The sequence below is a fragment of the Martes martes genome, assembly GCF_963455335.1.
Source record: "Martes martes genome assembly, chromosome: 4".
In the NCBI taxonomy this organism is placed as follows: domain Eukaryota; kingdom Metazoa; phylum Chordata; class Mammalia; order Carnivora; family Mustelidae; genus Martes; species Martes martes.
Genome location: NC_137891.1, coordinates 22,601,738 through 22,673,826, shown reverse-complemented (window position 1 = coordinate 22,673,826; position 72,089 = coordinate 22,601,738). Strand labels below are relative to the sequence as shown.

At 42.1% G+C, this 72,089-nt stretch overlaps 1 long non-coding RNA gene across 2 annotated transcripts; it reads right to left on the bottom strand.

Moving 5' to 3' along the window:
• Positions 1–20,430: 20,430 nt before the first annotated feature.
• Positions 20,431–44,626, bottom strand: LOC308342386. 2 transcript variants are annotated; one of them, XR_013966780.1, is made up of 5 exons: positions 44,570–44,612; positions 44,284–44,492; positions 26,074–26,543; positions 25,355–25,531; positions 20,431–21,171 (listed from the first exon to the last, which is right to left on the bottom strand). It is a non-coding gene; the product is annotated as an uncharacterized lncRNA (long non-coding RNA). The 2 variants fall into 2 exon arrangements; XR_013966779.1 differs by lacking the exon at positions 26,074–26,543 and having other exon boundaries at positions 44,570–44,626.
• Between the last annotated feature and the right edge of the window lie 27,463 nt (positions 44,627–72,089).

The window sequence follows — 72,089 nt, the reverse complement described above, 5'->3', positions numbered from 1 at the left end:
GGCAGACATAACGCACGTAACTGTGAATGCCAGAGACTTGAAATCTCATCAACTGAATGTTGATACAGCAACATTATAATAAGGCCGAGCAAATGCCAATTTAAGCCTGGTACATATTGCCTTGTGTTGCCATTTTGTTAGAAGTCCAAAAACTATTATGCTGGAACACTGTAAACTCATTTTTAAAAAAGTAGCGGAGGGACCATAATGTGTTTTGAATTCACAATCTAGGATCACCATTCTCCTCCAGCCCAAAGAGAAGATTAAAAAATTTCCAATTTAAAACCATACCAGATTTGTCTTGCAATTAATGCTGAAGGCACAATCCGGCTGTCTTGAATTAAAGCTGCATGCTTTGCTGCTATCAGCTAATGGATACTATAAAGGGTCTGTTATAAAATAAGTGCAAGGAATACACTTAATTGTAATTCAGATGAGGGGTAAGAAACGCAAGTGGAGCTGGGGAAGCTCTGGATTAGAGCATTCGCAGTGAGTCAGGAAAGAGAAGGCAGCATCACGTCATCCTTAAGAATCTGGGTTCTAAGGGATGACTTCTGGGAGTGGATCTGTCCTTCCTTCTGTATTCTCCTGGGTGTGCCACCTTGGGGGAGTCTCTTCATCTCCCTAACACCCAGTATCTGCCCCCGTGGAGTCTGAAAAAGAATAATACCTCTGTCAACAGACGGTGGTCAAAATCACACATGAGCATCTATTTAAAGGGTGTAGCATGATGTTTGCATAAGGTTTAAAGAAATATCAGTTATCTTTACTGCCCTCCAGTACCCTGAGGCTCGGGTGAAGGAACTGGAATTATTTATTCTGGAACTGAGAAGGCTGAGTGTATAATTTAGATTTTTACGATGAAAATTGCCAGAGTGTATTGAATCGTCAGGGGACTAGATGCTGTGCTAAGGGTGTAGGTTTGAAAAAGAGGGGAAAAAAGGGGGTAGCTGGGTGGCTCAGTCATTAGGGGTCTGCCTTCAGCTCAGGTCATGAGCCCAGGGTCCTGGGATCGAGCCCCGCATCAGGGTCCCTACTCAGCGGGAAGCCTGCTTCTCCCTCTCCCCCTTCCCCTGCTTGTGTTCCCTCTTCGGCTGTCTCTCTTCTCTGTAAAATAAATAAATAAAATCTTTTGAAAAAAAAAATAAAAGGAGGAAAAAAAGACAAAATGCAGCCCCCAACATTCAGAAGCTGGCCTTGTTAGTCTCCTATTAGGCATAAAGCATCTCACAAGATACCGACCTCAGACAAGGTTGCTCTGAGACCAGAATAAAATGACACAAAGCAAAGTCACTTTATAGCCCTGTCCCAGCACAGACACAAGCGAATGCCACACAGCTCCTTGCTCCCCAAATGAATGACTGCTATGGGTTTACCAGTTACCACTTTATACTCAGCTGGTTCTACCCCCATAGGTAAGTTTCATTGAGATACACAACCATAGAGTTGCCTCTGCTTTCTGACAGTAGCTAATCTAGAGCAAACCCTTCTCCATATCACCCAACCAGAGCCCAAATTCTCTAACAGGTTCTTTCTAAAGCCCTCTTACAAGACATTCCCACAGTTGCCATAGGGTATGTCCTCCTCCACTGCAAAAATAATAAATCCAACTTGTTTAACTACAAGTGTTTTCTCAGGGATCTTTGACTGAAGTGCATTAATCCTTAAACAACACTGTAAGGCTTGTATCTCTATTCAACAGCAGAGGAAACTGAGGTTCAAAGCAATTAAGTGACTTGCCCAGGGTCCTCCACACAGAAAATGTCAGAGAATAGACTTAAGGTCAGGTCTGTCCCACTGCAAAGTCCAGGCTCATAAATGCCTCAATTTCATCCTAGTCTTAAAGGCTGATCGCACTTTGGGTACAGTCCAGTGGATGACAGAGCAAGAAAAAATTGTCAAGAAGCAACAGGACGGATTCCATGGGGCCTTCTTAATAGGAAGAGGTAGGAGACATGTTGGAAAGGGGAGCTAATTTTCCCACCAATGGAAGAGTATTCTTCTTAATTAAACGATAGTGAGACAATATAAAGGTAAAGGCAGATACATTTTGACTTTAGAAAATGTCGAGCAACTTAGCAGGACAGGTTGGGGGCAAGAGAGGACACCGTCACACCCTACAACTCTGTTCTGTTATTGATTCAGAAATAGCAGTCTATAACTGAATGGTACTTATGTTCAGAACAAAGATATAGAAGCCATTAGGAATAATATTATCCTCCAAATGATTGGAAATATTTCACATAAATGAAAAATAATTATTTTTACATTTCAAATTTATCTTGGTAATTGGATAATATAAGATTTAGTTTAATTATTTTCAGGCAGAAAGGGAAAAACTGGCAAGTGAACATTTAATGGGGAAAATATATAGCTTGCACAATTTAAAAATAAAATCTGACAGTTTGCATGCTTAGCACCTTTCATGCAAGAATTTCAGAGTGTTTTGTAAAATGAATTACACCTCCTTCCCTTCCCCCACCATCCCTAAAGAAGCTTTATTTTACAACTGCAAGAAAAGGCTTGTGAAAGCATGACAAATCTCACATGCCCAGAGACGTGTGGTATGCTCTGAGTTCAAAGGAGGCCTTGGGTTGATCTTTTGAATAGGAGCCCACTCACATATGTTAGCCAGTCTCCAGGGAAGTTAACCCCTCCTTTTGGACCTGCTCTCCTCCCCTCACCCTATACCCACCTCAGTCACTTTAACCCCCTCGTCCTCCTCCTGGAGGACCCCATATCTTCTTTCCTTCGATTCAGGAAGTTGGTCTTTCTGTTCTATCTGGTTTCCTTTGAATATTCCCTGAGAAATGATGAGGAAGGAGAAGTTTCACAGGGGAGGCAGGCCTTGACAATCAGGCCTTTGGAGAGGGCCTCTGCAAGAAAATAAGACTTTTCTGTGGCCATGTAGGCTTCGTTTTAGCCGTCAAGGAAGACTTCCTTTAGAAGGTGAGGTTTGAGCAATCTGAAGGGAGTTAAGAAGCAAGTGAAGGAAAGGAATATTCCTAGGCAGATGGAATACAAGAATGAAGGTCTTGAACCAGGAGGATATCTAGAGTGCTGAGGCATGGCTGAAGAGGAGAGAGTAGGGGCAGAAGAGCAGCAGTCAGAGAGGTCAGTGTGGAATGGGAGAGAACAGGTTGGGTAGGGTCTTGTGGGTCACTATAAGGACCCTGGCTTTTCTTCTCCATCAGATGCAGACACTGGAATTTTATTAGAACAAGAGTAACATCATCTTAAAATTTAAAGGAATCTGAGTGGTATTTTCAAGCATAGACTAAAGGGAGGCCAATGTGGAAGTAGAGAGTTCAGTGAGACATTTATTGCAACCATCTCTGCAAAAGATGATCATGGCCTGGACTACCATCTTCTTTGGAGGGGAAGGTGGAAAAAGTCTCAGGAGTCTCAATATATTTTGAAGGAAGAGCCAGTGATATTTGCTGACAGAATGGATGAGGGGCATGAGAGAGTTGAAGGTGACTCCAAGCATTTCAGCCTGAGCAACTCGGAGGATAGAATTGTCATTGACCAAGATGGGAGAGACTGAAAGTACAGCACTTTAGGGAGGAAGGATCAGAGGTGCACTCATAGGGATATTCTGCTTGAGATGTCTATAAGACATCCAAGGAGAGATGCCCAGGAGGCATTTGGATATGCAAATCTGGAGTTTGTAGACAGGTTGACATTGCAAATAAAAAATTAAGCGCTGCCAGCATATTGGTAATAGTGGAGTCACGAAACTAGATGAGAGCACTAAGGAAAGGGGTGCAGGCGACAGAGGTAAGAGAACCAAGAGCTAAGCCCATGAGGTTTTGGGGAAATGCAGAGGAATATACAGAGGAAACAGAAGGAGGTGAAAGTAATGACAGGAAAAGACCCAGAATATGAGTATCCTGGAAGTCAAGTGAAAAAAAAACAAAAAACAAACAAACAAACAAACAAAAAACAATTTCAAGGAGAAGCAAGGGATCGTTGTGTCCAATGTTTCTGACGAGTCAAGTGTAGTCACTAAAAGTTGGTCAATGGATTTAGTGATGTGAGGTCACAGGCATCCTTGAGGAAAACAGTTTCTTTGACGTGATGGAGGTTTTTTTCAGAGAAGTAACAGTATATTTACATGCTGGAGAGAATAACCCAGGAGAATGAAGAAATTACTGCTATAAGAAAGACCGTTGCTGAAGCATGTCTTTGAGCAGTAGGAGAGGAAACAGAATTCAGCACTCACATGGAGTGGCTGTCCTTTGATAGGGGCATGGGCATTTTCTTTCTACAGTAACAGAAGGGAAGGGAGAATGTATCACTACAGATGCTGAGAGGCAGGTAAATGTGGTGGCGGTCTGTGGGAAGTTAGCTTCTGTTTCTCTGTTTTCGGTAAAAATAGGAATCAAAGCCATTTCTAGTGACATGGACATACTAGAGATTTGAAAAGAAAAGTTATAATTTGCTTGTCCAGAGGAGCAGAATGAATAAATGAAGAAATGTAGTATGATTTCTGGGAAGCATTAGAGGTTCAAGGTCATTATGTCAGTGTGTGTGTTTTTCAGCCACGTCAATGCATGGGTACAGGCATAGAACAGGCAGAGAGCTCTATTTAACCGAGGTTGGGGTTTGGCCACGTCGGTACAAATAAGGAGGGCAAGAGAATTGAGAGTACATGCAAGATAATGGTTATAACGACTGACTGTGGTATTTGAGTTGGGAAGGGAGGCATATGATTAGAAGGGAGGGTGAGGAATAAGGTGATAGGATGAATGGCTTGTAGAATGAGCCGGGAACAGAAGGGAGGGACAAGGAAAAGGTAGTAGGATCAATAGGTTGCAGATCCCAAAGAGTTCAAGGAGCAATGGTATCAGGCTATTAGGGAAAGTAAGCTGGAGAGGTAAGAAGTGGGGGTCAGATGGAAGGATTCTTGAAACTGAAATTATGGGTGGGCTGTATGACATCTAGACTCTAGAACATATAGTGGTTGTGGATTGAGTCAGAGGAATTGTGCTGGCATGAGATCACTGGAGGAAAGGAGATCAGGGAACTAAAGGGCCAGGATATTGGAAGTACCATCTGGATATTAAAACAAGGGAGGATCAAGAAAGGAGAGAATGACATTGAGCCAGGGTGAAAGTCTTCAACAAGTAGATAGGAGAGACCCAGGGCATCTACAAAAGACTACAACAAAGACAGTGGGAGTTGAGATTGTCTGATGACGAGAGAGTCAAAGCAGCAGGGTTTTAGGGAAGAGGGAGGAAGAATGAATGGTCTAGAAATGGAAATGGTGAACTAGGAAGACACCAGCTGCACCTCTCAGTCTCCGTGCACAAGAGGTGAGGGAAGAGAGGAGCTACCACCAGAGGGGGCTGCAGGGAGAACAGGGTGTTTGAGGAAGTCCAGGTTTAGGTCAGTCCGGTGTACACACTCCTGTACATACACTGCTCACACACACAAAACACACATCCAAGGAAACATACAGATGGGTGCATGCTTGCATGGATAGATATTATGCTATGCAAAATATAGCCCAATAAAGTTTTTTGTTTTTTTTAAGGAAGCATATAGAGATCCTTAACAGCAAGGAAATCAGACCCATTTTAGGGGAAGTAAAAAAAAAAAGTCTTTTTAAGAAAGTATCTGATGGAGATGTCTCAATATAAAAAAAAAATCTTATATTCTTAGCATGTAATGATATTACCTTTCCCTTTTTTTTTAAGGTTTTATTTATTTATTTGTCAGAGAGAGAGAGAGCATAAGCAGCAGGAGCAGCAGGCAGAGGGAGAAGCAGGCTCCCCACTGAGCAAGGAGCCTGATGTGGGACCTGATCCCAGGACCCTGGGATCATGACCTGAGCCAAAGGTAGACACTTAAGCGACTGAGCCACCCAGGCACTCCAGGACAGGACTTTTAAAGACCACCCCAGCCCTGAAGATGTAGTGCAGAAATATTGTCCAAAGTATCAAAAGAAGAGAAGAAGCTAAAAAAAAAAAAAAAAAAAAAAAAAAGTATCTGATGGGCATGTCTCAATATGAAAAAAATCACTTATATTCTTAGCATATGATGAAATTACCTTTCCCTCCTTTGTTTGTTTGTTTTTTTAAGATTCCATTTATTTATTTGTCAGAGAGAGAGAGAGCACAAGCAGGGGGAGCAGCAGGCAGAAGGGAGAAGCAGGCTCCCCACTGAGCACAGAGCCCGATGTGAGACTTGATCCCAGGACCCTGGGATCACAACCTGACCTGAAGGCAGCCCTTAACTGACTGAGCCACCCAGGTATCCTATACCTTTCCCTTCTTTGAATTCATAGAGTTCTTTTTGAATTTCATTCATGGCCCTTCCCCCATACTTCATCTAAGTATCTGCCCTAAATTATCTACAAGATTGGAAGGACCCTGAGGGCCTGGAGTATGTCTTCCCCATTTCTAACACACTGGAGACCCAAATAATTTTTCTTTAAATGTGCTGAATTAATTTAAATATTTATTACTTCAAAGCATCGAAGTGACACCTACTCTATTCATATAAAAAGTAAATCAGAGTATTTTATTAATTGTCATTAGCTAATAATCATCTTAAAGTCAGAGATTAGGAAGGAAATGGTCAAATAAATGTGAAGAATGTGTCCGACATGCAACTTTCAGAATTATATGGTGAAAAAAACTAGTATATAATTGCCAGGGAAGTTATTTAAAGCAGAAATATGAGATTAAAAACGCCAAAGGTGTAAATAACTATAATCTGCTGATTTATTACACGTGTCTCTTAGAGCCAAGTTTTATTTTAAGATTAGATCTCGGATATTTTCACCGTGTTGCCACAAATGAAGCTAAAATTTTCTAAATTCAGATGCTATGCATTTTTCATCTTTCAGATGTCACTTCATCTCTTCTCAAACCAAGTTCATTTCTGTAACTTAAGTATTGTGAAATACATATATATATATAATCTTTTAGGGACTTGGGGGGGGGCTTTTTTTTTTAAGTCTAAAAGGCACTATAACAATGCTCACCCATGTCTGCATTCCATCAACAGACCACATTAGGGAACAGGCTGGCTCTAGAAATAAATAAAGGTTACTTTTTTATTATTAGAACTGCAAACATGGCTTTAACTAACAGTGATGATTCAGGGCCACTTGCTGAGGAAAATCATCCTTTCAATCATATGCGGAGGTGTGAAAGTGTATTATGGATCCCATATTGCACACCGGACCCAATTACCTGCAACTCTTTCCTCTCTTACAAGCCACATTCTACTTGGGTTTCTATACATATCTAATTCTGACTGCTAACTTAATCCTCTAGCTATATAAGGGAGCAGCCCACAATAAAAACACGAGGTCCAATCAGTTATTTAAGAAATGATTCACTACCAAAGGTAGTGGCTTCTGAATGCATCTATGTTCTCAAACTTTCCAGCAAGGCTTTGCTACTTCTATTCCTAAGAAACAGTTCTCCAATTACACCACCATGAAATGTGACCTTTCTCTCCAGCTGGCACTGAGGGTTAGCCAAAATCATTAAAAAAGTACAGGTGTGCTGACAATTCAAGCCAACTCAACAGTGGCATGGTATGAGGCTGGGTGGATGAGAAGGGGAAATTTACAGGAAGGCTTGCACAAAATTGAATCCTTAATATAATCTTAATAATGTGAGCTCCTTAAGCCAAATATTTGGCCTCCACACCTCCCCCATGAAATATGATTGACTGAGAGCTTATATGAAACTGCAGTTTAGGGATATTGTAAGTTTTTAATGTATGAAGTACAAGTATTTGCTCTATGTATGGCTTGTCCAATTTGACTCTGCTTTATCTCCTTCAGCGTTTTGTCCCCAAATGGATTGGTGGGGGAGGTGTCGCTGGCCAGTGACCTATTACCACTGGAGCAGCTTCAAATTGTCCCAGTGATCAAAAAAGGCAGAACAAGGATGAGTGATAAGAAACAGAGCTGGTTTTCTTTTCCTCCTATGGAAGGACTTCATTAGAGGTGCTAAAAGAACAACAGGCTTTCTTGGGAAGCTGTTTATCTCTAGAAGTGCTACAGAGATAATGGGTGGTAAGACATCTTGGGTGGCTTAGACTAGATAACCTGAAAGACTTATTCAGTTTCCAAGGTTTTATTCCAGATCCACCGCCAAGGCACAATACCGGGGTTGGTATGTTTCCAGTGGTCTGATAGTGCCATCCTTCCTCTCACCTCTGAACCTTTGTATATCCCATTCCCTCTGCTTAGGCACACTTCCACCCTCTTAACCCTTCAGATTTGAGCTTCTAAGTCACCCCCTTCTTCCTCTACTTCTTCCTAGGAAGCCTTTGCTGTCCCAACAAATTTGGGCCAGGTATTTTTCTTCGGGCCAGGTAGCCTTTCTTTAGGGCACTCCATACCTCCCCTATCATAGCACTTACTCTACCCGATTGGAACTCTTTAAAGGTAGGGAACACGTTTGTGTTGTGTTGTGTATGTCTGTGTCATAATGGCATGTCCCTCACCACACAAGACCTACACCAGAGCCAGCTCTCAATGAATGTATGTGCAATGACTAAATTACTGTATTATTGATATCTTGCTCTGTCTTCTCCAGAAATCCATTGCACCTAGAAATAGTTGAACCAGAGATACTTCCCTTGCTTAGTCATACTATTTTATGGGTCTCAAGTCCTTTTCCTACCCAAGAAGTGCTCCTAATAGAACATGGTTACCATTCATGTGCTGTAGAAATACTTGAGTGCTATCAGATCACAAAGGAATCTTCAAGCTAAAGCAGTTAATTAATACTTGCTAAGGCTGCACATGCTTTAAAAGCCACTTCAAGAAGTGAATAAGTCCATTCACAGCAAAACTGTTTGTCAGGCCACCATCTATATGACCCAAATTCTCATTTTGGTTGGGGCGAACTCAGTTCTAATTAAGAACCCTGATGATGCCAGTCCCAGGGAGAACCTTGCCAGGGCCAGTCCCCACAAGCAAAACTGTGGATGTTCCAATCTTGTTAGAAAATTCTCTGAATAACTGGGATGTACAAGACACCTTGCTCAACTACTTCCTGCAGCTGCCTACCAGGGCTAATGGGCATAAATCAGAAACTGTGATGAGGATGTGCCCATCGATCTAAGATGCATAATTAAAAGAAGATAGTTCAATCCACTTTTCCACATGATGTGAAACCCATCCATTAACCTAACTGATTTAAGAGGGAAAGAACACACTCAGTATTGAATAGTTTAAGTGACAAAGAACAGTCAACTCTACAATTTCATCATTTCCCAACTACTGTCATTTTTTGAACTATGACTTTTGTATGATTGCTGTGTGCAAACTGCTTTAGTCATTTGAAACCCAATAAGTAGAGGTTGTTGATGAGAAGAATCAGACTAACCTATGCCAGTTATCCCCTGCATCATGACCGAAGATGAGACATGTCCACAGTAAACAATTCTATAGCCAGCCTCCAGCCATCACCCGACTTCCTGATAAATCTTCCTACTCAACTACAATTTTCCCTATGTTTACCCTCTACCTCTTCAACATCCCTCATTAAAAAAGATCCTATTCTCATTCTTATTTGACTGTTGCTTACCTCAATCAATGTTTCTCAAACTTTAATGCGTTTAAGAATCATCTGGAGATTTTATAAAATGCAGATCCTAGGGGCACCTGGGTGACTCAGTCGGTTAAGCATCCACCTTGGGTTCAGGTCATGATCCCAGGGTCCTGGGATTGAGCCCCATGTTGGGTGTCTCTGCCGGACACTCCACCTGCTTGTTTTCAATCTGTATCAAATGAATGAATAAAATCTTTTTTTAAAAAATAAAATAAAGTAAAATACAGATCCTAATTTGGTAGGTCTGTGGTGGGCTTTCAGAGATTGCTGATGCTGCTGGTCTGTGAACAATGGTCTAGAATAGCAAGAATGGATGCCAAAGACTCAGCATAGGATCCATCACTCTGAACAGCTTTAGCCAGTCTGCAAATTCCTAAAATTTTTAGCAAATGTTTATGTGTATGGAATTTTCTAGGGAGAGGGTCTATAACTCCCATCAGATTCTCAAAGGACCCTGTGCAAAAGTTAGAACAATTGGCCAAAGCTACCAGTTTCAACTCCTAGCTATGTCATGTCTCCTTCTTCCCCAACTGTGTCTCTCCAGCTGTTCTTGAAGTATTCACCCAGCAATCCCATCAACAACTGGTTTTCTATGACCAACCAGATTTATGTTATTCAAGGTACCTGGTAGGCTGGTCGTAACTGATTTTAAGAATTGTGACCACCAACAAAAACAGACCTGAGATTAATGACCCAGAGACATGGGAGATTAAACAGCATGATGTTGAGCAAAGTAAATTGTTTGGGGAAGCAGAAAGCCCTCAGATTGAATCCTACCTCAATATCCACCTGCATCTACAACCTTATATAAATTGGTGAGCTCCTCTAAGCTTTGATGTTCTCCCCTCTAATAAGATCTACTTGTAAGCTTTTTGTGAAGATAAAATAATAAGGACAAACTTCCCGCCACAGAGGGCTTACACAATTAATTAGTTACCTCTTCTCCTCCTCTTTATCATAGATGAAGAGGAAAGATAAATTAGGAACTAAATTATTAATAAACAATTTAAAACTAAGATCTAATAGGTTAATATCACAATAAAAGAAGTGCCCTTCTAGACTTGGATTCTGAATAATAAGAAAAAATATCAGACTGGGTGTGGTGCATGAACAATGAATTTTGGAACAGACACACACAAAAATTAAATTTTAAAAAATGTCTATTTTTATAAAACATTTAGGTAGTTTTTCTCTAGGACCTAAAATAAAACTAGAACTGAAAATTTGGGAGGAATTTTTAAGGGAAATAAGGAATTCTTACACCACATTTCAACCTTGTTTGGTTTAAGGAAATTGTGTTAGAAAATGCCTGCTAACTAAGAACTCACAGCAAATATGTAGCCAATTTTAATACAACACTGTAAAACTGTTCTGGAAAGTTAAAACTAGTTATTAACAGAGTCTGGGTGGGAAAAATATTCTCTAGGGGTGAAATGATTTCCCATGTGAAGACTCATCAGGGGACTCTTGATCATAAGCCGTTCAATACTACATAGTAAGAATGTCATTGGTTCCTTATCGAAGAGTAACTTGGTCCTCACAGGCACATTTTCATCGAAACTCAATGCAGCTAATTATTGCAGAAATAATGTTAAACACCCCGCATTTCATGCTCAGTGTGATATTATACCTCTACTTGTTTGTCCCAGAAACTTCAGCATTTAAGATATTTCATGGCCCCAACACAAGCTTTTAAGGAAATACTTCTTATTCGATCACATTCTGTTTTTAAAAACTACTGAAGAATTTGAAAGAAAAGCTATCTCTTTGGACCAATTTGTCAAATAATGAGAGTTCAAAGCTCTAGTTATCTCTTATTCTAAAATACTCTGTTATCCCTTGAGGATAAATTGTTCCATTTCTGATAAGGTCCTTGTCCAATCCAAATTACAAGCAGAGGAAGTCTTGGGGGAGAAATGTGTTTACTTATTTTTCCACGTAACATCTTCAAAGAAACTTTAAGGAAGAAAGAACTCCTAAGGATATCTTCCAAAAGTAAAGAATTCAGTAAGACATTTTCCTCATCCTCCTAAAACAATCTTTATCTCCAAGGAAATTGAACCAATACTCAAGATCCTACCTCTCAATGTTTTCCAAAAGAGTTGTCCTTATTCATCTAATATAAATATCATCTGTGGACTCATTCTTTATACCCCCAAGATTCACATTAAAGCTAGTTTAAAAATAATTTGCCATTTACATATGTTTTCACTAGATTGAAAGTCAAAAGCTCTTCAACCCTTGCCATTCCGGCAACAAAAGACAGAACCACATTATCTTAAGGGTTTTATGCAGCAAGATAGAGTGCTGGGCTTCTGAAAGAGATACGTTTCTCGTTTCTCGTGGTGAAGGGTTAAAAGAGGACACCAAACCACCCTCTGGAAGTCATTAAGTTACAAAGCCCCAAGAAGATAAAAGTTTCCATTTTCTAAAATGTAAATCAAAAACATATTCATTAGTATTGCAAAACAAACATGCAAATCTTCACCACTTGAAAAGCTCGGCTAAATATGTACAAGGGCTAAACCCAAAAATACATCTGGTCCTCGGTTACAGAACTTGCTTTTTTGGTTTTATCTAAAGAGTTTGTCTGTCTTCCATGGTTGGCTTCTTGGATTATTGCAATTCATAATAAGCCTTTTAGCTAAGGATGAAATAAACAAAGATAAAGTCTATGTCCTTGTTTTAAATGGTCCAGATGGGATGATTTTTCCATATGTTTAGCACACCCACTGTTTATTAATCATTGCTAGCAGAGCTTAGAGGATTACTGGGTTTAGTGCCTGGGCCAGGGCTGAAATTTACAGTTTGTGTAATCTCTGCACACCTTTTTAACAGTCCATCCTTTCTGGATTGTTCTTTGTGCCTAATTCAGGTTGGGTGTGTATGTCCAAATCTATGTGTGTGTATGTGTGTGTGTCATCGTGTGTGTGTGTGTGTGTGACATATTATAGGGTAGAGAGTCTCAGCCAACTGATCAAGATGAGGTTTTTGTGCCCAAATTTGGATACAATATCAGTCTCAAGGAATGTGTTACATCATAACAATGACAATGTGGGTAAAACTGGCAATACTTGACTCACTACCCTTTATAGTGATTTACTTAGTGTCTGGCAATCTGTTTTTCATATGATGTTTGTTTCTCATAAACAGTTTCAACATGGGAAAGTATGGTGTCAAGATAACAGTCATATCATTCGTCATTGCAGAACTTCTATGAGCTTGCCAAAAAAAATCAGATTCTTTTATCTTGGGCTTCGTACAAGTGCTTGCATTCTGGTGATTGTTTCTTCTCAATGTGCTATATTGTGTCTTGAAACCTGACCATCACTGCCTTGGTTATGTTGTCATTTTAATTTATCAGAAGTGGGAAATGAAGTCTGTGGAAGGGTCAGCCTCAGGGACGGTGAAGGAAAAAATTACAAGAGGCGGGAGGTGACCCTCAGACATGGTGCTGCCGCCGAAAGGGGAGAACCCCAGTGAGTTAATATAGCAATGAAGACACCCGGATTATTTCCTGTAGTTTTTTTTTTCTTTTTTTTTTTTGATGGATATGGTCTTAGATAAAGTATACTACTTCTATTTTTGTAAGTGTACCAAGCTTTAAGCATATTTTTAGTTGTACAATGCTTAAAACAACAATTTGGGAGGAATAAAGGAGAAACCTCCCTCTTTTTATATCATGATCATAAAGCCACCTTGTCAATCTGAGGGAATTCTGACAGAAGGCTTCCATATTCGGAACACCCCCTAAAACTTGGAAAGAGAAAAAAGGGGGGGAGATAGTCTTTAAAATTTCTTTTAATAGAATTGGTTGAGACAGTTAATGTAGAAAATGTTCTATTAATCATGTATGCTTTTTATAGTATTTTTACATGGGTTTTGAGATGTGGTTTTATATCTTCGACAAATGGAAGAATGGAAAGCCTCCATAAAGCATAAGAATAGACAGCTGCGGGCACAGCAAACTGAATATTCAGTCATTCAAAAAGGCTTTGAAATCACTCTGCTGGAGTCTTGTGTACAATAATTAAACTCGGAGCAAAGATCTTTTATGCTCTCTTACCCTATGCTGTGGGTGCATAACATTTGCCCTAGAAAAGAAAGAACCCTTGCTCGGAAACCAGCATTTTTCAAATGAATTACCTAAAGGAGTAGAATTTAACTTATGTCCCGAATGCAAATGATCTAACCTGCACTTGGAATGTCCATTCTATGACCGTGACAATGGTCCTAGATATTCTGGGAAATCTACACGAAAGAATCTCCTTCTGGATCTACTTCGGAGTCAGCGTGGCCAGGAAAGCCACTCCATTTAAAGCATTGTTGGCAGGCAACTTGGTACCTCAGCCTCCACTACGGTGATAACCCAAGCCCATTTTCCTACACAAAGGAAAAAAAAATGGTAAAATGACTAACCAAGGGAGGAAAATATTTTTTCTTTTCAGGCAGCTGGTACATGTAGAGCTTGTCTGGCCAACTACCTTACAAACTTTTGGCTTCTTTGTCCCTCAACATTGCCGTATCAATTTCTTAGTTTTGATCTCTCCTCTTCCTTCTCTTCCCACCCCGATCAGTGAACCTCAGTCTTTGTTCAGGTCCTTCTGCTGAATGAGACCTCTTCCACTGCCAAAGTCCATACTGCTGTCTCCCTTCTCTGGACCACTAACACTCACACTGACCACCTACACTGTACATATAGATACACTACCACGTGCAGCCATGCACCATTAATAATAGTTTCCTGTCTCAGGATGCCTAGGTGGCTCAGTCGGTTAAGCATCTGCCTTCAGCTCAGGTCATGATCCCAGGGTCCTGGGATTGAGCCCTGCATCAGGCTCCCTGCTCAGCAGGGAGTCTGCTTCTCCCTCTGCCTGCTGCTCCCCCTGCCTATGCCCTCTCTCTCTCTCTCTCTCTGACAAAGAAATAAATAAAATCTTAAAGTTAATAATAATATAATAATAGTTTCATGTCTCTTTTCTTCTTTACTTGACTATATGCTCCTGGATAACAAGGGTTTTTTTCTAAAATGGACCAATAATGACTTCACTGAGCATATGCTATACGCCAGGCACCGTGTTCCCTTCGTTATGTCACTAACTCTAGAATAGAGAGTACATGAAAACACATCTGCTTTGCCCACACGGTGCTGGTAAAATGAACAGGTACTACAATCCTCTGAGCTCCAGTGCCGATATCAACACTGAATGCCCAATTTTGAGAATAATTCAAATGCAATATAGAAAACCCAAACTTCATAGACATTTTAGAGGGTCACAGTCAATGGCCAGAAAAATTATTCCACTAGAATGAAAATACTCTCTCATCTCAAAACTGGCTCACCGGCTTCATTCGTTCACTTTGTGTTACTTAAATGAACTTTGATGACACTTCATTATTTCGCCTAGATTTTCCATGGCTATGCCGGTGAGTTGTAGTCATTTGTTAGAACTCCCTGAGAGGACTGGCTAGAACTCAACGTTTCTGAGTGGTTATTTTTGTCTTTTGAAAATACCTGACTAGATTATACCACATAATAACAGCTATATTCATTTTTCCACACATTCAGTAGTTCAGTCAAATTGGACAAGAAAAGAAGGTTCCCAATACCATTTCCACTACTTTGCACCTCACTTCTAGATTCTGTCCCTTTGGTCTTGAAAGCACCTTCATATCCCTGTAGCAAGGCAAGAGGAGCCCACCGGAAACAGTCAAGCTGCTCCCTGACAAGGAAAAGGAAAAGAAAGCTAAAGCTCAAAGCCCCTTTGAATTAAAATGGAAGTTCAGAGGTCGGGGTGATGCAGAATGTGTACCCACACCGGAGAGATTAGCTACATAAACCCCACCCGGCACTGTACTTAACATTTTTCAAAACAGTGAAAGCCATGGATGCCAACTGAAATGAGAAATTATAAAGCCAACCTTGGCCCAGTAGGGACATATATTTTATCCTACCACATTTTTACATTTGCATACATGGCACCCTTCAAAGCCAGGAGTTTATATTTTCCCACCAAGGCTCAGCATGTGTGAAAAATGCTTTCCAAGAAATGAGGACTGGCTAAGATGCAAATGCAAATGTGCATTTGTGGGCAAGCAAATGCATTTTAATCTGGACTGTGATCTTCCCTCCATACCTTGAGTTTGGAAATAACCCAAACCTCATCCCAACAAGAACTTTGAACCTTGGAATTTTAAAAAAAAAAAAAAAAAAAAAAAAAAGCACAAGGAGAGAAGGACTGGAAAAGCAAATGCATTTCTCAATAAAAACTTTGTAACTTGAAAAAAAGGGAAGCAGGCGGGGGGGGGGCATGGATTCGGCAAGAGATAAGCATACTCAAGGCTGGAAATTATTTGCTAGCTCATTCTTTCTATGAAAAGGATTATCTCTGTGGCCACAAATAAATTCCAAAGCCTCTGGTTCCATAAGAGCTTTTTTCCCCTTGGAGAAGGGACAGGACCAGAATTCTACTCTACTGACTGACAACTCTAGAAGGATTCTCATTGTCAGGGTTTGGACAGAGTCTTGTGCTTAAAGGTGGGGATCAGACTTACCTAATGCTTTCTTTTCCCACCACCCTGAGGAAAAAGGTTTTCTGTAGGTTGCCAAGCATAGATACAGGTTTAGGTCTTAGAAGCAATAAGCTTACAAATACATATCAGAACCAGAAGGAAGTAGTTTACGTGGGCTGGCGACAGGGAGGAAGTGGGTCAAGCCTGAGATTCCCGCTCTGTTGGGCTTCATCGCGCCAGGACCTTGACCCACATTAGGTCACCCCTGAGCAACTTGAGATGATTTATGCTCAGTGGCACTGGCTCTTTCATTTTGTGTTTTTGGAAACAAAAGAAAAAAGATGTCCAAGAGAGATTACTTAGAGATTTGAAATTTTATTTAATGCATGATTATTTGCCTACATATGGCCTAGGCCTGTTTGGCATAAACTGCCAAGTATCTTAAATAGTTCCCAGGAAACTCCCAGCTTCAGCTCCACTGCCATGACTTTTCTGGACCATTTTAATTGTTCCAATAAGATGCTGCTAGTGAAGAGCCAAGCACTGATAAACCAGTAATTTGCCAATCTGGACGTGAAGACCAAACGAAGAGTACAGAGATATTCCCTATTCAAAGAAGAATGCCTTTCCAGTGGTCATTTTGTGTTTAACTCTTTTGCGAAGAACATTTTATTTGGATCAGCTTCAATTGCCAAACATGAAAAATGACAAAAGCAGGCAATGGAGAGTGGCATTGTGCCCCAGCACGGGGTCCTAAGAAGTAAACAAATTTTCTGTGGTGTGGTCCGGTGCCAGTTCACGAAGGAGAGGCCAAAATCCTAAATGATGCCTGAGCTCATAAAACTGCTCTTTCCCTTATCAAGATCAGGTTTTAGGCTCTCAGATTTCAAGAGTTTGCTTTGATTTTTATTTTTCGGAGACCAGCACATGAAGCTCTCACATGTTTTGCCTTGGGCATTAATTAATATGGGTAACTGAGCACCTCACGTAGGAAAAAGCAAAATCAATGAACAAACAGGAGCTATTAACTACTCATTATATATAAGGTTCTAGTCTAGATGCTCAAAGAACACAAAAGAAGAGGCAATGTGGCTACATCCTGAGTTTCTGTGGGGCTAACTGAAGAACAGAGATGAGAAGTAACAATACAATACACATCAAGTGCCAGAATACGGTCAGACAAGCCAGGATTTTAAGACTTGGAGAAGGGCCTGGGTCAGTTAACAAAGGCGCAAGAAAACAGTTGAGATTTGAGTTGGACCCAAGAAAGAAGAAAACTCAAGCTAAGAGAAAAGAGAGGAGACACCTTCACGGCAACAGGTAAAAGTATAAAAGAAAATTCTTGCCGATTCTGACACTGTAGTAATTAGAGTTTATACATTATTTCTCTTTTCTTAAACCTACTGGAAAACTATATACATACGTTTGCTCCTTACAAAAGGGAAAAGCCTTCAGGAAAATCAATAATCAGTTTGAGACTGATCAGGTAAACAATTCTGCAGATACTAATGGGCCCTGTGAGAACACTAATGGTAAGGGGGAGAAAGTGAAATAGTGAATAATCAGTAACAGGAAGAAGTATAGTACCTGTGCTATAAATTTGGTCTGAAATCTACATTCTTTCAGAAGCACATTTAGGGTAAAATGTGTCATTCTTCATTCCTGTGAATAAAGCTTCTGATGAGTTCTTTGAAGACTGAGCCTGTGTCAGCTAGTTGCACTTATCTACTACCTAGTATGTTTTCTAGGTTTATAGTAAGTGCTCAGAGAGTATTTGTTAAACTGAACTGTCTAAATCACATGTCAAGCCAATCAAAATGTAGACATTTGTGAGCTATATTTTTTTTCGATATTAATTGGTATACAGTAAACTATGCTTGGAATAACCTCAGAAAGTATTTCCTTACAGTGTTATACTTTTCATCTGTCTGTACATTATAAATGAGACCTTTTGGTTCAACCCGTTTATACCATCTTTGGACACAGAGAAAGGGGTGAGGATTTGCGTAATTCCCCTTATCCTGGTCCCTAATGTGTTTCTTAAGTTCTTGCGTAAAAATGAGGACAGTCCATGGAGCAAGGTGAAGCTGACCTCAGTATGATGACATTGATTAAAAAAAAAAATCTTAGGTCAGGAATTAGTGTGTGTTATCACGGTGGCACTAGCTTACAGAGGAGGTACATGCAAATGAGTTCCGGTCTATCTCTCAAAGCAATAACAATTCACAGTAGAAAGTATATGATGTTCTGAGGCCTAATTGAGTCAGTCAGAAATTAAAAGAACTATGTGTACAAAACATAATGAGCAGATTTATTAGGGGAAAACACACAGCTGAAGAGGGAACTATTGAGCCAGCAAAGAAACTATGGAAAAAGTTGCCCAACACAGTTGCAAGGCTTCCCATTGACTTCTGGACAGCCTCCTTGATCCCCCAAAGATATAAACTATTGCAAGTCTGCTTTTGGCTGCTCAACTCTTTTTTTTCTTCAAAGAACTTATAGATCCCAATATAAATAAAGATCCTATGCAGGCTACCAGTTGAAATGTGGGTCCTGTCAATAATAAGGGAATCCAAAGCAAAGCAGAAACTCATCTTAATTCATCACTAGCCCTGCGCACATGTGACCACTTTGAATTTTCATCTGGGTCATTAACAAACACATTCATGATTCATGACCATTATGTTTTACTTTCCTGGCACATATATAAGCCTGGCATTATTCAATTTCCTATCCTCCAAATCTTTATTGAACAGCAGCCCTGTGTGGTTGGTACCAGAGCAGTACCTCCATCCCTAGGTCCCATGGATATAATCATGAATAAGCCTTTGTCACTCTCCTCAAGATGCTCATTATGATGGATACAATCAAATCAAAGGTGATCTTCATGGCTGTGAACTTATAATTGAAGACAGAAGATATTAGCTCAACACACAAATGGATACAGAGACAACACAGCAAATGATGGCAACGTGAGTGGCTTAATGTCAAGAGAAGGTTAGCCTTTGAGACCAACCAAGAAGAGTGATTATCTTGTGAGAATAATGGATACAGGGAGCCTAGAGGAGAACAAAAGCTTGGATAAGGAAGCATTGAGACATACTTATTCCCTCTGGGTCCCGTTGAGCCTTCAATGACTTTCCCACAGGTGTTTTTCTCCTGCCATTGGAAGAATCACTTGGGAGACAGCCAGCAGTAATGTTCGCCTTTGTCTTTGCAAACCACACCCAAACCCACAATGAGAGAACTCCCAGGCAGAGATGCCAACCTCAGACACAAAGCATAATACAGCAGATACAGAAAAAAGACTCAGTAGAAAGAGGAAAATGCTCTTCAGACAGACGGGGCCAGGACACACTTTAATGGAGCCCGTAATGCCTAGTCCAAAGCTTCCTGGAGTGACTGTCATCAAAAGTTAAACCATTCCTGGGTTGCCTTGAGAATGAGAGGAACACTTAAGCAACTAACTCTTTCACATGTTGAACCTCATTGTAAACTAAAAACATATTTACATGACTTTAGTTTTCCAAAATCACCAGATCTTCCAAATACATATTTGGCCCTCAAATAGAGCTGGAGCTCAGCCAAAAAAAAAAAAAGGTGGAGGGAGCTTCCTCAACTCTCCCATTGTCTCCCTTATCCCCAGCTGGATAGAACATAAGAGCTTACCTTAGCTAACGGACCTATAATTCTCCTTCGTACTTCCATGAGGATCAGGCATTTGGTTCTTTCAAAACTTCAGGTTATTACTTGTATTTGGCACCGCTGGGTTTTAAGGCTGGTGTTTTCAAGCCAGTGCTGTTGTTCCTGATCGGCTTAGATGCAGCTTTGCGTCCATGAAAGAAGGCACTCATATTCTCAGCACCTCCTTTGGCCTCCCAGCTATTTCTCTCCTATAAGTCCTTGTAGGAAAAGATGGCGGTTGTCTTCCCAAACCTCCGTTATCACTTTCCTCTCTATTACTATGCATCCATCTATCCATCTATCTACCTACCGACGTACATACTATATTTCCTCTGTATTACTCTCTCCTCCACCTCTACATGTCCCCAACCTCCCCAGTCTCTGAAGAGCCCCCTCCTTATTGCCCTAAGTTTGTCAGAGCTGACAAAGAGATTGCTCTCAGTTTAAGGCTGGTTCATCTGTTAATCCGATCAGGGTACTGATTCAATACTTCAATTATTTTATGTAAGTGCCCCTGTTAGGTACTGTGACGTAAAAAGAAAAACTGATCCTCTCTAGCTTCCTGCTTTTAAAGAGTGAGCAGCAGCAGGAATATCTAAACGTAAGTATAAAAGGAGATGCTCTCATAATTTGTAAGTCGCTTTGTGATTTGACAAGTATTTCCTCATTTATTATTTTGTTTTTTTAATTTAAAATTTTTCTTTTAAGATTTTATTTATTTGCCAGAGAGAGAGAGAGTACACACAAGCAGGCAGAGAGGCAGGCAGAGGCAGCGAGAGAAGCAGGCTCCCTGCCGAGCAAGGAACCTGATGCGGGACTCGATCCCAGGACCCTGGGATCATGACCTGAGCAGAAGGCAGCAGCTTAGCCAACTGAGCCACCCAGGCGTCCCCATTTATTATTTTGTTTAATCCTTACACAAATGCCACAAAATAAGGTTATCCATCATCTTCATTTTACCGGCATAGAACCCTGAAGTTCAGTACAGTCCAGTGACTTTTCCTGAGGGCACGCGACAGTAAGGGAGCAGCAACCCAACTTGAATCCAGAAATTCCAACCCCATAACCCTTTGCTCTTTCCCAAGTGAGGTGATGTAAGAAAAGTACAAAGAAGGTGCTATTGGAATTCAGAGGAGGAAACACCATGAAAAACCGGGATGTTCTCAAAACCACATCACAGATGAGTTTCTCCTCCAGGCATCTGGCTGCAGCGTCTCCAGTAACCAGTTTATCAAACAGTTGCTGCAAGTCCAGCCAACAGGGTCCTTTCCTGGAGCTGTTTCTCTGTCACACAGAAGAGGCCATTGTGGTCACCCCATTGTTTTCAACTGCTCTGGAACATCAAGTTTATCTTTATAATTGCACAGGTGTTAAGGTTGCCAGATTCCTGTATTGAACAACAAAAGGACAATAAGTTATCAGATTTTTAGTAGGAGACTTGAGTCAAAAGGAGAGGCTCAAAGTCCTTAAGCTGATTTAGCCATCTCTAAACCAGGACATTGCAACATCAGAACTTTAATAACTTTAGTAATTTTTTCATCCAACAAATATCATTAAGTTTCTACTTCATGCAACCCACTGTGCCAAGTGCTGGTGTTACAAAATTGAACTAGCTAATGGTGTAAGGCACATGCATTGAGCATGTGTGCCTACTTCTGAATTATATGTTATACATCGGAGACATTTTGCTTTTCTGGACAGTGGGAAAAGCCACTGACACACCGTTCCAATTTCATATAACACTGTCTGTAATAGACTTCTCCCACATGGAATCTTATTGTCCAGTCAAACGTCTTTTATAATCAAATTCCCCACACAAAACTTCATCCTCAAATATTTCCTGATGATGCACTTTGGGGAATCCTATTTTGATGGACTTTAAGTCATTTGGGTCTTCCTTGGGAAGGAGTGACATCCATGTGAGATCTGTCCATCTCTCTGCCCCAAGCTGCTTTCTCTCCAAACGTCTTAGAGTTACGGCAATCACTCATGTGAAAACTAAACCAAATCTCACTGCAGCCTCCCAAAGCAACTGCTGATAGCAAAGTTGAAAAGCCAATATTTCTGGCTCTTCCTCTCTCTGCCAAGTAAGAAGTTTACACTGGGATGGCCTCCCACCTAGCAGGAGTGGAACAGAACTCTCTTTCAGCCTGGCATTTTCCATCATGCAGGTGAAAACTTTCCTGGTCTTCAAGTCCGAGCAGTTGGGCTATGGAAAAAGTGGGTTCGCTATTCGGAGGAACCCAGCTTTTCTGTGATCTTCTCCTCTTCCCTTCTTTTGTCTCTTCTTCCTCCTCCTTCTCTTCCTCCCTCTCTCTCTCCTATTCCTCCTCCTCTTTGACATTTCAGTTTCTGCGTTGCTCAAGAGGCAAAAGGAATTAAGGCTACAAAAACATCTTCTCAGAGCTCCTCCATAAGATCAAAAATTTATCAGGAATGAGCATCACTTTCGCTGAGTTTACACAAAGGCACTTAGATCTCTGGGTCAGACTGGCTCTTGGGAAGAGACATTTTCCACCAAGATGATCTGAATGCCCTAAGGAAGGAAATAACAACGTGATTTTGGTTTAAATTATTTTACCTACCTGGGTGTTCATTTCTTCAAGTTCCAAATAATATTCAGATTTATCTAAATTTACCATGCTGATAACTATTACGGAACTACTCATTCTGATAAATGCCAAGAAGACAAGCATGGTAGGAAAGTTTTCAGGAAAATTTAATTCTCAAGAGAGGAAAAAAATTTTTTTGTTTTAGGACAGGAAAACCTTTACCCAAGGAAGCCAAGGAGACAATCAAATCACAAATGGTTGAACCCTGGGAGAACACCAAAAGATCATTTCCAAAGTGTGTCTCTCAGAATTAGAACCCTCTGACATACTCCCCCAAAAACTACTCTATAAGATTGGGATACTCAACAAACAATAGCTGCTCTTGGAAATTCCCAAAGAACACTCCCATAGCAAAGACGAAGAAAGGTACCATTTTACGGTATCAAATCCTTCCTTTTAAAGATGTATTTGAGGGGTGCCTGGGTGGCTCAGTTCGGCTCAGGTCATGATCCCAGTTTCTGGAATTGAGCCCTGTGTCAGGCTCTCTGCTCAGCAAGAAGCCTGCTTCTCCCTCTCCCTCTGCCCTTCCTCCCCTACTTGTGTTATCTCTCTTGCTCTCTTTCTCTCTCTCTCAACTGAATAAATAAAATGTTTTAAAAAACAATGAAGATAAATTTAAAAAATAAAAATGTATTTGACCACAGATATTGGGCTTTTTAAAAAGCATTTATTAAAAAAAGAAGAAGAAGAAGATGGAGAAGAAAGCAGGCATTTATGAACACTTCTTTGGTGGGAAACACCAATGAAAAGAGGGAGAAAAAATCCACTTTGAAAGAAGAATGCCTTCCCAAAACCAAACTGAGCTCCTCAGCACGTACCCGGCTTACGGGTACAGCAATGTCATTATATGTGTCTGTCTAGAGTCTACCAGACTGAAGTAACAGCAAATGCATTTTTCCTTCAGTAATTGGCATTCTAAGCCTTGGAACCTGGTCCTTAATCTGAATCCCAAGACCCCACTTCACTCCAATAAAGTAGCCTGACTAAAGCCGCTTCTCCCTTTTGCACACCTTCAGCCTCCCGAGTTTTTTTAATATCCTTCCATGCCTTTAGTCCGCCCCAGAGACAGGTGACCACTTCTCCAACCCTATTTCATAGAAACCAGTATTTGTCCAGAACACATTAGCCCCACGTCAGGTAGGGAGGCAGTCAATAAAAACATAACTGTCTGGAAAGTGAGCAGCCATTTGAAGGAGCTGTTGTTTGAAAGACAGCTCATCGAATACGCAGCTGCCTGGAATGGAATCAGAATGGGAAATTGGGCTGAAAAAAAAAAATCAGGGGTGCCTCTCTCCTGCCCTGGAAATGAGCCTGTTAAAATCCCAGGAAAGGAGCGCCTGGGTGGCTCAGTGGTTAAAGCCTCTGCCTTCGGCTCAGGTCATGATCCCAGGGTCCTGGGACCGAGCCCTGCATCGGGCTCTCTGCTCGGCGGGGAGCCTGCTTCCCCCTCTCTCTCTGCCTGCCTCTCTGCCTACTTGTGATCTCTGTCAAATAAATAAATAAAATCTTTAAAAAAAAAATCCCAGGAAGGTGGCCAGTGTAGTCTATTAGGCTTGGTAACAATTGTTGTAGGGCCTGCAGTGGGCATTAGACACCCCTGGGGATGGGTAACTTGTCTAGGTTCCTGTCTGTTCCCACCTAGGCACACTGACATCTTGCCCAGTTTACCACCAGAAGAAAAGCAGTACACTTTGTATTTCTGAGGAATGTCATAGTTTTAAAACACTTAACTTCGCTTGTGGTTTCTTATTGTATCTTAGCCCTGCAACTTTTTTTTTTATTAATTATTTTTATTAACATATAGGTATTATTTGCCCCAGGTCTGTGAATTGTCAGGCTTACACATTTCACAACACTCACCATATCACATGTCCATAACCCAGTCACCTTCCCCCTACCTCCCTCCCCCCAGCAGCCCTCAGTTTGTTTTGTGAGATTAAGAGTCTCTTATGCTTTGTCTCCTTCCTGATCCCATCTTGTTTCATTTTTTCTTGCCCTACCCCACAAACCCCCCACTCTGCCCTCTCATATTTCTCATATCAGGGAGGTCATATGATAATTGTCTTTCTCTGATTGACTTATTTCACTCTGCATAATACCCTCTAGTTCCATCCACATCGTTGCAAATGGCAAGATTTCATTTCTTTTGATGGCTGCATAGTATTCCATTGTATATATATACTACATCTTCTTTATCCATTCATCTATTGATGGACATCTAGGTTCTTTCCATAGTTTGGCTATTGCAGACACTGCTGCTATAAACATTCAGGTGCACGTGACCCTTCAGATCACTATATTTGTATCTTTAGGGTAAATACCCAGCAGTGTGATTGCTGGGTCGTAGGGTAGCTCTATTTTCAACTTTTTTAGGAACCTCCATGCTGTTTTCCAGAGTGGCTGCACCAGCTTGCATTCCCAACAACAGTGTAGGAGGGGTCCCCTAGCCCTGCAACTTTTAAGAAGTCGTTTTCCTCACTGAGCTCTAGTTTTTCTCATCTACAGGGTGAGAACAGTGGGGCGCGTCATAGCTAGGATTCCGTCTAGCATTGTCAGTGTTTGCTCCTGCCACGCAAGGATTTGCTGAGCATTCTTTAAGTGCCGGGTAGGGTGCTGGGCCCAGAGTGGTGGCCCTTATAGTCAGTAAGGGAGGTCTTTGATTGAGAAGGTGAATTAAAGGACAAACACAATAGCACCCAATCAAAATCGCTTTAAATAAGAGGAAGTAAGAGGGGCTCCTGGGTGGCTCAGTGGGTTAAGCCTCTGCCTTTGGCTCAGGTCATGATCTTAGGGTCCTGGGATCGAGCCCCACGTCGGGCTCTCTGTTCAGCAGGGAGCCTGCTTCCCCCTCTCTCTCTGCCTCCTCTCTGCCTACTTGTGATCTCTCTCTCTGTCAAATAAATAAATAAGAGGAAGGAAGAACGGTATGTGTAATGCCACAATGCTTCCCATACTCACAGGTAGTAAACAGATGGGTACTAGGAAGCGAGGGGCCTTCAGCCATGCAGCGAGCTCAGGCTCCTGTGTCCCAGGCTGTCACTTCCCCAACCATGCAGGGAGATGAGCCACTGCTTGTAGCCCAGCAGGGAGCACCTCCAGTTTCTGAAACGGTGCAGCTGCAAGCACTGTGATTTACTGGGGAGAAAAAAGAAGTGGGGGAAAGGAAAGGAAAAAAAACAGAAAAAGTAAAAGAAAATGACCACGCCTCCCTTCCCTCCCCCCCCCAAAAAAAACCCTCAAAAAACAAAAACCAAAAAACCCCTCCTCCATCTACAATTCAGTTTGGTCTGACAGCCAGATTGAAAATCTAGGGCAGAACACAGGGGACCTCCCACCAAGAACTATAGCTGATTATTCCATTCTACATTTTAAAAAAGAAAGGGGGGGGTACTTCTCGGAAGTGCAAATGAGGATTGAGTTGCAGTAGAGCACAAAAGGCCAGCATCTCTGAGCAATGGGGATTTTGTGCTCTGTGTGGAGATGCAGTCTGACAAGACAAGTTCACTGCAGTTCACATCGCCGCGGAACCCGAGGGCCCAGGAGGCTCTCACATGGAGGACTCCCGGCACACAAGCTCTATCACCGTTACAGCTGTGGGTAATTATTAGTAATAATAATAGATAAGATTTACATAGTCGGTTTCGACGAAGGATCCCAGGGCAGATGACAATACCTACACATTTAGGTATGCACAGCCACCCTCAGCAACCTGCCGAGGGACGGCTTTCCCACCCCTGCCACGCAGAGGAAATGCAGCAAATTATCACCAGGCGCTCCCACCCGGCAGCCACTCAGGACAGAAAGCTACAGGAGTGAGATTTAAATATTAATTTAGAGGGTTTTTTTTTCTTCTGAAGCATGCATTCTGTCCTTAAGGAAAAGCGGAGAGGATGGTAGATGCATGTCATTATACATTTCTCCAAACCCATAGAATGAATGAGCAAAACCAAGAAGGAACTCTTGGGTAAACTCTGGACTTTGGCACATGAAGATACATCCATGTAGTTTTGTCCATTGTAACAAATGTCCTGCTCGGATGTGAGCTACTGATAGTAGTGGAGATGTGCCTGTGGGGCACGAGGTATACAAGAACCATCCATACGTTCCGTGCAAGTTTGCTGTGAACCTGGAAACACTCCAACCAAGTCTAGAAAAAAAGAAAAGAAAGGCATGGAGCTGCCTCTTGACAAGCTGGGGCTGGTTCAATATTACTCAGATGTATTCTGCTTGAATCCCAGTATCAGCTCTGAAATTTTTCCTCAGGATTTCTGGATTCTTCAAGGGGGCAGATGATGAGATTCAAGGGTGGGAATCACCAGTCTGGAGCTGGAGAAACGTTGCGGGGAAGGAAGAAGCACAAAGGGGGCTTTGTATAGCTGGTTAGCACCTGAAGCTAACTCCCTCCAGGGACGCTGGGAGAATTCCCCACACTGAGTTATCCTGAGGAGCAAGGAGGCTGTGGCTTTTATCCACCTAATCTTCATCCTTCACTGGTGGAGGCTGCTTCGGGGAATTAACTCAATAGATCTTCCAGTTTGTCCCACAGACCCTAAGAGCACTTCACAGCCAGGAAAAAAAAGTCCTTGAGCAGAGAGCCCCTGGGTGACCCAAGAAGTAGCCTCTCAGCACACAGGTGAATGGAGGTGTGGACAGGATGCCCACTCCTACTCCAGCACCACATGGAATTATCTATGCTCCAACTCCGGCTAATGAATTGGGCAGAGGGATAAAATGTCAGTAAAAGACTGGAATGTTCAGGCCCCTTCTGTCTTTTAGAGAAGGAAAAAGAAACATCTAAAATCGTAGATGACAAAATGCAGTTTCCAATATCCATAATTACATTCCGCCATGCCTATCCAAAAGAGGTGGTAAATCATTTGTTTTAGTAATTAACAGAGACCTCGGGTAAATAATTAATCTCATTCTGTGACTAGAGCAGGCTTTGGCAGATCTGCACATGGAAATCCAAATATTTGGATGTGTTTAAAGCATTTCAGATTTCTAGAAGATATGTGAGCCGCCATGGTGGTTCACAATGAGATCGGTCTCACGATGTCCCCTTAAAACAACCGTTTCCTTCAAGGGGGTAAGCAGTAATGCAAAACATGTTGTTTTGTGCTGGAAAGTTTTAAAGAACTGTGTTAACCACAATAAGACTGAGGCTTTTCCCTTCATTAATATTCTAGTTAAATATATGCCAGTGACAGGCAGCCCCACCTTATGATGTCCTGGGACAACTTTTTAAAAACATTTTTACATTGTCTGTTCCATTGATTATGTGTTCGGCATGAAAAAATAAAGAAAAGGTTTTTGTGATTAAGGAACATAATAAAAGAAATTTTTAAAGATTCTTCAATTTATAATACACATTTGAAGTATCAAGGTCCTACTCATGAAAACCATTGGATATTAAAAATAAGACCCCAGGTTGAAAGCGAGAGGGTAAAAGGTAAGATAAACTGGCCAACAAGTTCTTCCATTCAAAAACAACCTTTTCCATCCCTTCATCTCCCACTTTCCCAACCACCTCACTCTAAACCCACCAGGCTGATGCATGGGTAAGAAGTAGTGATAGACCAAGGAGACATTAAACATAAATGCAGTTTAAGAAATGGCGGCCAATGTTAAGTAGCCTAGAGGAAGAGAGACTCTTGGGAATTAACATGGAATTTGGCTCTTCTTAATACAATTAGACATGTCTGGGCTTCTAGACTATAGTTGGTACGAATGCAGAAGAAATCCCCAGTAAAGATACACATTTCAATAGATTTAGCTCTTTTCTTTCCTCTTTTTGCCAGTTCAATGGAATCATTTCTGGCTTTGTTAAAGAACGCTGCTCCCACTCAAAGATTTAAATTTGCATTAAGGGTTTTTTGTTTTTGTTTTTGTTTTTGTTTTCCTACTGTGGAGGTCAAGGATGCAACCAGGGGGAGAAAAACCAGCTTATCAGAGCCTGTCTTACAAACTGAAGCTTAAAAAGAGACAATAAATTTCATACCTACATTATGCTTCTGTTTGAGGCCATAGGAGACATCACTCCTTGTTTCCTTACTTCCCTCAACAGTATTAAGCAGGGTGCCCACCACATGAGCAAGCAGCACATGCTGTCCTTTTGTCCTGGGCATTTCACAATTATGGTCTTAGAGAAAATATTTTAATTGTTCATTCGTTTGTATATGCAACAATTGTTTAGTGGGCACCCACTATAGACCAAGTACACAGCTCAGAGCATGAAAAGACAAAGCCTCCACCTTTATGGAGCCACATGTTGGTGGCTCAGGTCCTACAGGAACACCTCCTCTAGATACCTGGCTAATATTGGTTCTCCGTTCATACTGGAGCAGAGAAGTATCCTGGACATGCACAAACTCTTACCCACCTGCCTCCAGGCCATTCTGCCCTGACTGCCATTTCTGCCCCTCCCCATCATATCCATTCCCCCCTGGCTCTCACCATTTGCTTGCTTTGGATCCCAACCTTGCTGTCCAGACCCAGGGGAATCTGCTCTCCTGGGGAAACTCTCTTAGGAATGGACAACCCGCAAAGAAGCCTCAAATCTCTCCCATACCCCCACTTCAAAATCAGAGATTTTGAAGTTACGTCTGGATCAAACGTGAGCTCAGCTACTTTTCTAGTTGGATATGCTTTGGGAAAAGTCATTGAACTTCATTGTGCTTACTTCTTCAAAAAGAATGATGCCAAGGCACCTGGTGGCTTAATCAGTTGAGTGTCCGACTCTTGATTTCATCTCAGGTCATGATCTCAGGGTGGTGAGATCCAGCCCCATGTCAGCCTCTGCACTCAGTGGAGAGTCTGCTTCTCTCTCTCTCTCTGTCCAATCCTACCTCCACCCCACCCCTCCCATGCACTCTCTCTCTCTCTCAAATTTTTTTTTATAAATAAACAAATCGTAAAAGAAAAAGATAATAATACCAACCTCATAGGTACGTGGTGAAAATTAAAGAAGATACCATTAGTATATATATATTACACAACTCTAGTCCCTCAGATTTCCCTGTTAGTGTTGCTATTACTAACATGTAAATTACAGAATGAAATCAATCCATATGTATTGACTGGCCCCTCAACCTAGATAAATAATTTTCACAATACTATAGAAGACATTTTTGATCAATAGATACATAGCTTTCACCATAGGTGCTGGCCACTCATTTATCGTTTGACAATTATTCATTGTTAAGTTTACGTTTTTGTGACTGGGCTAAACTTTAAAATCTACATTATAAAGCATGTGTTCTGTGCTAGGTATTGTGTAAATACGCCCATCATGTCACTTAAATCACATAAATCATGATTATCCTCATTTCACAGAGGAGCAAACTGAGTCTCAGATGAGGAAACTCGCCCAAAGCCAGGTCTATGGTTAGAAATGACACAGCCAGAATTTCAGCCCAAAGCTGCTTGAATTCCCAATAAGAAGGTCAAGCTAACCATGGTGAAATTGCAAATTCACATTCCTTTGCTCATGGTCTGAGCAAGCTCAACCCAAAAGAATGGATATGGAGAGAAGTTTCAACAGTAGCCTAAGTCCACAGGCATCAGTTTGAAGGAAATTGAGCTGAATTGGAAGAAATGAGGCTTTGACCAGGAGAGAACTTTATTTAAAATTCAGCATTAGTTTTATATATTTTTTTTCAGACCACTTTTCTTTAGGATCTTTGTTTATGATACAGGTAAGGGGTGGAAGGAGCTGCTAGACACAAGTTCCCATTAACAATGATATCTAGTTGTTCTGCAATAAACTCCAAGCATATATGTACAGGATTTTGCAGAAGTTGCTGAAGGCAACTTTTGCTCTTCTGCAGGCTTTCCACTAGGTGTGAATCAAGTGACTTAGAATCAAGTACTTTGGGAAGAGGATAGGATCATGAAGAACCACAAAGTCATTCCATATTATCAAAGGCCACATCTATTTCCCACTAAGAAGTAGGCCGGGCAAGTAACAAAAGGTACTGTTGTTCTCTTGGATGACGATATCTTGTCTAGCCTCCAGAAAGCTGCCCCATCCCTGATTCTGTAGAGTTTCTTAGAAGCTGACTCTTACCCTTTGTCCTATCCAATCCCTTTTCTCTTTAGACAGGAAATTAGAACAAATGGGAAGACTGATTTTTACTCAATATTAAGAATTTTCTAACAATTATTGTGTCTAACAATGAAATAAGCTGCTCTCATAAGTAACATTTCCTTATAATGAGATAGTCAAGCAAAAGTTTAATAACCACTTCTTGGGGAGGTAGAAGAGATTCACAAATCAAATGAGAGCTGGTCTAAGACAGCTAAGTCCCCGCCAACCTTTGCAATGTAATAATTTGAGATGGTGAAATTATTTTTCTCAACCTATGGATAAAAGTACAATTCTCAATAAAACCCCTTAATGGGGCAACATTTCTTGAGTCACATCTTCATTCTCTTTTTCGCTCTATGAAGTGGGGTCAGAATGCTGCTAGCCCTACACATTTCTAAAACAGATGCTATTGTGAAATAGGTAGAAACTCACACTGGTCTCCCAAATACAATGCTTTCAGTGTCACTTTCAAGAAATGGAGCAAAGGAGTCTTGCAGGGTTCCCTGTTAGACTCTCAGGAGAAGGCTTTGAATGTCAAAAACGGAATCCTAGCTATTGTGGAAGAACACAGTTTGTTTGTTGCCTGTTTCTCATTTCCAATGGAAAATGTTTTGGATTTCAAGTTACAATCATTGAAAATGTCAAAACTTCCTTCACAGCACATAACCTGAGGCTATATTTGAAACCAAATGAAATTCCATGGAAACCACTTACACTGCTCAGTGGACTGTGAAGCCTCTCTCAACTGCTCCTCGCTCAGAAAATTTAGAACACGAGTAGAGATACTTCTCTTAGGTCAGTCACTGAACTTCACTGCCTCCGCTCCAACTGAAACATAAAATGGGGGACCCACAGCACTCCAACACCTCTGCCTTAAGATGCTTTGAATGATGCCTCAAGCTGTAAAGTGAGATATTTCATGGCAAAGGTTTTTATCTCTGTAAATTATCTCCTTAAGGAATGACCACACTTACATTTGATGGAATATTACACAGCCATTAAACATTATGCTCATAAAGAGTTTCTAATAGCATGGAAGAATACTGATGTTGCTTTTGTCAAGTAGGAAAAAAAGCAACTACATTCAGTTTACCAATGAACAAAAGCCACTTCTGGCCAGGAAGCCATAGGAAGTCTCATCCTTCATTCCTTGTGCTCTGAATATGAAAAATCATTGATAAAATTTGAGAAAGGAAAACCAAAAGATAGCTGGTTCAACAATAAGATAAGTGCATATGTGGACTTCTGATGGGACAGAATAGCAAAATCGTAGATGGGACTGAAATCTCAGGACTGGTAGGCTCTCGGTTCAATCTTGGCAGCAGGTAGGTATTGTCTCATTCAGGGTACAGAAGATGGGGTCATAAGCCAGGCTCACTCAGGGTAACAGAGGATTGGAGTCATAAGCCAGGCTCACAGCTTGAAGGCAGGGGCTAGAGTGGCTTTTGTCAGTCACATTTATAGGTACTAGGATTAGGATTTCAACATATCTTCTCAGAGGACACAGTTCTACTCTCAACATACCCTAAGGCAGGACTCCCTACAATTGCCTTTACTGGACCTGGCTCTAACTCGGGGACCCAGAGACCTAGATGAAGGAAACTGCAAAACCGCTAGAGAAATGCAAACAAAACTAAAGCCCCCTCCACTTGAAATGAGTATAGGAATAAAAATTGCAAATGCATGGGGAAACAAGCCAAAAAGGCAGCAAAAAAAATAAACAACATGAACACATCTTTCCCCCATATGAAACTTATAAGAATATCAGTTGAAGACTATTAAACTAAGTACATTAAAGAGGATAGATGAAGCTGTCACGTCCACTAAAAAGTACAAGGAATTAATAAGCAAGCAGAAATCAAACAAGAATAAGAGGCTATGAAAAATGATCAATTAAGCCTGAAAAATACATTAGGGTTATTGAAATAAAATGCCATGACAGGATAAATTCTGGACTGTTCCCAGCTAAGGAGAGAATTCATCATTTCAAAGATAGTCCTGAGGAAGTCACCCTGAATACAACGCAGAAAGACAAAATTACTTTAAAAAATAGGACAGCTAAGAAATATGTAAAAGAGAATTAGAGTCTCTGATATTTGACAAGTAGGAATCAACAAAGTACGGAATGAAGGAACTGACAAAGAATCAATATCCAAAATGATATTTGTTGAGCATTTCAAAGTTAAAGGGAGATGTGAGTTCTCAGAGCAATAAAGTTCTCCAATAAATAAGAATAAGCCCATATTAGCAGGACATGGAGGATAAGGAAATAATCTCAAAAAGGGCCAGAGAGAAGACACAGATTACACACAAATAACCAAGAAGTAACACCTGAGATCATTTCCAAGCTATGGCAGTGCTGACGTGCCTGCCAAGTGCCAAGGGAAAATAAGTATCAGTTTAGAATTTTATACCCAATTAATCACTTGTTCTAATGTAAGGGCAAAGTAAATATTTTTTCAACCATAGAAGAACAAGAATACATTCCCCCCACCCCACAGACACTCTCTAAAATAACTATTAAAGGGGCGCCTGGGTGGCTCAGTGGGTTAAAGCCTCTGCCTTCGGCTCAGGTCATGATCTCAGGGTCCTGGGATCGAGTCCCGCATCGGGCTCTCTGCTCAGCGGGGAGCCTGCTTCCTCCTCTCTCTCTGCCTGCCTCTCTGCCTACTTGTGATCTCTGTCTGTCAAATAAATAAATAAATCTTTAAAAATAAATAAATAAATAAATAAATAAAATAACTATTAAAGAATACACTTTGGGGTGCCTGGGGGCTCAGTCATTAAGCACCTGCCTTTGGTTCAGGTCATGATCCCGGGGTCCTGGGATCAAGCCCCTCATCAGGCGCTCTGTTCAGCGGGAAGCCTGCTTCTCCCTTTCCCACTCCCCCTGCTTGTGTTCCCTCTCTTGCTGTGTTTCTCTCTGTCAAATTCATAAATAAAATCTTTAAAAAAAAAAAAAAGAATGTTCTTTAACAAAGAGAAAGATGAACCCACAGGAAGAACATGAAATAAAAGTAAAAAAAGAAACAAACAAACAAACAAAAAAAACCCCAACAGTGAATAATACACACAAAAGATGTGTTAATAGCCATAAATGAAATTAACTATTGCTATAACAATAATTACTACTGACTATAAACTATAACAAAACAATAACAATAACTGGTTTAGATTATAAGGGGGTAAAACTACAACTCCAAGCAACTACAGCAGGAAGGTGGGATGTTTGTGAGTAGTTACACCATGCTAGGACACTGAGAAGAGACAAGAAATACCAAAGACACTTAGAATCATTAAGTCTACATGGAAAAAAGACTGAACAGAAATACAATAAAATGTTAACAATGGCTGTCTCTGAAAATAATGTCTTTTTTTTCTTTTCTTCTCATTCACTTCTGTATTAAATTTCCTAGAACAAATATGTTGTCCTTTTGTAAAGAGAAAATTTAGCCCCCTCTAAGAAATCACTTCACATGACCTCTTTTGTCTTCTCCTTGCTCATAAAGATGCCCGTTCCTTAAAGGTAGAGACAACAGTATTGGCAATACTAGCTCTGCAGGTTCAAATGGGCATCCAGAACTTTCTCAAGATAATCTGATCATTCTGCATTGTTGTGGTGAACCAGCGTCTTAGTGAACCAGGCTGCCATAACAAAATACCATAGACTGGGTGGCTTAAAAAGGAGAAACTTATTTTTCAAAGTCTGGAGCTTGGGAAGTCCAAAATCAAGGAGACAGATGATTTAGTTTCTAGTAAGACGTCTCTGGTTTGCAGACCTCCTCCTATGTCCTCACATAGCCTTTCCTTGGTGCATGCCCATGGGCAGAGAGCTTTCTTCTTAAAGGACACCAATCCTATCAGACTTAAACCCCATCCTTATGACCTCCTAAAACTCTATTTCCAAATACAATCACATTGGACGTTAGGGCCCCAACAAGTAAATTATAAAAGGACACGATTCCAGTCCATAGCAACTGATATTCTGGAGATTTGCCAAACTCCAGTCATCTAATACCTCCCCAAGAACCGACACAGAAAGCCCTCACTTATTTAAAATAACTTCCCCCCATATCCACCCTGGATTGAAGGAATGTTACAGCCTTTATTTAAAATAAAGAAATGCAGTTTTATGACAGTCAAATGCATTTATAACCTAAACTAGCAAATAAGAACCTTTGTCAAGAGGTTGTATGGCTGGTCCTGATAGGAATGGACGCAACGGGAGCTTCCCTGGTCAGCACGTCTGTACAACACAAAAATAAATGCCTATGTATGTCAAGTAGTGATAGTTCTTTAATACACAATAAAGCAGAGTATTTCAACGTCATGTCTGAAGGTCTGGTCAGCAGAGGTCCAAAGAGGGTGAGGGACACAGAGCAGTTTATATGGCTATGCCATGGACGAACATTCTAAGCAGAAGGAGCCTTAAGAGGAAAGTCTCTCCTTGGCATGTTTGAGACAGAGCCAGGAGCCCTGTGTGGCTGGAATGATGTGCTTAAGGGAGATGGGATGAGAAAGAAGATGAAGCCAGATCCTGTAGGGTTCTGAAGACCTTTAAAGGATTTTGGCTTTTACTCTGAGTGAACTGGGGAGCCATTAAGGGGGGACATGATCTGAACTAGCGTATCACTCTGTGTGCCTAGAATAGACTCTACCAGGCGCAGTGGAAGCAGAGAGACCAGCTGAGGGACTTTGCAATAATCCAGAGACAAATGGTGGTGGCTCCGGCCCAGGACTAGTGTTCATAGACACCTTCCTCCTCCACAGACCACACTCTAGGCAAGGGCAGCCCTGTCTGTGAGCCTCTGGGATTCAGAGTCCGGTTGCCCCTGTTCCAGTCCTGACTGACGAGCAAGCCGAAGACAAACCTTGGGGGGAAAAGCCTTGAAGAGGTCCACATTTTGACTTGAGGAATGCCATCTGCTGAATGTGAGAGCAAGCATTAGAAGTCATCCCTGTCTCTCCGATTGCTTTATTGAAACCCACAGAGGTTCTGAAGGGAAACCGGTATCTGAAGGACCCAGCAAAATCCTTTCTCTCCCCACCTCCTTTCCCTGTGTGATAATCAAATATTTGCCGAGATGAAGGAGAGAATTGTGCAATAAAATACAATATACTCTTTGAAAACTTCATCCCTTCCTGTTTGCATCTGAAGGAAGCCATTGCACACATCTGCCTTACCGAGTCTATTCATAGGCAGTAATTACTTTGGCATTATAAATTACATTAAAAAAAACCTGGCTCCATACCTATCTGGTTCGTGCCTCATAGTTTCTTTGTCAATAGTAAATACGCTGCTTAGCTGAGGAAGGGAATCTTTTACTCCAAACCCTAACCAGACCTCAATAGTTTAAACCTAGGTTGGATCCTGAAGAAGAGGGAAAAAAAATCACACCATTATATTGTATCTTTTTCATATGAGAGTGTCTTCTAAAATAGATCGACCAGCCAGTTTAATATTTCAGGGGGAAAAAAAAGACAAAGAGCCATTCTAGATAAGGGGGGGAGGAAACAGTACTGACTATAGTTTGTTGGCAGGTCGCCATGTTGTACACATTTTTACATTTTTAAACAGTACTTACCCAGCGTTCTCCTAAATCCCATTACATGAAAACTTTCTCTAATTTTAAAATTAAATTTCCTGTATTTCCTGATGGGCTTCCAAGTTTTTCTTTTCCCTCCTCCTCTCTGAGTCCCATGGTATTTCGACAAGAAGAGAGGTATTAGCCTCCTGGACAGACTCCAGTTGGCATAATTGCCCTCAGCCTCACTTTACCCCCTCGGGATTTTCTGTTGGGCATAGATTGTTTCCTTACTTCCTGTCCTGAAGTAGTGGAAGGACTGCCCTAAAGCCTGTGGCTTACAGCTATGACCAGTCCCCTCATGGGGGCAAGCTTCGTTTACTCTTCAAGAATCCAAGCATTGTACTCCAAACACCTTTAATTACTTTCCCCAAACATAAGTAGATTTTGAGCACTCAAGTTCAACAGGCACATATTTATTTATAAACTACATCCTTGCAATATTATACAGATACACTGCATAATTTCTAAAAATATAACAAAAATAAGAATTCTGTGAGTATCTTAATAGTGTATATTTTAATAATGAAACAAAATAATTGAATAATCATTAACAATATTTTATGACAAGCAGAAAGACTGAGTGTCTGGCATGACTTTTGGAAATCTTGGGGATACCTGAACTCAAGGCTGTATTCTTCAGATCCCTGTATTTGAGTACTTAATTTTATGGGTATTCAGAGCTGAAAGGGATGCCTACCACAGATACACATACCCCAGTGGGGCAGGGCGGGGGGGGGACACGTCATTGGCTGTACGTACATGGCTGTGCTTATTTGTTAAACATTAATTATGCAAAAATCTTGGTGGAAATTCAGCAGGTAAGTTTCTGTCTTCCCTTATGCCACTCATTTTTGTTCGTAACCTAATTGGAAGATGCTATATTTTTATGTTCCAAAAATGGGTTAAAAACCCACTGGAATTCTAGTCATTAAAACAGGTTAGAAAAGTCTGCTTCTGTGTTTTTATAATACACAGATATAAAAGTTTTTGTAGACAAAACATGTAATCATTTGGGGAGGCAAAAGGACACAAAGTGTAATCTAGTTTCAAAATTGTATCTTTAAAATTCTTTCTCCATAGCAAGATTTTATTTGGGAAGAAAACTATTTCTTATTTATTTTCAAAACATCACATGTATGTCAAGGGACAGATTAAATATATTTTCAAAAATATCCTTAGGTAGCATTCTAAGGAGGACTACTTGATATCAATTTGAAATACTTGTGATTTTGTTAAAAAAAATTAAAATGAGCAACTTATCTTTAAGTTTGATAATGCAAAAAAATTGTAATAAGATCACTGTTGAAACTCTGTGCCGTGCAAAATATGGCCACTCACCACCTCAATACAAAATGATAAATTTCTAGTGTGTGGTATTCGTCAAGGTTTTCCAGAGAAACAGAACCAATAAAGTATATTTAAAGAGAGATTTATTTTAAGGAATTGGCTCCCACAAATGTGGGGCCTGGCAAGTTCAAAATTCATAGAACAGGCCAACAGTCTGGAAATTCAGATAAGGGTTCAAGTTGCAGTGTGGAGTCAGAATTCTCCAGGCCACTCAGTTGGAAACCCACGCAGGTTTCCATGCTGCAGTCTTGAGGAGAACGCCTTCTTTGGAAATACCTCAGTCTTTGTTCTAACTTAAGGCCTTCTGCTGATCAGATAAGGCCCACCCACATTATGAGGGGTAATCTGCATTATTGAAAGTCTACTGATTTAAATTTGAATCACATCTAAAAACGCCCCACACAGCAACTTCTAGACTGGTGTTTGCCCAAACAGCTGGGCACCAGCGCCTAGCCAAACTGACACAGAAAATTAATCATCCCATGTGCAAAGCTCTTTTTTAAATAAATGCGTGTATGTGTGTACACAGGGTTTTATAAAATTAAACACTTTGATGCATCCCTTTGCATTAAAGTATGTTCTGTGGCAATACACCGCAAGCCACTGAAGCCAGCACCGCGGACTGTCCACACTGAGGCATTTCCGGTCCCACTCGAGGCACCATGACGGCAAGGGTAACCCACGCACTAAGTGTAAGTAGTGTTTACTTTCCTTTTTAATTTTTTAAATTAAAAAGTGTAAACAAAAATGGAAATATTTTCTGACCACCTGTCTGTCTGGAATCCACCCAGTCTACAGCATTAGGAACCTAGGAGGAAGAAGGTCTCTGAGCAATAACTTCAAACATTAAGACACTAAAAAATCACCTAAAAAAGTATTAATAGGGGCGACTGGGTGGCTCAGTCGGTTAAGCGTCTGCCTTCAGCTCAGGTCATAATCCCAGGATCCTGGGATGGAGCCCCACGTCTGGCTCCCTGCTCAGCGGGAGTCTACTTCTCCCTCTCCCTTTGCCTCTCCACCCTGCTCATGCTCTCTCCCTCTATCTCTGTCTCTCTCTCAAATAAATAAAATCTTTAAAAATAAAAAAAAGTAAAAAAATAAAAAGGTATTAATAATGTATATTTCTAGGTAAAAGCCGCTGAATCCAGGACTCCGTGGAACTGGGCTCCAACCCAGGGATCGGTGTTTGTTGCCCTGCGCCCGGGGATTCTGACACAAGTGCTTGTTGCAGGCATCACCCCAGCCTGCCCTGTCGGAGCCCAGGCACCAGGCAGTCACTGGCTGAATGTCCACCAGGGACCGGGCACTGTGCCAAAAATCTGCACCTCTCCAAAAGCACAGATTGGGACTAGTCTCGAAGAATTAAGTTTTCTAGAAGCTTGTCTTTTTAAAAGTACAAGCCATTATGATGAAAAACCAGTCAATAATCTTTGGTCCGTAATTCTGTAAGGAAGCAACTGTTTGGTAAAAATGTTTTTCACGTGCACGCCCTCAGATGGCCGGTAGGAGAAAGTGCCCTGTGAGGGCAGAAAACCTGACCTCCAGCCGCAGCCCTGCCACTAACTAAGAATAGGACCTGAAGCAAGTTATTAAATCTTTTTATATCTCCACTTCGCTAAATATAAAGCAAGAGGGTTGGACTAGATTTGTATAGTCTGTTCCAGATCAAACATTGTGTGATTCTGCCTGCACCTGGGAAATCAGCATAGGTCTTTCTTCTTAACAAAAGCAGGATGCATTTCCAAATAACCAAAAAAAGATAGATATCTTCAGCTGAAATGTGTAGTGTTCTTTCATTCACTCAATTACATTCCATCTGGTTGATATAAAATGAACCAGGCTGGTAAAGCAGGTCTGGCCTATTTCAATAGAGCCCATGTTCTCCAGAGATCAGCCATGTCTCAACCAAGTGGAAGAAGAAAGTGGAAAGTGAAACAACCCAAGACCCATTTAATTCTCAAGCCTAAGGCAAATGCAGTTTGCTCTCAGTCTTCCCATGCCAAAACAAATGAACTTTATCAAATTCATGGAGGAAGAATAATCACCCAAACTGTCAGCATCCTAGAAATAAAGCAAGCCACCTTATACATTACGTTTATTTTTAATAAAAAAAAAATAAGAACTTTTCACTAATGTGTTCATTTGTACCATTCTCCACATGCACTTGAACCTTCCTGCTATTGTTTGCACGATAATATAAAACTCTCCAGATAGATAAGGGTTCATCAGCTAGTCTTTGCATCTATAAGATGCAAACTCAGAGTAAAATCATAAAGTAAGCAATTTGTCTCCAGTGCCTCTCTGTTTTTCAGCACACTCCAATACATGATAGTCCTTTAGGTAATACAAGGCACTTTTACATACAGCATTGTATTCTGTCCCCACAATCACCCTGTGAGTTAAGCCAAGGAGATATTATCACCATGTTACAGAAAGGAAAACTAAGTTGCAGAGAAATGAAGTCACGTATCCAACGTTGTGTAGCAAAAAAACAGCACTGGGTAACTTGTACCCAGATTTTCTGACTCTAAGAATGAGTTAATAAGGTCCCATGATTATGGTGGCTGACCAGTGTGCTCATCTATCTTCCTCGGCATTTCTCCTGGGTGTGAAATCCTGCCTCCACGTCCAGACTCACCTTTCCTTTGTCCCATTCTTTAGGGGCCTTCTTTCTGAGGCCTGATAACTAATAAGTGAGCTTTTACTAAAATGTGAATGGATGCCACTGAGTTTGTGTTCTCGAACTTCTAGATAGTGTAGAAATAATCTGAGCAGAGATGTCTGAAGGCAGTGACTTAATTCAAAGACTATATATTAATGGTGGTGAACTATCAAGCCAGTTAGGAGCTAGAAATGCTTTGCATATTTTAAATTGAGATAGCTGCTGCTACTGTTTGAGTCATAGTCACAAAGGTACATGGCTTGCCCTAAAGTTCTCTCATGAAGGCAAAACTACCAAGAAAACACCAGTTCAGATAACACCCCACACCACTCAAATCCCAGTTGAATGTAAGTCAACAATTATTGAGCACCAAGTACTTATAAACAATGGCCTCCATGATATTGAAAGTCAAGTAGCTAAAGAGTAAAATCCTTGATTAGCTACCAGAGAGCCCACGGAGGGAGATGAGAAACTACAGGCTTCAAGGGAGAGGCCCCCTGCTGGAAAAGAAAGAAGTAGTGATAGCCTTAAACCGGGCAAAGAAGAAAAGAAGGCTCCTTTGAACAGAATTGACTTGGTTAAAGCTCCTGAACTTAAAACATCAACTTTGAGCAATGGTAAAACAGTTAACTAATAGTTGTTCTAAAGATCCCAATACAAAAAGTGAACTAAACACAATAATACATGTAGAAGATGGTCTGTAGAATTTGGACCCCAAAGAAAAGAGATCAAGACTTGGAATGGGACAGACACACTCTTAGAAGAGTTGTCTAAGGATTCAAGGGCTTTCGCTAGAGTCACTGGAGAAATGATCAGAAACTTCCATCAATTGTATCTAATGGTGTCTGAGTTAAAATACAGTGAATTGTTTTTATCTTCTATTACATGATAAAGCTCAATTTATCTCAGTTTTCTCTTCAGATGCCTTTATATGTCCTTGTATTAAAAAAGGTTTTCAAGCAATGTTATTGACACAATCCTGGACTGAGTGGATATTACCTTTTTAACATAGTTCTGAGTCTAAGACTTAAAAAAACATAAATGGGCACTTCACGAAAGAGAATGTCAAAATACCCAATAAACATAAGAAAAGATTCTCAACTTTATCAGTCACCAGGGGAAAAAAGCTAATTAAGACCATAGCGAGTTACCACAACACCATCCCCAAATAGCCGACCTGTAACAGGCTGATCATACCAAGGCTCAGCACGAACATGGAGCAACTAACTAATACATTGCTGATGTGTGTGGGAACTGGTACATCTACTTGGGAACAGGTTCATAGAACCTACTAGAGCTAAATATACACAATGACCCTTGGCCCAGCAACTCTCCTGGATGTAGTGCTCATGACCAATAAAGCATGTACATGTGTAAGATGTTCATAGCTGCTTTATTTCTAAGAACTAAATTCTGAAATGTCCAAATGTCCATAAAAAGTAGAAATGTAAATAAATTGTGGTATATTTATACAGTGGAATACTGCTCAGGAATAAAAAGTAACAAAAGCCACTGATAAATGGAACAACATAGATAAATCTCACAGACACAATGTTGAGTGAAAATGTCAGAAACAAATGAGTGTATACTATATATTCCAATTATATCAAGTTCAAAATAGGCAAAACTAATATATGGTGATAGAAGTGAGGATAGCAGGGGCACCAGGATGGCTCAGTTGATGAAGCATCTTCCTTTGGCTCAGGTCATGATCCCAGGGTCCTGGGATCTATTCCAGGATAGATTGGGCTCTTTGTTCAGTGGGGACCCTGCTTCTCCTTTTCCCCCTACTTACTACCCCATCTGCTTGTGCGTGCTCTCTCTCTCTCTCTCTGTCAAATAAATAAATAAACATTCTTAAAAAAAAAAAAAGAAGAAGAAGAAGAAGAAGAAGTGAGGATAGTGGATGCCTCAGGCGGATAAGGTGGGAGGGGGCCCAAGGGAGAGTTTGTGGATTCTCATCATGTTCTGAATATCTTTATTTAGATGGTGGGAGAGACCAATAGAGAAAGAGAGAGAGAGTGATGCATATGTATATATGAAAATTAATCAAGCTATACACTTAAGATCTATGTACTTTTCCGTATGTAAAATGGAAAAAAACAGATGAGAGCACCTTTAAGGAAGTGATTCTCTGGCTGGGTTTTCTTGATCCAGGTGGATCTCACACCACTGTCCTTAAAGAGCTCACAATCTAATATTGGTGGGGAGGGAATGAGTTGGTTCACATAGGACTGTGATAGGTACACAAAGGGCTACAGAAGAGAGTGATTAATCCTCACTGTGGACACAGGAAAGATTTCAGAGGAGGTTACATTGCAGTTGGGTCCAGAATGATGGATAGAAATAACCAGCAGAGAAGGCAAGGATGAGTGGGGGACATTCCAACCAGTGAACACAACATAAGTAAAGATGTGGAGGTAAAATAGAAATGGCTTCCTCCAAGGGGAAAAAAATGTAATTTGTCATTATAGAAGTGTGGATTGTGAGGCAAACCAGAGAGATGTAGGAGAAAATGTCAATTAGGTAGAGACACAATGGGTCTTGAACGCTGTGGTTAGGTCTTTGAGACTTAGAGCCTGCAGCTAGGAGTTGGTTTATGGACCGAGTATGGAGTGGAGACAGGTAATACATGTACACAAGCCTGGGAAAGGAGGTACCTGGTTTAGCTTTAAACCAGCTAGTTCAAGCCAAAAATGTCTGCCATCTCTGAACTCAAACAGGACTCAAAAATCTGCCCTGAAGCAGGCACAATCTGTCTACCCATCTCATGCTTCCATGGCAAGTGCTAAGCCCATCCTTAAGCCAGTGTTGTGGGAGCATTGAGTTTGGCTCTGAGAGTGATATCTTTGACTCTGTCATATACCCAAGGTCCTAGACCTAAAGAAATGACCCACCAAATACAAAAATAGCCTCATGGGGTTAACATCAGATCTGGTGGAAGCCCCAGTTCCCAGCACTCTCATTAATTATGTCTATAGAGAAAAATGAACAAAAATGCTTTTAGTGATTCAGCCCAAATACTGGAATTGTTTACATTGAGAAGAAAAGACTTTGCTAAGACTTTGCTACTACAGTGCATTTTGAGCAATTTCTCTTATTCAGAGTACACTGTATCCAGAGTTTTAGCACATAGTAATTAGCATAGTCTTTAATACATGTTTTATTAAAAAAATTTCAGAGGTAGCAATTTTCTAATATTGGCCAATAAGTCTTTCTTCATAGAAAAAAAAATATGGATTTCCAGCTTTAATAAAGCTCTGAAAATTATTTACTGATATTTTGGGAGACAAAGTTATAACAGTAATTTGTTATCATATGGTCCCTTCCATATCAACATAGTTAAAATGTGCAATAATATGTGGCATAAATTATGCCCATTTTTGAAACATAGACACTTTTACATGAAATATGTCATGGAAACTGTTCACTGAAAAAATACATGACATGAAGCTAATGCTCTGAGAGTTTAACTCCTGACCCAAGATCAGACAGCTATTTTTAAAAAAAGACCTTGGAGGGGCACAACTGGGTGGCTCAGTTGGTTAAGTATTTGACTCTTGGTTTTGGCTAAGGTCATGATCTCAGGATCAGGAGATCGAGCCCCACCTTGGGCTCCATGCTCAACACAGGATCAGCTGTCCAAAGACAGCTCCCAGAGGTTATCAGTGGTGTGGCCAGTGAGCTTAGGACTAATATTAATTAACAATGCCTGAGACGGGCAATGGGGAGGAGCAAGATGGTAGAGGAGTAGGAGACCTACACAACATATCATTGTGTCCCAGGAGTTCAGCTAGACAGTTATCAAACCATTCTGAACAGCTACATACTCAACAGAAGATCGAAGACAAGAAGAGCAGCAATTCTAGGAACAGAAAATCCACCACTTTCTGGAAGGTAGGACGTGCAGAGAAGTGAATCCGAGGCCATATATGGGAAGAGAGACTGGGGGGAGGGGCCAGCTCCTGGCAGGGGTGGAGCAGCAGAACACAAAATCAGAACTTTTAGAAGTCTGCTCCACTGAAGGAGATCACTCCAGAGGCTCACGGGGAGTGGAGCCCTCATGGGGACAGTGTGGTCTCAGGACCTGCAGGGTCACAAAAAGACCAGGGGGTGTCTGAGTGTGGCAGAGTCCCCAGGTGTTGGAGTGGGGAAGCCGACTACAGAGATGGAGCCAAGGACTGAGTTCTCAGCTTGGGGTTACCTTAAACCATGATCCGAGGCATAGTCAGACCACTGCTCTTCAAGCGGGGACCCAACAAGCGGCAGTTCCAGGAGACCCCCTCCTTCTTCCTCTCGGAGAAGTGGCACGGGAGCACACTGCAGGAATCTGCTGGGTTTGGAGACTCCAAATGGGGCCGTGGGCCAGAGATAGAAACGCTCGGTCACAGGCAGGGTGAGCTCGGAGTGAGGCTGGAGACCAGGGAGACAGGAGTGAGTGACCGCTTTTCTCTGAGGGCACACTGAGGAGTGGGGACCCGAGCTCTCACCTCCTCAGGAGGCCGCCATCTTCATTCTCCTCCTCCAAAACTGTACGGAAAGCATTCAGGGAACAAAAGCTCCCAAGAGCAAACCTGAGCGGATAACTTAGCCCCACCCCCAGCAAGGGCGGTACAATTCCGCCTCCCGCAAAGGCATTTGAGAATCACTGCAACAGGCCCCTCCCCCAGAAGATCAGCACAAACATCCAGCCAAGACCAAGTTCACCAATCAATGAGAATTGCAAAACCTCAGAAATACGGGAATACAGCATATGGAATTCATGGCTTTTTTCCCCATGATTCTTTAGTCTTTCAAAGTTAATTTTTTTTAATTTTATTTTTTTTCTTATTCTATTTTTTAAATTTTTTCCTCTTTCCTATTTTAATGTTTTTAAACTATTTTATCTTATCAATACCTTTTTTAAAAATCTTTTTAAATTTTCATGGTTATAGTCATATTCTATCCCTTCATTGTATTTAGCATTATCTTTTGTATACATATAGGTTTTTCTTTCTTTAAAATTTTGGGATACAGTTTCTTCTCACAGATCAAAATTTACCCTAAATCTAGTATATGGCTTTGTTCTAGTCTCCAGCTTGATAACATTCCTCCCTTTTTTTTTTTCTTTTTTCAACCAACTTCTTATGAATTCCTTTTTTAGAATCTTCTTAAATTTTCCCCTTTACAGTCATATTCCATTCTTTCATCATGTTTACCCTTATTTTTGTGTATATATATAAGTTTATCTTTCTTTAAAACTTTGGGAGGCAGTTTCTTCTAACAGACCAAAATACACCCAAAATCAACTGTGTGGCTCTGTTCTATGCATCAATCTAATCATATATATATATCATACATATATGATATATATATCCCTGAATGTTTACAGCAGCAATGTCCACAATAGCCAAACTATGGAAAGAACCTAGATGTCCAACAACAGATGAATGGATAAGGAAGATGTGGTGTATATATATACATATACATACATATACATATACATATACATATACATATACACATATAGATAGATAGATAGATATGATGGAATACTATGCAACCATCAAAAAAGCAAAATCTTGCCTTTTGCAATGACGTGGATGGAACTAGAGGGTATTATGCTGATCGAAATAAGTCAATCAAAGAAAGACAAATATATGATCTCTCTGATATGAGGAATTTGAGAGGCAGCCTGGGGGGTTTGAGGGGTAGGGAAAGAAAAAATGAAACAAGATGGGATCAGGAGGGAGACAAAGCATAAGAGACTGTTAATCCCAGGAAACAAACTGAGGGTTTCTGGAGGGTAGAAGGGGAGGGATCGGGTGGCTGGGTTATGGACACTGGGGAGGGTATGTGCTATGGTGAGTGCTGTGAATTGTATAAGACTGATGATTTACAGACCTGTACCCCTGAAGCAAATATATATTATATTTTAATTTTAAAAAATACCTGAGACAAAATTAAAAGCCCCAGAGGTCATCTTTTATCTCCCCCCTCTGGTACCCGGTACCCCCAGGTACCAGAGCACGTTCTACCTGGTATCATCCAAAGCCATCAGGAGATCTGAAAGCCACATCCTCACTCAACCCTCTGAGAAAGCAGGGCTGGAGGAGGTTTCTCCGGGATACAGTGAGTACACGACAGAGCCAGGGACACACAATGGGACCACCACAGAGTAGAGACTCAGCTGCCCTTCCTCCCTCTTGTTTGAAGTCTGTACCTTCTTCTTCTCCAACGTAATAATACTTTCCTGGGCTTTGACCTTATCCTGTGAATTACTCCACAATAGTACAAATCACCCATCACTGTTTCCTTGACCCTCTTCTCCAAGAGACACTTCCCTTCCAAAAGAGTTTAAAACAAAGAAAACTCTAACTTATTGCATTTCTCCATTCCATCTGCATCTTTCTTCTCAGTTATCGCCCTCCAGTTAAGAAATACTGTCCCAGTTGTCCACGATACACGAGTTTACATTCCATGGGATCCTACTTCATATTCTCTTTAGAAGGCATGTGGCACAAAGAACACACAGTTTAATGACCCAGAACCACTAAATCAGCAAAGAGAAAGCAGGAGCGGGTGAGAGACAGAGTTGAACAGGGAATGAGGTGACAGGGACAGCCAAGGAAGAGACAGCAGATAGGAGGAAATCGCTTCTGTGGAGGCCGATCCCTGACTTCATCCTGGTGCACAAATGCACAAGACTTCATAGCCCACCGCACAACCCACTCGCACCAAGAATATTAGTGCATAACACAAATTATATCACAGAATTCCTGGGGCACAGGGAGAGAGGTGGGGGTAGAAAAGTTTACAGTGTGCACCCCAAAACCCACAGCCTCATATGCTCCACAGGCCATCTCTCCCAAGTCTCCATGCTATACCACACAGATGTCTTTCCTGGTCCCAGAACTCCTACCACCACCCCAGACCCAGACATCTTTCCTTCCTTCTGGAGCAATATGGCTTTACCAATACGGTATACATTGTAGGACACAGACACTCAGCAAAGAGCCCTCCAGCTCCAAGATCTACCCTCCCTAGAAGGTCAGAGGAGATAATAAACAGGACTTCCCATAACTGATAGACAATAGCTTCAGCAATTAGGGAAGGGAAACAGAAACTGGCATTTTTAAGCACTTCTTACGTACCAGTAACGTGCGGAGTTTTTTAACATATGTCTTGCCCAATAGCAACACTTGAGATTCTTACACTTGGTGAAATGGACGCAACAAAGGAAAGAGATTATTCATGTTCTCATCCCTGAAGCAGGATTTCCAGCTCCACCCCTCTGCGAGATGTGGAATATGCCTAAAATGAGATAGTAAGTAGCACTAATTTAAAGGAGGGTGTTGACAGAGAGATCAGGAATGCAGCATGAGGTCCAGGCAACTCAGGCCATCTTTTGAGGCTTTAAGATAATTGGGGACAGGCTTCCAGTTAGATGTGAAATGTTGCATAGCAGGAAAGCGAATGGGTGGGGAGCTGGGCAGGAGGGAGACGCCGTATCAGAATCTATCATTTTCCAGTGCCAAACAAGGTTTCGTTACCGGCTCCAAATGCCAACTAATCCCTTCCACTTAAAGAAATTCTGTAATTTGCCTGTGACCGTCCTCCACGTCGACATTTGGCAGAGCCTGGGGAATCACGGCAGCACTGGCTGGGTGGGCAGGGGCTGGGACTCCAGGACCACAGACAGGATGACCTCATTTGCAGAAGGCTTTGGTGGACGGGAATAAAGACAGCTCTCTAAAGCTAGGATGGGAAGTGCAGCCTCGGAGAGTCAAGGTTATTTTATCAGGGAATAAATCAGAGGCCTCTCGCATGACCACTTTTTTCCAGGCACATCTTGGTGATTAGGAGGGTGTGTGTTCAGACCACAGGAATCTCCAAACCACCCAGCCGCCCCATCCGCTCTCTGGGACACAAGGCGCACGGCTTGTGGGAGCCCCAGAAAGGAGCGTTCTTGAGTTTTTGTTTTCTGTCTCTCAAAGTGTGCATGGTTTCTTCCATCTGCGTTCCTATTTGGCGTTTTTTGTTTGTTTGCGTGGACAGTCTCGTGCAGAGGTTGGGGGTGGCTGTCCTTCCCTTGCTGTGGTGCAGCTGTCAAGACACCCAGAGTCTGGGGCGCCTGGGTGGCTCAGTGGGTTAAAGCCTCTGCCTTTGGCTCAGGTCATGATCCCAGGGTTCTGGGATCGAGCCCCGCATCCATCGGGCTCTCTGTTCAGCAGGCATCCTGCTTCCCTTCCTCTCTCTCTGCCTGCCTCTCTGCCTGCCTACTTGTGATCTCTGTCAAAGTTTAAAAAAGAGAAAAAGAAAAAGAAAAAGAAAGAAACCCAGGGTCTGCTGTGCTCTGTTTCAGACCCCCTGGCCAGGCTGGAGGTGCAGGCCAGCGCTTCTGTGGGCCGTCCCCACAGAGTCCATGCTAGCGGGCCCCGGGAAAGCAAGGAGGGGAGGACTTCAGGGCAGGGAGCAAGGCGGGGGTCCACCCACCTGTTAGCAGTCCCAGGAAGGGCAGCCAGTGTCTGTCATAGAAACGACCATGGAGAGTAAAAATACTGAGACTCATGAAAACCTGCAGAGGCAGGGGACCGACCCCATGCTCCGGCTGGCAGGCGGCACGCCCTTCTCCATAACAGAAACACATGTTCTTTTGGCAGGGAGCGGCGAGGGGAGTTTGGGGTCCTCGTGGACATCTGTGAAAGGACAAAAACGGGGGCGGGGGAGAAACTTGCCAAGGCAGTTGGACATCGTCCCTCGCTGTGGCCTGGAGGTGCGTCCTGCCTCAAAACCTGAAATAAACTCCAGCACCCCACCTTTGGAGAAGGCGGAGTTATTTTGAAAAATGCAGGCTTTTGCTTTGAAGCTATTTCAAAAGTCTAAGATGTAATTTAGTTTTTTTTGGGGGGGGGAGCTACAAGAAAGAAAAAGAAATAAAAACACAGTTATAAAAAAAAAAACACACACACAGAAACAAAAATAAAGTCCTAGAATTAAATTTTGCGAGCGAAACAGAGGCCTTCGGGTCCCTCATCAATCACAGCTCTGTGTTGCTGTTTTGGTGATTTGGTGATTCAGATTTCTGAATTTTATTTTGAATAGTATAATTTTCGGATTAAGATTTTAAAAGAAGTACAGGCTCAAAGGGAAAGGGGAAAGGAAAAAAAAAAAAGGAAACTGCTCCTTACAACTATGGCATACAGCTGAGGGCATGGACAGATGTGCCTGAAGGAATGTTTCTTCAAATTTTCCACTATTCCCCTGCCCCTGGCTCTCTCTGCGCTTCACAAGGTGGCCTTGCCCGGGGAGCCGGGCCGTATATCGCCAGAGACGTCAGCCCCATACTTCCATTATGGACTCCGTTTTCGGAGACATAACTCAGGTGTAAAATGGTTTGGGGCTCAAACGTGGCAGGGGACATCTCAAACCAGCAGTTAATTCTCTAACGTGTTTTCAAGGACAGACTTTTTTTTTTTTTTTGAAGATTTTATTTATTTATTTGTGAGGAGGGGGAGCAACAGAGGAAAAGGGAGAAGCAGACTCCCCACTGAGCAGGGAGAGCCCCATGTGAGGGGCTCGATCCCAGGACGCCAAGATCATGACCCAAACTGAAGGCAGCCGCCCAACCGACTGAGCCACCCAGGTGCCCCAAGGGCAAACATTTTTAACTTATTTTCTGATCCCAAAGCGCAAATAAACAGAAGACCATACGTTGAAATTACCCATTGAAGACCCCAGAGCCCGTGGGCCCCGACTAACTGGATCCCGGGAAGGCAGTAGGTAGACCAATGCTACTTTTTTAAATGGGACATCCTTTGTAGGGGTACATTTGCCAAGGAGAGAAGGGAGGCTGGGAGTTGGAGTGGGGAGGGGGGAGCGGTTATAAACATTTCTTATAGTTTCAAGAAGAAACCTGAAAGGGGCCTCTGAGTGGCTCAGGGGGTTAAGTGTCTGCCTTCAGCTCAGGTCATGATCCCGGGGTCCTGGGATCGAACCCAGTGAGTGGGGAGTCTGCTCTTCCCTCTCTCTCTGCTGCTCGCCCTACTTGTGCTCTTTCTCTCTCTCTCTCTCTCAAATAAATAAACCTTCGGAAAAAATGGAAAAAAAAAAAAAAGAAGAAGAAACCTTAAAGATGGAGAAAACCCAGCTTCTTCTTCATTCTTCCTTCCTAAAACCTGTGTAAGTTATTATTGTCTTCGTGTCTAGAATGGTCTGATTTTTAAAAATACAGATTTTGGTATCATGACCATTCACCACCCCTACCTTGGGCGTTTTGACTAGGGCTGGGGTGACTTAAAGATAAAAGGCAGAGCTACTGGCTTCGAGGTGTCAGGTGGAGGATAGGGAACAAATAAATAAATAAAAGGACGTGATGGTCCCAGCCACATCCTAGCTGTATTGGCGATAAGTGCCCTGGCACGGCGAGGTAGAAAGAATGGAAATGGCCTCAAAGGTCAGGCTTGCTAAATGAGGTGACTCTCACGAACTTTGGAGCCAAACATCCAGGATTTAAACTTGACTCCACCTTGAACGATTTCCTTAACCTCTCTCTGCCTCAGTTTCCTCCTATGTAAAATGAGGTGAAATATCATCCTGGAGCACCTGGGTGGCTCGGTCAGTTAAGCATCTGCCTCCAGCTCAGGTCAGGATCTCAGGGTCCTGGCACCCAGGGTGGGGCACCCTGCTTGGTAGGGTGTCTGCTTCTCCCTCTCCCTCCGCCCCTCCCCCACTCACGCACACGCACGCGTGCGCGTGCTCTCTCTCATAAATAAATAAGACCTTTTTAGAAAATAAAAATAAAATAAAATCAATATAATCCTGGCCTCAGTGTGCTCCGAAAGAACTTGGAGCGGTGCTCGGCACACAGGAAGTGCTAAGTGGGTAAACCAGTATATTATTATAAGGGAGCACTTGGTGTTGGAGAAACCAGAAAAGAAGGGACCAGCGGTGAAAGGCGCAGTGGCTGAACTACGATGCTCTTTATTTTTCCTTCTTGAGTCTTCAGTTACCCACAACCTATGGAGGACCCCACAGTTCCTCAAAGAGCACCGGCAGAGCGCCCCGCCGCCCACCTCACATCTGTAGTTCTTGTCAGGCGTGCGCCTAAGGAGAGGACCGCTGGAGACAAGCCTTGCTCTCCTGCCTCTGTCTCGCCCTCCTCCGTGCAGATCTGCAAGCACAGGGCAATGAGGCTCCCCGAACTCTAGCTTCGCTGCTCCCCAGTTTCCAAGCATTTCACTTGCTCCAGATTCTTTTAGGTGCAAGCAGCAAAACTCGAACTCAAACCAGCTTTTGCAGAAGGGAGTTGCTGAAGATGGCAAGTAGCCCCCAGATGTGAAGCCTGGGAAGGCAGGGATGGGGGCTGCACTGGGGGGGTGGGGTGGGGGGTGAGGGGGGAGCGCCAAGCCTCAAGCTGTGAGGATTTTCTTCACTTCCTTCTACTTGTCTCTGCTTGCTGACTTCGTTCCTTCAGTCTGGTTTGCTCAGGAGGCAGGAAGCTGGGCCACCAGCCGCTTCTGGCTCACATCTTCTTATTTTGTCATGAGAGAGAAAAGGGCCTTATTCTCTTGAGTTTTGAGCTGAAAGAATCCCAGGGAATGACTCTGGTTGGGCTTGGATGGCACGGCCCCCCCTGCTAATCCCTGTGGCAGGAAGTGGGGTTGAGATACTGTGGTTGGGCCCGCTGTGTTCTCTAGAACGATTTCTGTGGCCAGGTACATGGCGTCCAGGAAGAACACGCCAGCTCCGTCACAGGGAGACACGCTGGCGTTAGGAGAGGCGACGCTCTTCCTTGACTCTCCACAAACGGGTGCCCAAGAGACAAGCGCGTGGGCAGCTCCAACGTAAAGAACCCCATCGAGGAGATTTGGCAGAACTGGGTGAAATACATCGTTACCTGCCTTCACAGATTCTTCCTCTCTCACCTTTCATGATAAATCAATCCCGTGTTTTTTATTTCATAAAGGCAAAACGCATTTGTGTGGGGACCTTACCTCCCACAACTCCAAAAGCCTCTGTTCACTTTACCTTCTAGAAGTTGGAATGTCAAGTCCAGCCCAAGACCTGCCTCTCAGTGTCTTGTAAAGGATAACGACTCAGTAAGTGCTTGCGGCTTGGACATATGAATGAATGATTATAATACAATTTTCTTTCCCAGATGCAACAGTGCAATTATAGACAGATCAATCATACACCTATGTTAAAATACTGTAGCCTAAGGCAAGTCATTTAATCAGCATAAATCCCAGTTTCTCGTTTTTAAGATACAAAAATACTAATACGTCTCTCAGAGGATTGTCATAAGAGTTAAACACCACAATATGACAGTGAATACATATTCTTACAACCCTCTTTCCCTACTAACTTTGTTCTCTTTGTTTCTGCCTTTGCAGCACCCCGGCCCTTTGAGGGGAGAAAGGTAGCCTTTTGGTACTGAAAGAGGATTTTTAAATAATTTAGCTCAGTGTTCTCATGTACGAACCACTGACTCCTCATAGGCTGTAGTATGTATTTTCAGGGGCTTTTGAGAACTATGAGAAATTTTAAATTTTGGTCATTTTCAAGAATAATGTTTAAACTAATATAAGCATATTCTGGATAAATTAGATGACTATCTTAATAGCAAATACTGCCACCAACCTCCTGCTGGCACTTAGGAATTTTTGGTGATAAATAATTGTCTAAAGAGGCTAATTTGTACTCAAATCTCATAGCAGATAGATAGACAGACAGACAGACTAACTGACATTCAAACCTGTGTCCAGCTCTCTCTTAGGAACCTCACAACATATTAACCCAGTCCTCCCCACAACACTACAGGTAGTACTGTCACCCAGCTTCAGCTGTACAAGGAAATTGAGTCTCAGAGAGTTTAAGTGACTTGCCCAGGGTTTCAAAACCAGAGAGGGGGAAGTCAGGACAAGCCTCATCACAGCTACTGTCAGAAACCCTTCCTCTCCCGTTGCACATGTCAGCTCTGTGCCCCTCAAGAGTCTTCTAGCTAGCCCTCTTCCCAAAGTCTTAAAAAAAAAAAATAAGATTTTATTTATTTATTTGACAGAGATCACAAGTAGGCAGAGAGGCAGGCAGAGAGGGTGCAGAAGCAGGCTCCCCACTGAGTAGAGAGCCTAACACAGGGCTTGATCCCAAGACCCTGAGATCATGACCTAAGCCAAAGGCAGAGGCTTAACTCACTGAGGCACCCAGGCGCCCTTTCTGAAAGTCTTTTCCCCAGCCTTTCAAAAATCTCATCTAACACAAAGAAGAAACTTCCAGTAAAGGAAAAAAAGAAAAAGAGTTATGTGTGAGTGTATCTGTATGTGTCTCCCTACTGGATGGATGGAAGGATGGACAGATGAATGGATGGACAGATGGATGGGAAAGCCAACAAACTTCTCTGCCTGGTCACTTCCTCCTTTTCTCTCTAGGACACCTAATCCAGTAAAAAGATGTCTTGAATTATCTCTTTGACTTAAAACTACAAAAATGCAGAGACTTCTAAGAACTGGTAACTTCTTAGCAGCCCAAGTACTTTTAAAAAATGCTTCAGAAGGTTGGCAATTACAGTACAGAACAAAGCATTTTCAAAGAAAACTAGCATTCCCTAACATACCATACACCTTAGCACCATGCACCAAATGTGCTCATATGTGTTTTCCCGTTTCATCCTTCCATCGAGCGCTGCCACGCAGACCCTGTTATCCCCAGATACTCTTATCCCCTTAGTTTCAAACAAGAAAGCTGAGACTCCGAATAAACACCTACCCTAGGTTGGCTATCCAACATTTGACAAAGGCAGGATTTAATCTGGTTCTGCCTGTCTGTAGAGCCCATGCCCTTCCTTTCTTTCTTTCTTTCTTCTTTCTCTTTTTCTTCCTGTTCTGTTCTTTCTTTTTTGTAGGTGTGGTAACACCTTAATTTGAGATCTGCTTTTTAAATTATTTCTCTTAATGAATTTTTCAGTGCATAGTACAGTATCATTTAGCATAGGCATGATGTTGCCCAGCAGATCTCCAGAACGTGTTCATCTGGTGAAACTGACACATTATACCCATTGAAATACTCCCCATTGTTTTCTCCTCTCAACTTCTGGTTACCACCAACCTACTCTCTGCTTCTATGAGTTTGTTTTTTTCAGATACTTCATATAAATGGGACCATGTTGTATTTGTCCTTCTGTGACTGTAATTCACTTAGCATAAGGTCCTCCATGTTAAACCACGTTGTTGGTTATGTCAAGATTTCCTTCTTTCTTTAAGGCTGAATAATACCCCATCATACGAATCTACCACATTTTCTTTATCTAGTCATCTGTTGAGGGACATTTTGGTTTTATCTCTTTTTAGCTATTGTGAATAATGCTGCAGTGAACATGGGAAGGCAGATACTGCTTTGAGATCCTGATTCCAATTCTTTTGGATATATGCCCAGGACAGCTAGATATAGTTGTATATTTTAATCGTAGTTATATTTTTTAATTTTTTAAGGACTCTCCATACTATTTTTCCAAAGTGGCTGCACCATTTTACATTCCCACATTCCCACCAACAGTATACATTCCATTTTAAAACCAAACTTTTCTTTTGTCTCAATCACCACTTTAGTCTATGGAATTCATATAAACATCATTCCTTTCACAAAGAAAGTCAAAGATAATTCTGGGGGTGCCTGGGTGGCTCAGTGGGTTAAAGCCTCTGCCTTTGGCTCAGGTCATGATCTCAGGGTCCTGGGATCGAGCCCCGCATTGGGCTCTCTACTTAGCGGGGAGCCTGCTTCCCCCTCTCTCTCTGCCTGCCTGTCTGCCTACTTGTGATCTCTGTCTGTCAAATAAAAAAAAAAAAAGATAATTCTGAATCAAGAAGGACACTAAAAAAGATGATGATTCACATGGCAGCACAGGCAACATATGAAGGAATTTTTATCTTGGAAAAAGATAGACAAATTGATTTTTGAGTATTTTCTGATAGTACAATATGGGGAAAAGATAGTGGATTAGATCAGCTTGTAGAAGTTAAATACCTGCTTTAGAAAAAGCACAGATTGAAATTCCTTGTCAGACTTTTCCTTTTGGCCCCTTCCTTCCTTCCAATGTTCATCTTTTGATATTCTCCAATTTGTACTCTATGTTCCAACAACTATTATATTTTCCCAAACATGCCATGCTGATCTATGATTCTATGCCTTTCTTTAACCTGTTAACTCTGTCTAGAACAAGTTTTCCACATACCACATAACCTATTTTCCCTTGTCCACCTGGAACACTTCCAGAAAACCCAAGGAGATGAGTCTGGACCTTTCCAGACCCTCCATTCCCCCCACTGCAGTCATGTTGTCCTCTCTACTGCCTCTAAGCCTTGAATAGCTTGTGAAGAGCTAATTATGGTGTCCTGTAATTATTTGTCACATACTTGTCCACTCTGCTGGGTCCTATGAGGACAGATGCAGAATTTATTTTTTTAAAATAATCCCGTGTAGTGTAAACGCCTGACGTAAGCTTGTTGACCGCTGAGGTGTCCATTTCTAAGATGACCATCTTAAAGAAATTTACTGCCAGCCATGTGACACAGCTACCGGCAAATCAGATAGGTACAAGAAGTAGGCCGCCCCGTCCATGAATTCCTCTTCTAGAACACCCTGGAGAAACCTAGATAACTGACTGCTCGAGTGACCTGGCTTCTCCCTTCTCACTCCCTTAATTCCCACTCTTATGTTCTAAATTCTCCAATAAAGAATGAACCTGCTAGGGGCACCTGAGTGGCTCCATCAGTTAAGCTCGGGTCACAATCTCAGGGTCCTGAGACCCTGCTCAGTGGGGAGTCTGCTTCTCCCTCTCCCTCTGCCCCTTCCCCCACTTATTCTCCTCCCCTCAAATAAATAAATAAAAATCTTAGAAAAAGAAAAAAAGAATGAACCTGCTAAACCCTAGATACCCCATACTCAGACACTAATAAAGGCAGAGGCCTAGATCTCCATGCTTTCTCTCTACTCATGACCTTGCTGTGGGGCCCTGAGCATGCCATGTGCCCTCTAGAACCTGAGTAACAAATCTTGTTCTTCAAAGTTCCCTGAAAGTTCTTGCTGAGCTGTGTCCTACAGTCATATAATAAAAACCATAAAGGCTGGTCCAGCCACAACATTGGCTCCAGACATTGGGAGAAAATTCTATAGGGCTTGTCACAAATAATACAGGACCAGGAGTGCCCCCAAGATCCTCCCAGCCAATAACATCACTGTTTATAGGCTGAGACCAACACAGCATCCCCACACAGTGCCAGATCACAAATGACGTTTAAAACATGACATTAAAAAAAATAAAATTAAATAAAACATGGCATGAGATTTAAATCAAACTGAATTGCTGAGAATGTGTAAACTTGAGATTTTCAAGACTTTAGCTCCCTGTAGCTTCTTTCTCGTGTCTTCGGTTCTAGGGTTTGTCTCCTGTTTGTATTCTGGAGAGCTTCCCTCTGAATAATTTGTCCTTGCAAATAGTCCTTCCTTCCCAGTTCTGTTCCTTCATTCAACAAGCATTGATTCATGCCTATTGTGTGCCAGGCACTGTGTTAGCGCTACAGATAGAAAGACGGATGAGCCGAAGAACTGACAATATAGTGAAGTTTCTAAGGCATGTTGGGAAAAGAAAGAAAACAAACAAACTTGAAACTCCATAGAGAGGGGTCGTTACCATGTAATAGATGCGACGCAGTGCCCTGAGAGGTCAGAGAAGAGAAAAAGCATCCAGAGTGCAGCACCAGGGAGCACTCTCCCAGGGAAAGGATGCTTGAATGAGGCCATAAGGGGAAGGGTTTTGAAAGCACACATGCATTCTCTAAATTACCCCTTAAAACAAGATCTTTGCCTGCCGTTCTTTACAAGCAAAATTGCGTCTTATTTCAGGGTGTTTTCCCCACAGTACTGCTGAGTTTCTTCCCCGTGTCTTGATCAACTGGACTGAAGTCCTGGAAGACATTTTCTGCCAACTTTGACAGATCCATGTAAATAAGCTGTAAGGGCCTTGAGAACAAAGAAATGCCATCATTATGCTGCTATTAGTGTTTTGGTTATGATTAATGATCTTATAATAACACTGCCAGAGAACATAGGCAGAATGAACTAAACCTAGAAACAAATGTTCAGGAAAACAAAAAAGGGTTTTCTCATCACATTCAAGGGAAATAGAGAAACAGCAAAGGCTCACGCCTGCCCAATGGGAGAGACAGCGTCCTTGGACAGTAAGAAACGTGAAGCTCTATGGTTATGGTGTTGATTTACCTTCTCTATTTAAAAAGGGGAGGGGCGGAGATGGTTAACAAAGCAAATCGCGGGGTGCCTGGGTTGCTCAGTGGCTTGGGCCTCTGCCTTCGGCTCAGGTCATGATCCCAGGGTCCTGGGATTGAGCCCCGCATCGGGTTCTCTGCTCAGCGGGGAGCCTGCTTCCTCCTCTCTCCCTCTCTGCCTGCCTCTCTGCCTACTTGTGATCTCTGTCTGTCAAATAAATAAATTAAATCTTTAAAAAAAAAAAAAAGCAAATCGCTGTTCTGAGTGATTCAGGTCTCCACGCTTCAGTGAATTTCATGAGGAAACCAAGAGACTCCTTGAGTGAATGCTACTGGAATTTCTGAGAAAAATGGGAGTGCGGCCAAATCATCAGAAATTTGGTAAATGTTGTGTTTTTCAAAAACTGAGCATCAGAACGCTCAGCCAAAGCCATGTCCACCAAGTTCAATGTGTCCGGTGAGGTGGACCTATCAGGAAGGTATACGGAACGAGAGCCTTCTAGAAAGGAATTCATTGTAAGGGAAGAAGGAGTCAGACTGACAAGCTTGGCCCCATCAAAATGCTCTGATTATTGGAGGGAATGAAGAATGTCAAGTGTGAACATGTCACTTAGACTTGTCAGGAAACCAGCAATTTCATATATTTGTGGAAACTGAGCAGGTCCTACTACCAGTTTGAAATCTATCTTCCCTTTGGAAGGAGGAACAGTGTCCAGGGAAAGAGCAGAACTGCTCTTTGTTCTGTTTTGTTTTGTTGTTTTAAATCGCTTTCCGAGCTTGAACTGCATGCTAGCCAAAAGATAAGGATTGGAACTCTGAACACTGGAGGGAATTAAGAAGGGCTAGTTGTTCTAGCTTCTAAATTTATAAAGATTTAAAAAAAAAAAAAACTCTAGGGGAAATAATCTATTTCTTTTTTTTCCCATTTTTTAATTTAATTTTATTTTTTTCAGTGTTCCAAAATTCATTGTTTATGCACCACACCCAGTGCTCCATGCAATCCTTATGCTTGTTCTAGATGTGTTTATTTTTTAACATTTCTCTTCTGATAGAAGAATGCTCTAGCTTTACATTTGTAGTGTCTCTCAAAAGCCCATCACTGAGCAGAGATTCTGCTAATTGTTTTAGCGTATTATACTGAGGGACCTGAACAACTGAGTTATAGGAGTTGTTTTGCTCCTTTTTGGAAACCAGGCTCATTTGGAAGACTGTTCCCCACCCCTTTCCCTTGTTCTCGAAAAAACAGAAAATCTGTCACACTCAACAGCTGTAAGTGGAGCTGATGTTTGTCAGATACACCTTAACGTGACATCTGTTGTGTTTCTTTAAACCCAATACCTTTAAGTGAATACAGAGAGAAGGTGCTAGCATTTGAGCTTTGCCTATGGGGTTAGACTTAATGACCTTTGAGATTCCTTCCAGTTCTGCAGTTTGTTTACCTTGAGAGTTGTATAACCTCCAATGAGATATAGAGTCATCACAGAAAGATTTGGAACCATTTACAAATTTGTGGTGAAAACGGTAGACCAAAAAATGTAGGCATTCTTATTGGTAATGTGGGAGTAAATAGTTGAACTCTGCTTTTAAGTTTTTAAGAATGAGTGAAGTCTTTAAAATATGCCTTTGACATAGCAACTCCACTTCTAGAAATTTATCCTAGGAAAATATTTAAGAATGGTGGAGTGTTTTCCAATACTACCAAGCAACTGCCCAATTCTCAGCAGATACTGATTAGATACCCTATGAATTGAACTGAATTCTGACACTATCTGCCTGGAATCAGCATCGGACCTCACAGGTTATGGGCTCAGTCCCACAAGACTGTCCCCACCCCCACTTCAGATGCCAGTCAAGAGTCCAGGTTTTTCGCCTGTGTTTCCGACCAACTGGCTATAAATTAGAGGTTTCCACAACCCACTCCTCTGACTCAATTAATTTGCCAAAGCAGCTCCCACAACTCAGGGGAAAACAGATTGCTTAAGAGATTACCGGTTTATAATGCAAAAAGATATGATAGAGGATACAGAGGAACAGCCAGATGAAAAGATTACACAGGGGCAAGGTCCCAAAGGGTCTGGAGCACAGGAGTCTCTATTTCTATAGAACCGGGGAGCACTACCCTCCTGGCACATGGATGCCCTCACTAACCAAGATGTTCATCAAATATCATTGTTCAAAAGTTGTATAGGGTTTAGTCTGTAGTCCTCTCCAAAGGACTCCCCGCACTTACCCTTTCCAGGGGTCGATGGGCAGGGCTGAAAGTTCCAGCCTTCTGATTACTTGGCCTTTCTGGTGAACAGCCCTATTATGAAGCTATGTAGGATCCCCACCCCATGTCACTTAATTAGTATAAACTCAAGTGTGCCCCCATGGAGTTCCTTATGAACGGTGAAAGATACTCCAGTCATTCAGGAAATTGCAAGGGTTTTAGGAGCCCTACACCAGGAACTGGGGATGAAGATCAAATATGTTCCTTAATATGCCACAGATATATTCAAAGAACTTAGGTTAAATGTTTATGTGATGTTTTTTAAAAATAACTTTTAAAAGCAAGAAAATATTTAAGCACCTAACAGTGGGCATGGGTTGGGCTGGAGGATGGGATGAGTAAACTGTGGCCCATGTGTGCACTAGAATATTGTGCAGTCACTAAAAATTAGGGAGTATAGTGTATTTATCAAAGTGAAAGAGCAGATTATAAAAACAGTATGACAGTACGATCTTGTGTTTGTTTGCAGCAGACCATATAGAGACTGAAAAAATTCTTGAAGGAACTACTCCAAAAAATAAACAGTTGTACATTATTACCTCTGATGATGGAGTAAAATATGACTTCTCTTTTCCTCTCTTCATATTCTTTTTCTAAATTTCTGCCATGAGTAAAAGTTTGTATTGCAAAGAAAAGTTTAAAGGACCTAAGTATGTATTAATACGTGTATTGATTTTTTGTGTTCAGTATTATTTACTGAATGCCCCTTATCCACCAGGCCTTGTGGATACCTGAATTTCTCTCTAAAATTCTTCACTGATTGTTTTCTTAGTAATATATAAGCAAAAGGAGCCTAGTACAGCAATTTAAAATCAACAAAAAGGTTGAAAAACTTATTGAAAGTCACATAATGAATTCAAAACAGCCAGCCAGAACTTGTAACCTCAGAGTCTTACAGCCGAAGTCCACAAAACAGATGCTATTCTACCAGGCCTGACTTCTGCTCATTGTTTATTGGGGGGGGGGGGGTTGAAAGGTACCTCGGTGTAGTGGTTTAAAGAAAATATTGGCCCCAATATTTTGCAGCTGCTCCCATAGAGAAGCAAAGTCATTTTCTCCACCCTCTGACCTGAGCTGGTGTGTGACTGGATCCTGCCAGCTCCATCCCTAGCCTCCAAAGACCTTGCAGTTTCCACTCTTTTAGAACCCTTGACCACCACGTGAGTCAGCCTGGGCTGACCTGCCCGAGGATGCGTGAACTCGTGAAGAAAGGCTCCAGTCATCCCAACATCCCGGCGTGGCCATCATAAACCCGTCGGCCCCAGCTGCCCTACCAGCTGACCGCAGACCCATGAGCAAGCCCAGCTGAGGTCAGCAAGGCCCCGGCCCAACCATCAAAACCACCCAGAGGATTTCAATCCCAAATGCCAACCCACCGAACCGTGAGCTAAATAAACGTTGGCTGTCTGAAGCCACAAAGCTTGGGGGTGGTTTGTCATGCAGCAAACGCTAACTGATACATCTTGGCTCCTCTAGTCCCCCTCATTTTTCAAATGAGGAAACAAGGGAGGTGAACCAAGTACCCCGCTTAGGTTCACAAACCTGGGGGAAGGACACCATTCTCTTGGCTGCCAGGCCTGTGTCTGAGCCACTGGATGCTTCAGAAAGGAGAAGGTTAACAGAGTTCACAGACACAGAATTGAAATCTTGGCAAAACAAGTGCCGTGAATGGGCTTCAGGTCACCATGTGCCCCATGTCTTTCTGCCAGCTCAGGAGACTGGTTCAGGAGAAAGGCAAAAAGACCATGGTGTGCTCTCCCCTGGTCTCCTCCCAGTCAACGCCAAACACCCAGAGACCACCTGGGAACTGGGCCCTCGGACAACCTCAGACGTGTCCACTCTCTCTTTCTCCACTTCTTTCCCCTTCTCTCCCTCCCTCCCTCCCCCTCCTCTCCCTTCCCCTTCTTTTTCTTCCTCAATCTCTCTCTCTCTCTCTCTCTCTCTCTCTCTCTCGGAAAATTAATGAACCACGTCCCCCAGTGCACCCCCATCTCTTTCCCCGGCTTCACCCACCTCCTCCGTGCCCTGAAGGGGTCCCGATGACAGAAAAATGAATCGAAATCACAACCTAAACCGAGCCTCAGCATCGCCCTACCAGGAATCATAAGACATTCCACGTCAAGGTGCCTGGCCAATTAATCCTTGCAGCCACCTTGCGTGTTAATGAGGCCTCGTTGTTCACCAGTCACAGACCCGGAAAATGAAACCAGAGCGAGTGGCGGCTGGGCGCAAGGCCTCGGAGGCAGGAGGCAAAGACTGGCGCTCCCGGCCCCAGGGCGGAGGCTGGGCACAGACCACTAAGCCACAGCGCTCCCCCCGGTGTGGGCCCGGAGGCCAGTGCCAAGGGGCGGCTCCAACTTTCCCTTTTCCATTAGCCACAGGTGTGTTTTACCACAGCCTAACTAGCAGCTACTATTTATTCTCTGGGATTTTCTAAAAATGTGCTTTTGCAGACCTTCAGGCCAAAGGCATTCCCAGCATCACTCTTTATTAAATCGAGCCACAGAAATGTATTGAAAATCATGAGCATTTTGAAACATACTGAGTCCTTTATGGCTGAAATAATCTAATAGACAAGCTGTTGTTAATTTACAACCTTAATTTTCAGACACACTTCTTGAGTCAAAAGGACTTCCTGCTCCGCAATTCCTGTAGGGATACAGGTGGCCCAGGACTAAGTACACATCTACTGTACATTAAAGTGTATTTCTTACTTAACTTAAACATTTCTGAAATCTCAAGTTTATGTCTAGACTATTTTAATCAGCTAAATGTCATAATAAGCCATATGTGGGTCTTGATCGGTTACATATACCAGCCCTACTCATAAAGTATCAAAAGGTGTTTTTAAAGAGAAGTCTGTGTTTGTTTTACCAAGAAAATGGTGCTTTCAGTCTATCATATCAGACATGTTGGCAGGCAGAAAAGGACCTTACGTAACTGGTTGAAAAAAAATGGCATTTTCTCCCCCTTTCTCCCCCTGCCCCCGACATACTAGTCCATCAATGGCACTTTTAAACTGCAGAGTTTCGAAGCAATATGCTCATCTTGGTCTATAATGTCACTTGACCACTATCCACAAACTCTCAACACTTAGAGAAAGCAGGTTGGTGTTGAGCAGGTAGGTTTAAGTCTGCGGTTCTCACTCTTCTCATCTTTCCAGGGGTTCTCTGCTGTCAGTTCCTTCCTTCTGAGTTGGCTTGCACCTCTCAACCCCCAAAAAAGCCATTGGGCCACCCAAATATAAGGATGGGGGAAAGTAATGTCACTGCTGACTCAGGAGATAGCCCAGTAGCTTCTGAGTACCCGTCATGGCTTGGGGGTTGTGTTAGAACTTACAGCCCCGGTAATGAACGTGAGAATCCTGGTGCCTGCTTTCACGGAGCTTACACTTTTATTGGGGGAGAGATATTAAGCAAATAACTCCACAAATCATCATAGAAGTACATTTTCATTAGTGCTCTGAAGGGGAAGTACTTGATACTATAGATGTTCATCCCAGGGATGAAACTGGCTTTGAAGGACAAGGAAGGTTTCCCTAAGGAAGGGATGTTAGGCATTGACCTTAGGGATGAGTAGGTTTGATCGGATAGAAGGTTGCTGTGGAGCTGGTGAAACGATGATTACATAGAACAATAGGAACGGAAGGGAGGGCTGGAGGGAGCGATGGAGAGAAGGGGCAGGTAAGGGGAAGCAAGGAGGCAAGGGTAGAAAGGACAGAAGAATTCAAGTCTGTTACCTCCAAACTTTTATGACAAGTGAGGAAGCCTCTGAAAGTATCTAAAGTGACTTTGTTTCTAATTCCAAAGAAGCATAATTGAAAAAGCATTCATTAATCAAATTGGAAAATAAAAGCTTTCTTATCAGCCTGAAGAGGATTCTTAACTCAACTTTGAAGAGAAAAAAAAAAAAAAAGAAACACAAAATGATAATTAAAAGAGAAACAAGTAAATTAGGTTTAAATGTTGACACTTGGTAAAATTTTATGAACTGTGGATTATGAATGAGAGTTCTTGCATGGAGACTATTCTGGAGATGAAAATGGCCATAAAGCTCATTCTTACCAAGCCCGGACCAAGCTTGCTCCCCGTGATACCACACAACCGCATAACCAGATGATAGGAAATACTTTCTCTATGATAATAATTTAAAATAATTTAAAATGATGATGTTTTCTCTGGGCATCCCAATGCATTTTTCTGTCTTCTTGCCCTGGAATGAGCAACTGTTGAGGAGGAAAGAATGTGGAGGTTCCATTTGTGTGTCTTCCTTGAGTCTGCAAACTGTGTTACGCTCCATGTGTCCCTTCCGAGGACTGAATCAGGACCAACACTCCACTTGAACTTCTCTAGGCACGAGGTTAGTTGGGGTGTGGTTCATCAACTATTCTTGGTTCTTCTCCTTCCAGAAAAGTGGTATGGTTCCACTTCTCCACTCCCCTGCCCCCGCCCCGAATTGAGGCTTGGCCACACGTCTTGCTTTGTCCCGTGAAATGTTAACAGAAGTGATGCGAGTCATTCTCAGTAGACACTCTTTACCCCTTTGTCTTCACCTTTTACAGCAAACTCGTAAGTGCTTATCAAGAAGGAGCTCTGTCATTCCGAAATCCTGAGTGGTTACAGAGCACCCTGCTGGCCTGCACTGCAGAGGTTGTGTGAGAAATAGAGCGTACATGCTCCATCGAGCCACTGAGATCGAGGGGTGGTATGTAACTTACTATTCCCTCACCCGTCCTAGGTCCGTAAGGTCTGATGTTAGGATCCCTTTTATCATGTTTGCCTTGTCACCTTCCCTGGTGCTGCTTTCTCAGTCGAGATGATGAGTCTACCTCCTAATGCATTTGGAAATCAAGAAAGTACCAAATGTATAATTGTTGTGACGCAAAAACTGGAGCTTCCAAAATACCTCCTCCTAGAAAGTAGTGAGCCCGCAGTGACCGGCATATCCTCTGCTTTGGAACTTTGCCAGAGAGAGGAGTATGGACCGTAAAGCAGGACCCTCCGCCTGAAGCCGGAGACAAGAGTGATTAAAAGCACATATTCTACAAACGGTCTGGGTGGGCTCAATTCCTGGTCCAGCCACTTATCCTCTTTAACCTTGAATACATAATTTATCCCCTCTTTGCCTCAACTTCCTCCTCTGTGGTGCTTGTGTCTTCCTTAAGTTTATTGAAGGGATCAAAGGAGATGGTGCAGGTAAACCAGGCAAAGTGCCTAGTAAGTGCTGGAGAGCTTTGGGTATTCGCACAGTAATATTAAAAACCCAGAAATGATTTTCCTGTCCCTTGTCATCCTTGCCACCCTAGCATATCACACAGACCATTATGTGGCTCAAATACACTTTTTCAAAGCCGGTGTAAAGTGCTCCTGCATTCTTGAACTCGTTAGAGTGCCCGAAAGCCAAGTTGCCTCCAAGTTGCTTCCCAAGCCTTCCCCAACTGCTTTCACCAGCATTTCTAGGATAATCTCACTCTGCTACAACTATGACCACATCCCCCACCTCCAACACACGCCTGCCTTCTAAGACAAGGCAGCGGTATCAGGTGCCACCTATGGACAGACTGCACGGGGAGAAGGGATGGAAGCAAGAACCGGACGCCGCGCGTGAGCCTGTACCAGGAAGCTTAGAAAGGCAGCCACGCTCCGATCAGTAGGACTCTGAAAGAAGTACACGGGCTGGAAAGAATGCTCTGTGATCCCCTTTCTGATTATTGGAGACTGAAGGAAAGATTTTTATTGTTTGTCAGCATTAGATATCGAATTTATTATTTTTTTCTGGATGCAACACCATGGCTTGGACTGTGCATAGAGAAAGCCTACTTTGTAGGAGCTAGGCATACATTCAGCGAGGCTTTTGCAAGCCTGTCTCTCTCTAGGTGCCCCGCTGGTGTTCTCCTTTCATCCCGACACTCCATAAATTTTTGAAGGACCTCTCATTTCTAATATACATTTGTACCTTAGTCTACTCAGGCTGCTATCACAAAACACAACAGACTGGGGCGGGGGCGGGGGAGCTTAAAAAACAGACATTCATTTTCATAGCTCTGGAGGCTAGAAGACTAAGATCAAGGTGCCCACCGATTGGTTCCCAGTGAGAGATTTCTTCCTGGCTTGCAGACGGTCTTCTCACAGTGTCCTCACACAGCAATGAGAAAGATACCTCTCTCTCCTCCCTCCATCAACCTGTCACGAGGGTTTCACCCTCACGATCTCATCTAACCCTAATTACTTCTCAAAGTCCCCATCTCCAAATGCCATCACATCTGTGGGTTAGGGCTTCAGTATATGACACAAAAATTCCTTCTATAACACTCCCATGTGAGCAGATAGACTACATTGGGAGCTAATTCTGATCTTCAAGATTTGGGAAATCCATTTAGTTCTACACCATCTATCTTATTTTTACATAATCAGGAAGTACTTCCTAATTATGCAAAAGACACTGAGCTGGAAAACAAAGGAGAATACCAAGAAGACGATCTTTGCCTTCAAAGGGCTCCATAGTCCAAGTGAAAATCAGAGAAAATTGCAGTATAAACCTGAAAAATATGAAAATATATTTTTCATTGAAAGGAAGTCCCTTTCAGTGACAGAGTTGTGAAATAAAAGAGTGCTATGAGAGGGTCAGGGAAACAGGATAATACGACGGTTAAGAACTCAGTTTCTGGAATCAGATGGATTGTTTCTGCCATTCCTTGCTACAATGATCTTGAAAAAATTAAATAGCCATTCAAAACTTGTTTCTCTATCTGTAAAATGGGGCTAATAACATTACCTACCTCATAGTCTTTTTATGATAATGCCTGTAAAATTCTTAGCCCAGTGAATGGCCTGGAGTAATCACTCAATAACCATTAATTTAAATAGAAGTGTGGCTGGAGGAATCATTTCCACATGGGACCTAGAGAGAGAGGAAAATACTTCCCAGGGGATGGTAGGATGTTTTCTGAATGTTAAATCCTGGCACTGGGGGAGGAATTTGGTGGGCTGTGAGGGGTAGTGGTGAGAGGCTGGGAAGCACGTGAGTTTGGGGACATGTAAGTAGATGTGTCTGGGTGGAACAGAGGGTATGATTAGGGAGACAGAGGCAGAGAGACCAGAAAAGTGGGTTAAACTGGACACTGGGTGTCCTTAAAAGTCAGATCAAGAAGATTGGGTTTTGTCCCACATTCTACCTCATTCAGTAAAATAGGGCACCTTGTCTTCAGTTCTTATGAAAAATGTTTTAACTCAAAGTACATTTTCCTAATAAACCCAGATACAATCATGAAAAAAACATCTGTTTTTCCCTTCATTCTGTTCAAGAGCAAATCCCAGTTTGATTTTATATTCAGAAGCTTGTTCGGCCCTAATGTAAAAAATACATAATGGGACTCAAGTGGTAGTACATAAAACTATTTCAAAGAAATTTTAATTAAAAAAAAAGTTTAATGAAGCCCCTTTTTAACCCTAAAGACACCAAGGGGAAGTGAATTCTTAGACTTTTCCCTTCTTCCTTTCTAAGATAAAAGCTTTCCTAAAAGAGTAAATATGTACATCACACTAATTTAATCTAATTGGTAAGGTCATTCAGAGCTGGTGAAACTTCTGAATTATTCAATATGTTTTAAGTTATCTTAATACTCTCCAGAACAATACAAATCATAGATTAACAAGGTGTTTGCCAGGTAGACATCTTAATGAACAGATAATCACTGGTAATTTTGCCATAATGAGTTCTGTGTAAATGCATTCTATTAAAATGGCTTAAAGAATGAATGGGAAAGTTCTTCTCCCTTTTAAACATAATCAGACATCCAATTAGTAAGTATTAGGCACAAAAACAAATGAGAGAGACTCCTTGCCTTCTGGTGGCTCATAGTCTAATGTGGGCAGATGTTACTGTGGAATAGGATGCTACTGTAGAAGTATGCCTCAGGATGCTACTTTAGAAGTAAAATCCGAGTCTTAGCAGAGCACCAAATGGACAGTCCCCTTGGTCCTTTGCATTATTGCTTTTATAAGTCAACCCCATTTTCATGAATAGCAGAAGTGATGCTACTATTCCATCTCACAAAGATTTAATTCCACTTTCATCAACTCCAAATTAGTGGATTCCAAACACATTACATTCGTCTTCTAAAATTTTATCAACAGAAACAAGGCGTTTGCTCCAAATTTATTTCTTTGCCCTTTTCTTCTTTGAAACCTGAACCTTGACACTTTTGGGGCGGGGGGGAGGATGTGTGTGTTCATGTGTCACAATGTTGAGAGTCTCTTGACGATGAGTTTTGCAGCTTTAGTCTTCTTTTATTCCCTAGACCCTAGAACAAATTAATAGAAAGTAAGAAAGGAAATGAGTGAATGAATGAATGAGTAAATAAGTGAGTGAATTAGTGAATGAATGAGAGATTGAGTGAATGAATGAGTGAGTGAGTGAGTGAATTAATGAATAACTAAGTGAATGAGTAAGAGAATGAGTGAATGGGTGAGTAAGTAAGTGAATGCTTTAGGAAAAAAGGCTTTGTCAGGAGAACGGTCATTTAGTGGAGGAACTTTCATCCAATACTGTAACAATCATGACCACAATAGATAACAATCATTGATGGCTTGCCATGTGTTATGTTTTATTCTGAGCACTCTGTGTTTTCCCATTTAATCTTCACTGTACAAAGGTTGTCTTTACTTTACAAATAAGAAAAATGGGCACAGACAGGATACACGGTGTCAGGAGCTAGACCATATGTGAGACCTCTTCAGTTGAGTACATGGCCCCATAGGGGCTTTAGAGAAACTGCACATAAATTTGTATGTTAATTTTTTGCTTATTTTTCTGGGAAGAAGAACCATATTTTATTTTGTGTATTTTTCTGAGAAGAATCATACTTATTTTGTGTATTTTCCTGGGGGGAAGAATCATACTGTGACATGCCCTCTCGCAGAAAGTTAAGATACTTTACACATTTCAGTCTCAACTTAAAAATTACTGTTTAAGGAATGAAGTAGTCACTACACCAAATTGACTATAAATCTAGCAATAATATTTTAAAATAAGGATTTCTTACACTCCAACTCAATTTCCTCCAGGTTTTCTCTTAAAAATAAATGAGCAAGCCAAAAGACCCTTCGAGAAACTAATTCCATCAAAATTCCCTAAATGTCCCATCCGATATTTCCATAAAAGAGAAGAACCAATAATGAAATCAGGAAAGCTCAACAGTGGCCATCTGTTTGCCATCCCGGCAACATTTTCTCAGGTGCCCTTCATGGTTTGGTAGCTACTACAGACTTCCGCACCTGCCCGGAAACCGGCTCCCTCCTCCCTGGCCTAGCTCCCCTTCTGGCTCTGATTGTTCCTCTGTCTCCTTTGCTGGCTTCTCTTTGAATGGTGGGGAGTCTCCACATCTCATCCCTTCACCCACTGCAATTCCTTTTCTCACATCTTGTCAGAGCTCACGTCCAGGCTCAGCACCTGAGCACGAACTTCTCACCAGGCAACTCCCTCTCACCAAGCAAAAGGTCACTCATGACCTTTTACTAAGGGTTGGTTACACACTTTTGACTGCACCCTGGACATTTCCAATGGATGTCCCAGCCCCACCTCAAATTCAACAGATCTGAAACCTAACTCAGCATCTCTACCATTTGATGAACTCCCTCTATTGTCTTCTGGTTCCATCAATGAGACCGCTGTCATGGAAACTGTTTATGTTTAAAATCCAGAAACCACCTGGTGGATTTTCTCTCTCATTTCCCTATATCCAAGATCTATTTTTCATCTGTCTCATCTGCCCCGTCTTTTCAATTCCTCCCACCTCCATCCTAGCTCAGAACTTCCTCATTGCTTCTTCCTCTCCAGATGCCTCTAGTCTCTTGGATTTGTGGGTTGTTTTTCCCTTGCTAGTGTTCCCTATGCGTCCTTTGGGACTCTGGTCCCATCTCTTCCATGAAGCCTTCTCTAAGAACTGAGCAATGCCACGTTCCTCCCCCAAGTAAACAAATGCCTTATTTGACACTCACCATAAAAGCTCAACAAAGTTTAGGAAAGGATGGGATAATGGTGTATGACCCCTTATTTTACAGATGGGAAAACTGAACTAAAAACAAAACAAAACAAAACAAAAATGGTCAGCGACTCGCCCAAGGCCATACCACTGATCTAGGACAAAGAAGTTCTGGAACCAAGTACTCTACTCTCAGCTCAGGTTACAGTCTCCAAAACCAGGCTCTCAGCTGCTTGGAGAGTGAAAGCCTGCCTTTTACTTCTTTGCAGCCTCCTAAACGTCCAACACAGTATTCCATGCGTAGTAAATACTCAACTAATGAAACTAAGATGGAAGGAGAAAGAGAGAGATATCAAGAATGGGAGAAAGGTGAGAGGACAAGGAATGCCCAGCTAACCTGCCAAGCTAAGAAATCCATACCAGTCCCTGGCTGGCTAAGCAGCCAGGACCCACCGGCCACACTAGCACTCTCCGAAGAGGAGGAAAGCCAACGTCTGGATCACACCTGGAGACCACAGGAACACCGTGTTCCAGCCTCCAAGTTGCTGCCTGCCTTGACCCAGCACTGAGAGATTCTCCCAAACCTCTAGCTTGCTATGTGGTCGGTGACTCAAAGCGGTTCCTGTTGTTGGAGGTATCATTTGTAAAGTGCTTTCTTGGAAGAGAAAATGTTTGGGACAGCTGGAAGGGGAGCTCCCTGTGCTAGAGCCACAAGGAGCCTTGTTGTGTGCTGTATGAGAACACACACTTCTTATTCCCCTCCCTCTTCCCCTAAGCTGTGTTTATTTAAAGCTCCCACCGCCGCTGTGGGGGTGCAAGCCCAGGACTTAAGGCAGGGCCCTTGGAACCACCAGGGAGCGGGCCTGGCACTTAGTTACAGGGACCGCAGTAGCCATGAGCACAGGCCTCAGGGCCCAGGCCCCAGGGAGTCCGGCCAGGACAGTGGGAGGCATTGGGAAAGAGTTGTGACTGTGTCTTTGGCAATCCTATAATTATTGTTTGCTGTTAGGATTTCTGTCTCTATTGCCATTTGCCTCAGTAAATCTGTTCCCACTTGTGTCTTCTACAGAGAGACCTTAAAATAATAAATAAATAAGTAAGTAAGTAAATAAATAAGATAGCCAGGCTAATGGGTCGATTGTCAGGGGACCTCAGGAGCCGTGAGGGGTGTGTGTTCTTGCAGTAGATCAGGAGAGGCCTGAAGACAAGACAGAGGTCTCTAGGGCAGGCTTGCATTCACCAGCAACACAAAGACCACGGGTGGGCTGTCCCTCCCTATCTTCTGCCCTTTTGCCCTCCACAAGTGCCACCCAGTGAAGTTACTTCCACCGACATCCCACAGGCCAAGAGGTGTCCAGATGCGCTCCGAATCCTCCCCCACTACCAACCGCACGCTGATAGCTTCTGCTCAATCAAGAAATGAGGAGGCCAGAATGGGGCCCAGAGTCTTACCCCCCCCCCACCAAAAGGGCCCGAGCATTCCACCTCACGCATCTTAAGACAAGGGGTGCACCAACAATGATGTCCGTGACTTACAAGAAGCAGCCAGACTATTCTTTCCCTGTCAGAGTCTTGTGCACATATACAAATCGCAGCGTACATTTATCAAATCCTCACCCGGCTTCCTTCCTGGGGCACCTTTGTTTGCCAATGGCAAACATTAGTGAGGCCGGGTTTTACTTTAATCTGTCTTTTTTTCTGTTCCCCCCAGAGCATCTCCAAAGGCAAGCAGGATGGAGGCTTTTCAGAGTTAGGAAAATTGCCCTAATAATGACCACAGTGGGCTTCAAGACTAGGAAGAGAGAAAGAAACATGGTTACGTCTACAAAGATGATCCGATTCCACAGGGGTGAGCAGATAGTCAATTACAGCCATGCTCTGCCTCGGCTTTTCCTCACCAATTTAAAGCAAAACTCTATTTTTCAATTCTTACCCTACCAGGGGCTGGTGAGACACTGGTATTTATAAAAAGAAGAGGACGCTCATTAAAGATAATTACTAGGTATTTGCAAACTTAGCACCAATTTTTTCCTATTAAGACTAATAATGCAACGAATATATCCTTACAAATAGCTTTTCTTTCAAGCTGAATTCTTTCCTTGAAATAGTCCTAGGGTCAATATTTCTGGGCCAAGGAATAGGAACATTTCTATGACTCCTGATACACATATGTAAAGAGAGATCTCACACTGCTTTCTGAAAGAGGTGTACCAAATGATGGTACCACCAATGACATCTGAGCTTATTCATGTTTCTAGAACTGGCCATCTAGAACTGCCAACTGGCCATTACCAGTTGGCATTATACGGTATCTCCGTGGCAAGGTATGATTTTATATTTTTATCTAATACCTGGTGGAAACAGATTCCCCACCTTAACTGCTCTTGCTCAAAGCTGTCTCTGGATGTATGCTCCATTATTTTTCCAAATGAGTTTTTGGGGAAATTTTGGTCATTTCCAGGGTAAGAATTCTACAGTTATTTTTTTTAAAGGTTTTATTT